This window comes from Sinohyriopsis cumingii, chromosome 12 (genome assembly GCF_028554795.1).
Source record: "Sinohyriopsis cumingii isolate HCF-2022 chromosome 12, ASM2855479v2, whole genome shotgun sequence".
In the NCBI taxonomy this organism is placed as follows: Eukaryota; Metazoa; Mollusca; class Bivalvia; order Unionida; family Unionidae; genus Sinohyriopsis; species Sinohyriopsis cumingii.
The window spans coordinates 40022101-40094189 of NC_142972.1; the positions used below are offsets into that span (position 1 = coordinate 40022101).

The 72089-nt window shown below is 34.1% G+C and overlaps 1 protein-coding gene across 1 annotated transcript; it reads left to right on the plus strand.

Moving 5' to 3' along the window:
* The first annotated feature begins 19258 nt into the window (after positions 1-19258).
* LOC149786303 (uncharacterized) lies at positions 19259-50662 on the plus strand. Its single transcript, XM_089976692.1, has 9 exons — positions 19259-19394; positions 22862-22945; positions 23912-25739; positions 27341-27391; positions 33372-33425; positions 36528-36578; positions 37090-37143; positions 40274-40312; positions 45866-50662. The coding sequence occupies exons 3-9, from the start codon at positions 24110-24112 to the stop codon at positions 49885-49887; spliced, it is 5901 nt and encodes a 1966-aa protein (XP_089832818.1). The 5' UTR covers positions 19259-19394; positions 22862-22945; positions 23912-24109; the 3' UTR covers positions 49888-50662.
* Positions 50663-72089: the final 21427 nt, after the last annotated feature.

Consider the following 72089-nt stretch of genomic DNA (forward strand, 5'->3'; position numbering starts at 1 on the left):
ACATGTTCCTTTTACTTGTACGTTCTTTATATAATTTTTAAAATTTTTTTAAATATATGTTATTATTTATAGAAATAGAAAATAGAACGGCCTTAGCTTCAGTGATAGCAAGAGGATTGTGCAATATCTCCATTTTACTAGACTGCCTAATGAAGAAGCAGAATGTATTGATGATATAAACGAGTACAATTTTGACTGCGATGACATCAGCTTTAACTTTGTCCGAGACTGACAACAAATCCAAAGATCAGGCTCAGACATTGAAACAATTGGAAATAATCAAAGAACTGAAAGTCCTGAACTATTTAGGAACTTGGAGACATATGAACTTCAGTTTCTTTCGTTTCTTTGTTTCTTTTTCCTCTTTCGTTAGGATAATATACGGAATAGAATATTAGCTGTGAAGTTTAAAACACACTCGCAGTTGATGAAGTGTATGTTAGCTATGTCAACAAATTGACCCCTAAAGGCTATATAATAATTCTTTGTTCGAGAACGAAACATTTTTTCAAGGCTTTTGTCCCTTATTTTTGGCATATCCTCTTTCCTGCGTGTGGTTTTACCAAACTACGTTTCAAGTCTAATTCCTTTGAATGTCACCGTAAGAATGCTTTTTTCAAGTTTTTAAATATTGCAGTCTTAACTGAATAGATCTTTAAGTGTGTAATGTTGACGATGTATTTTCTTTATATGTGAAAACTATTAATGAAAGATAATCACCCCAATTAATTGTAATTTGGAAGAGACCGATCGCAAAGGAATATATACCCTTCATCACTGGGATTTTACGCACGAATAAATATCCAATGTCAACTTCCATTGGAGTTTATGCGTGTGTGTGTGTCTTTGATTTGGATTTTTAACGTAACTTTAACAATTGTTCAGATATATCGTTACGATGTCTGTAGTGTGGCAGTTTATCGTGATGTCTAGCACTGGGGCATCATGCCACAGACATGTAACATGATGTCCCACCCAGTCACATTATCCTGACAACAGGCCAACCAGTCCTAACACTAACCTCTCAATGCTGAGCGCCAATCGAGGCAGCTGCAAATGCCATTTTTATCAATCTTTGGTATGACTCGGCCGGGGTTTGAACCCGCGACCTCCCGCATCCGAGGCGGACGCTTTAACCACTAGGCCACCGGAGCGGTTTCCATGAGAGTTTATTAAAGATCATAGACGGTTCAAGGATATTTCGGGATATTAAGTGTGATGGAAACCGAAGCCCTTTTGCATTTAAATACGAGACTGGTGACGCCATTTGCAAACTTTTGATTCACAAAGTAGAATTTTTCCATAAAGGATGGAACAAATTGAACATATGAAACTATCCATTCAAGCAGGTGAATGAACGGTGTATGTATGTATGTATGTATGTGTGTGTGTTTGTGTGTGTGTGTGTGTGTGTGCTTGCGTGCGTCCGTGCGTGCGTGCGTGTATGTATGTAACACATAACCGTGGTTCTAATTATATTGCACATAGGTGAAATGAGTAATGCCATTCAACATTTGTCCAGTTTACATACCAAATCTGGCCAGGAAATAAGCAAAATTACAAAATGAATATTTGACAGAAGCGAACATTTGACATTGTATTTGAAGCACGCTCGTACAAATATTTTTCAGAATATGTTAAAATCAAAAGCTTGCTTTAATGTGTGCAAGAGTCATGGGTGTTTCATGTACAAGTCAGTTGATTTATTCTTCAGAATATAAGTTTTTATAGCTGTGTCAAAATTGTTCATTGGGTCATGTCTGTATCAACATTTATGTAATTATTACTAGCTTTCGTCGTGTTTAACAAGCTCGTAGACTAAACTATGTAGTGGTGCTCACGTTTATTTCTTTTCATCTCTTTTTGTGCCACAAATCTTCATGCTGTAGTATGTTGTTATTTTCCACATTTGTCGCAATCTGGAGACACGATGACTTTTAAAACTCAACGGTTTCATTTTCCTTAATTTCCTTAAGACACACACACACACACACACACACACACACACACACACACACACACACACACACACACACACACACACACACACTGTGTGTGTGTGTGCATGTGTATACTCCGTTTTCTATGTCTCTGGAGGAAAGATGTTATTTGAGACTTCATTTATTTGAAGGGCTTAATGTCTTTCACTTATTCCTGTTACGCGATTCGCCGTATTCTTTCCAAGTTACTAGCAATACCTTGAACTGTTAGTCGGTTGTGTTTCTAAAAGTATTTGATTTGTATATGTCATCTTGTTTGTCACAGAACGATAGCTGTTGCCCGCAATACATTTTTTCTTGAGTACTTGCATTGTGTAAACTACTGTCTGGTTTTAAATATTTGTGTGTTGTGATATGTATGTTTTTTTCCTTTTCTTTTAAATTGATTTCATAAAGTATTATTCTTCATACTACACGAATTGTCTTTCGTTGTACTTTCTTTCTTTGAAAATTGTTATTAGGAGAAGGAACGAGATGAAATTTGAATACAAAGCCCGTTGCTTTAGATAGTCTGCGTTGCGATTATATGGTATAAAACTAAAGCACATATGTAACTAATCTATCAGTATTAAATGTGTTGACGTTGAAAATGGGAATTCAGGTTATATGAGCAACATAAACTGATTGGTCTTACGTAGTGCACAATCGAAAGCACGATTTATTTCACATGCATTCCCAATATGTTTCCTCCTAAATGTCTCATGCAATAGACGCTTAAAAATCTTTTATATTTTTCAACGAGTTAACGGCAAAATTAGGAAGAATTTAAACTGATTATTATTTTAATTGTGTCAAAATGAGGCAACATTCTGAAAATCTGGTGTAAATTTAAAATGTTCCCCAAAACATTAAACGCTCTTTTGGACGTATTTGATATTTATAACGCATCGATATTTTTTAACAATAAATCATATGCTTACAAACCCTTTTAAATAAACAAATTGGTAGTTTTCTTTAATACTTTAAAAAAGAAAAGAAAAGAGGATTAAGATACAAATTAGAGAGATAACACCAATATGGATTTCTCACTTTCACTGAAGTACGGTGGTCTTGCTCAAATACACGAATCATAAATACAAATGTCATGTGTAGTGGAAGTTATATTATGTTTTTATCTATATACTAAAACTGTTATATTTAATACCTCGAATATTTAAATTTAATTAATTGTAGACTTTTACATGTGCTCAACACGCAGAGGCGGCCCATGTCCAGCTCGTTCATTTGAGTACTGTGGAGCAATGGGAACTTTTGACAAAGGCGATTTTGATCAACTAGAGTGAAAGAAAAACAATTTGAAAGTCCTCCTACTTTAGATGACTTCATAAACATTGTGTAATATATCATGTTGGTGCATGAACACAATGTTTATTAACACACGAATTCGATTAGGTCTATAAGATAGCAATTTCGGACAAGATTTCATGATTTGGGTGGTTCGCATATGATTGCGCATATCCGTCTTAAGATTGTATTCAATATTTTGGAGGAGAATATTAATGTTCGGATGACAATGGCGATTTTGGACATCTAGGGTGAAGGAAGCACATTGTTGTCCTCATGCGTTTAAAGGAATTCGTATTAAATTAAAATCTTTCATGTTGGCACATGCGTATAACTGTGTTTAATGATCAGCAAATCCTCGTACATCGTTGAAATAGCGACTTCAAACAATTGTAAAAGATAAGAGAGGTTTGCTCGCGCTTAAGATTTTTTACACTTTAGTTGTGGAGGTTAGATAGATAGCAGTGTATAAGCTAAGAAAAACTTCTTATAATCTTGAATCGCTTCTTAGGCACGAATGACTAAAATACTGTATGTGTCTTACGTACTACTTCTCTCACACCACCATTTGGGATATAATTTTAAAACTTTGATACCGGAGGGGTTTGGGTTTTAGGGGTGGGGCGGGGTTGGGTTTGGGTTGGCTGTTGCTGATAATTCGAACTATCCTAGAATTTTAATCCACGACATACTGTCCTAGAGGTATGTAAAGCGCACACAACTGTAATATAATTTAACTCGCAGGAAGGTGGGGTTGGGGAAGGCAAGTCTGGGGTAACAGCTTGACCCTGTAGCTTCGATGGAGATTTCTAACATTAAATGTTCTATACAAAATACAAATTAACTAATTCTGCAAACCATATTCACTCTACTCAGTCAAAAATGAAATTAAAATATGAAAGAACAACAAAGAAAAGAGGATTTTAGCCTTTCTAATTCTCGTACCTCAAAATGCTCTTCAGGCTAAATGGTATGGTCAATGTACAATTTAAAAGAAATTAAGTGACTTAAATTATGTCATTAACACTCCTGGATGAGGAAGCATCAACAAGTTTAACGTATAAATATGTTAGATGAGTATGTTGACAGAGATATTCATGTTAGTCGTTTGATCAGTCTATTTGTACCTGTCGCGCACAGTGAGGATTTAAACGATGGCATGAAATCGGACTGTAGTGACTTTGGTTTAATCATATGTAGGCATTTGGAAATATATAAAAATCTGGACTAGACATCTTCACATAAACAACATCAAAAAAGAGTGTACTAAAACAGCTGTTTTGTGAATATGAACACTTATTTCTAGATGTTCCAACACGAAAAAATAAAATCTCCAAAGACATTGAAATTGTAGATGTCACACACGTCAAACAGCTTCCTTACAGGGTGAATCCTCTCAAGCAGGAATATTTGAGAACACAAATTAAACATATGTTGGAAAATGATTTCATAGAATCAAGTAAAAGTATTTGGAGTTCACCATATATTCTTGCACCGAAATCAAATAATACTTTCCGTATACGTAAAGTCTATAGAAAAGTGAACAGAATCACCAAAACAGATTTATTTTCAATATCAAAGATCGATGACTATATTGAAACCATCGACAATGCAAAGTATGTCACCAAGTTTGACCTTTTGAAAGGAGTTTTAAAAATTCCACTCACGGAAAGAGAAAAAATATCGGTATTAGCAACTCCAGATGGACCTGATCAATATAAAATGATGCCGTCTGGTATGAAAAATTATCCCACAACATTCCAGTGTTTAATGAACATAATGCCATCTGGTCTAGATAACTATTATGCGTACATTGATGATATGATCAGCTAAAATGGCACTTAGAAAATTCAATTGAAAACCATTCGGAAATTCTTTGATAGGCTCAGTGATGCAAATGTGACAATTAATTTGGGTAAAAGAAAACCTTGCCGTGATTGTGCTACATTTTACGGTCAATGCTATGTCTAAATTCCCAGTGGCTATCAATAAAACTCAACTGATGTGATTGTGGGAATGGCTGGATTTTATCGGAAATTTTGCACTAATGTTTCCATAATTTCTGAACCTCTGACCAATTTGTTGAGTAAGAAAACCAAGTTTCACCTGGTCTGACAAATGTCAAGACGTTTCTGAGAAATTATTGGCCATTCTTAAAGGTGCATTAGTTCCTTCAGCCCAAATTTGATATAGTCATTGAAATGTCAGTTGATGAAAGTAATGTAGTGGTTGGTGGAGTATTGATTCAATAAGGCAAAATTAGCGTGGATCATCCAGTGTGCTACTTCTCTAAAAGAACTAAATAAACACCAGAAAAATTACTCCACAATTGAGAAGGATTATTTGGCTTTAATAATGGCTTTGCAACACTTTGCAGTGTATATTAGTTCAGCTTCTTCCTCCATTACTGTATTCGGTGATCAGAACTCTCTTAGTTTCGTTAAGAAAATGAAAAGCAGAATTCAGAGCTTAATTGTTGAAGTAGAGCTTGATGATGCAGGAATACAACGTTGACATTAGGCACAGCAAGGGAAAAGATAATCTATTTGCAGATGTACTTGCATAGAAATACTACATCAATACTATATTTTTTGTATATATTTTGTGTTATTTATAAGACATATTCCTATGTAATTCTAATAATCTTAGTATCATATGTACATTGACTAATATGCAACTGAAAGTTTTATTGTATAAATCTTTCTTTATGAGTGGATGCATTATATGTATCTATATTGTGTGTCCAACTTTGTCCATGATTGGAGATTGCAAGAATCATTTTGTAAAGAACATAATACATAGCTAACTTTTGCCAATGATTGTAAACAGAACCTTAAGACAATATTTATAAACATGTTTCTTCTAGGTAAGGGATTATCAAATTGTCCTAGAACCAAAGTGCATGATAATATTAATTTAGCAGAAGCATTTTTTAAATACACAAGATCGTTAAAATTAAAAGAATATTTCTCACAATCATGTACATCTTCACAGTATGAAAATAGTTTCCATCTACAAAATAAGCCCTTTTACAATAAAAAAGAATCAACATTTACACCTTCTAGTGGACGAGATATTTATCTCGATTTTTATATTGAAGCAACTAAACAAGAAATTTTAAATAGCAGTCCTAAAAGAAAACATTTTACAAACATATCTAAAGAAGAAATAAATTCTTTACGTAGCTTATCGCAAGATGAAAGCATTATTATTAAAAAGGCGGATAAGTCTAGCACCATAGTAATTATGAATAAGGAGGATTATATTAAAGAAGTGGAAAGACAATTAAATGATGTAGAATATTACACAAAACTTTCCTATATTCCTTCTGAAGAAACGAAAGAAAAAATAAGCCAATGTGTTAATCAAATCTCTGTACACAACTGTTCTATATATGATGAACTAGATATCTTCCCAAATAAAATATGCACACCTCAGTTTTATATTTTACCAAAAATACATAAAGCGTTTGATAAGTCACTACCTTTAGGATATCCAGGTAGACCCATTATTTCTACATACAACTCAGTTACAAATAATATATCGCAATATATTGATCACATTTTACAACCACTAATGAAATCACTACCTTCATACGTCAAAGATACTTTTGATTTCATTACCAAATTGAAATCTTTACCGAAACTAACGGAAAATTCATTCCTTGTTACACTTGATGTGGTTCACTCTACACGAATATACCACACAATGATGGTGTCGAAGCGTGTAAATATTATCTTGAAGATAACGAATTTACATATAAACTATCAAAAGAACATATTTGTGATTTGATAAAACTTGTGCTCGAAAATAACTTTTTTCAATTTGGTAATACAAACTATCTCCAAAAAATGGGAACAGCAATGGGTAGTCCTATGGCACCTGCTTATGCATCTTTATTTATGGGAAAATTAGAAAATGATTTTCTAAATAAATGCCTCTTAAAACCGGATGTATGGTTAAGGTTTTTAGACGATATTTTTATGATTTGGAGTTATTCATTAGAAGACCTTTATTACTTTATAGACAGTTTAAACAAATTACATCCAACAATAAAATTTACATTCAATGTCTCTAAAACTGAAGTTTCATTCTTGGACGTTGATGTCATGAAAAATGAAAATAATGAAATTACTACCATGGTTCATGTTAAAAACACGAATATTCATCAATATGTTGAATATTCTTCATGCCATCCTAAATCATGTAAAAATGGGATACCATATAGTCAAGCAAAAATATGTAGAAGATGATGCTGTTTTTAAATCATCTTTGACAGAGTTAGGTCAGCATTTTTAAAATAGAAATTACCCTATTGACATCATTAATACTGCTTTCCAAAAGGTATCTTCTCTTACACAGCTTGAATCTTTACAATATAAAATCAAAAATAGAAATGAAGATATCATTCTTTTTGTTATTGAATATAATCCAAGTTTGCCTAATATAGGTAAGATTATCAATAAATATTGGGATTTATTAAACTTATCATGTAAAGCAAGTGTTAAATCGCTACACGAAAGCAAACCCACACTTGCTTATAAAAGGACTAAAAATCTTAAAGATTTCCTAACTAATTCCAAATTAGAAAAACCATCATTTAAAATAGGATCATCAACTAAATGTAATAGACCTAGATGTTCACACTGTTCATTTTTTAATGAAAATACTTCTTTCAATAGTAATAATACGAAAGAAACTTTTAATATGCGTTGTGACATTAATTGTGCAACATCAAATGTTATTTATTTGATAACGTGCAAAAAATGTGGCATCCAATATGTTGGACAAACCAGTCAACAAATATCTAAACGTATGAACCAACATAGATCAGATATAAAAAATTATATCGATCAATCATTTTCATCTCATGTTGCCGCACATTTTAACAAAAATTCCCATACATTGCAAGATTTCTCCTTCCAAAATATAGTTAAAGCTGATTCTGAAATGGAACGTCTACTAAAGGAAACCTACTGGATTCACCGTCTTAATACGGTATATCCAAAAGGTCTAAATTCAAAAACACTATATGACATTTAGTAATTTTTTATTAATTTTTTATTAGTTTATTTTTTATTTTTATTTTTTTCTGAATTATGTCCCCTGTTTACAATTAGATATGAATATTTCATATTATTTTACTTTGCAGAAAATCTTTATTGGTAAAAGGATAATCTAATAACATAAAAATAAGTTTACTAATTCTTTAAAAATGAAATTGAATTTGTAATTAATTATCAATATAATATGATTAATTATTTATAAAATGCTTGATAGTAACCGTAATGCACACCATATTTTTATTAAATAAATTGAGTTCTGATAACCACTTTAACAGCTATAAAGATTATACTAGAATATATGTTGTTTACATTTATGCTTGTAATTCTTTTTTTTGTAATTAATTTTCTTTTCTTGTAATAAGCTTGTATTATACATAATATTACTAAAACTGTTTATCTCTATTTGTTAATAAATTGTATATATAGTTATCGGTAGAGATACATGTATCTTTAAGATCCAGTTTTATGTATTAAGATATCATTAATCTTTGCTGTATATGCACATCTCCATGTAAATTATTCGTTAAAGTATTAGATAATTACGTTAAAAATGTAAGCTATGACGTCATCTTGTTTATATCATTGTTTATTTCATTGATCACTTAGAAACAACATATTTAATGACGTAAGCAATGATATTGAATTCAGTTTGAATTCAGTCTGATGAAGCATTAAAGCGAAACCGGTCACACATTTTACGTGTTGGTGTTGTTTATTTTATAATTTATATATATATATATATATGTCAAATTCTCCAATACAGTTATATACCTAACAATTACAATCTCCACTCGCCTTGCGTTATCATAGATATAAAGATCGGAGGGTCTCACAATCGTGCGATGAGCTGTTGAATGTGTGGTGTTATCTATTGATGAAAACGAAACAACTCTGCAGTTAGAAAGACTCCATAAGCCTATATTTAGCTCGGTCATGGATCGTTCCTGTCTCTAGGACGTCCTTTGCTGCTTGATATTACTTTTCAATTTCAGCCTGGTAAAGATATGAAGTTTGAACTTTTCAATACGCATAAACTATAGTGGAATTCTACTTTTGGGGTTGGTTGTTAAGAAAATAAATGCATTACCTTTTATTTTCCTTTAACATGGATAGTACAGTAATGCTACATATCTTCGAAAAAGTAATATGGAAACCGATTGAAGGTATGCATGCAGACATGTTATATACGCTTATCCAATGTATGCCAAGGTCATTAATGTATTCATCTCTCTCTGTCTCTCACTCTCTCGTACCTGTTTACCTGGGGCCCCGAGTGGCCGAGTGGTCTAAAGCGCTCTTCGTTACGGATCACTGCCATCTCACCTCTGTCTGCGGCGGTTCGAGTCTAAGATTCAGCCAATGTGGGCATGTGAGAAAGCTTGCCAGTAGCTTCTCGTGGGTCGGTGGTTCTTTCCGGGGTTTTCCGGGTTCTTCCTCCACCATTAATACTGGCCGCCATGTATAGCCTATCGTGCTGAAAAATGGCGTTAAACCCCACAACAACAACAACAACAACAACAACCTGTTTACCTTGAATCGTGTTTACATAGAATTGTATGAAAGCGTTAATTGAGTGCTGCAATTCATGGAAATTTCCAACTAGTTGTCGGATTTTTCTAAGTTGCGAGCACTTGTAGACCGACTCCATACGTTAACATTTACTGCAATAACATATCTGCACTATTATTAATAACAGCAGTAGTATCAAATAAAGTCTATTAGAACCCAACTAATGCATGACTTCCAATGAAACCTAATAACTTCGCTACCTCGTACAGCAGTACAACTTGACACATGCTTGCGTTTACTGCTAGACAAACATGCCCAGCAACCAAGTGCAGAGTATCAATTCAAAAGTGTTCTCCAAGGTAAAAGAGTTTTTGTTGTTGTTGTTGTGGGGTTTAACGTCATTTCGCAGCACACGATAGGCGATACATGGCGGCCAGTATTAATGTGAAGTAAGAACCCGGGAAATCCCCAGAAAGAACCACCGCCCCTCGAGAAGCTACTGGCAAGCTTTCTCACATATCCACATTGGCCGAATCCGAGACTCGAACTTAAGGCTGAGAGGATAAGTAGGTCTATGAAACCGCTAAGAAGAAAGTTACAAACGAAGTTCATGCAGCAAAAGCAGTATTAAGCTCAATGAAAGTTCAAGCTGCAAAGAGCTCTTCGAGATCACGAAAAAGTTAATGTTAAGGAAAAAATATATACCACTTCCGAACCACCTTCTCTCCCGTCGACCTTTCGGACCTGTTTCGCAGGATCCAGGATCAAGCACAAAATATGTTCACGATGCTACCTTTGACTGGTTGGTTCCAGTCCAATATACCTATCTGATTTCACCCATGTGTAAACGCCATCTAGAAACTTACGCTCCTCTTCCGATACTCGCATTCTCATTATTTCCACTATTAAAACCAATTCCATTTTGCGTACAAGGGCCCAGGTACTTGGGACGAATTGCCTTTAGATCTTAGACACAGGGACATATTGAACTCATTCAAGAGTGCTCTGAAAACTCAACTATTTCGAATACAAGAACAGACTTAAAGACTTGATGTTTACACTTGATTATTTTCTGCATGCTTTTGTTTTGTAATTGCATGGTTTTTATTTTTGCAATCTTGTCTTATATGTTTTTATGTATTATCTACTATTGTAAAAGTGCTTAGAACTTCTAAAGAGTTGTAGTAAGTTCACATTATTATTATTATTATTATTATTATTATTATTATTATTGTTATTATTATTATTATTATTATTATTGATTTGGAGCAATAAACACGGTATATTCTTAGGAAACTATACGCTATATTAACAAAGTGTATGTGTGTGATTTGGATTTGTAACTTAGCTTTTAACAATTTTTCAGTCATATCGCTACGACGTCAGCAGTGTAGTAGTTTATAGTGATGTCATGCACTGGGGCATCATTCCGCAGACATGAAGCATCATGTTCAACCCAGGTAAATTATCCTGACACCAGACCAACCAGTCCTAACACTAACCTGTTAATGCTGAGCGCCTAGCGAGGCAGCTGTTAGTACCATTTTTATGTCTTCGGTGTGACTCGGCCCGAGGCTGGAACTCGCGACCTCCCGCATCCGAGGCGGACTCTCTAACCACTAGGCCACCTGAGCGGTCACTATTAAAAGACAGACGAAGAGTTACTGAATTACATCCGATTCAATCTTCGAAATAAAAGATTAAAGTAGTTTGGAAATGACCTCCCCAGGTTTAATATTTAATTTTTAAAAGTCGTTTGCTTATATTTGAGTTCATTATCTAGCCTTGTTTGCACAGTACAGAATATTCTGGAAGATAACTTTTAACCCACATCCTGTTTAATTTATTGTGTCTTATTTTTATGATAAAGTTGTTGTTATCAACATTTTTAATTCCTCTTTTAAGCTGAGTCTCTAGAATTATTTACTATTGTGTTCCAATATAATTTGAGAGAACATTGATTTAAATTATTAATTGGAATTACAAAGTGTAATTGACAATTTTGGACGAAATCACTTCTTTACGATTATTGTGAAATCATTCAAAGACATTCTGAATTATATCATTGTGGCATATCAAGACTATTGTCACATCAGCTTATTGAAGACTATTGGTACATCAACACATTCGATATTAGAATTCATTCGGAACACTCTAAACGTTTGGACTTCTGATGGGACGTTTGGGATCTAATTCACAATACTGTAAGTTCCTCTTAAATTATTACTTATAACTTATAGAAATAAATTTATTTGTTGATTTTACTACACATGATGGTTTCGCTTCTTTCTGTTACTTAGTTAAAGACCATGGAGTCGTACTTTTAGTATTACATTAACGGTATCACACCAGTTATTTATTTATTATACGATTTCATTAATATAATATTGCCAAATAAGCTGTTAATGATCGGTCATTGGAGATGATGTAGATGACACAGTGGTGTACAGGTCATAATTTATTGTGAAATGATGTGCATCAATTACAAAGTTAATCATCTAAGTTTTTGTTACATTTGAGTTTCATTCATTCTTAAACTTCCACTGGTTCTCTTGACATGCGTTGAGACTTTAGCTTGTTATATTCAAAGATGAACTTAGTATTTACTGGTATTTTTATTTTGACAATATATCCCAGATTGAGAGGCGATACGACTCTCTCGTTCATAGGATAAAACGTTCAATAGATTCAAAAGAGCAATCCAGCTTGAAATGTGTTCACGGAACAAGGATACCTCACAAATGCTTGAAAACGGACCTAAGAGCAAAACATAAACAAGATGTGTCCTTCGTAAATATGTAAAGCACGAGTTCTGGACCACTAATTAAATTTAAAACGGAAATATTTCTTTGAAATAGTTTTTGATGGCGCGTGGGATGAGTTGTACCGACTGAAAAAATATGAAAGAAAAACAAAAACCATTATTATATGATCTACTCACTGCTTGATTACTTACCTCACTAAAAATAAAACCGTATTGGCAGACTCCATATTAAAGGACCACTTCCTTAACTAATGCATATAAATAAAAACCCCAGCATGTCCCAATACCTTAATATTCGACCACAATTTTTACTAATAGATTTTCAGAGAAGTGCTCGAGAATTCTCTTTCATCTTACTACGGAAATAATACCATAGGAAATTGATATTTCAAGCATGACTTACAACTTTAAAATGGTTATAAAATGGTGCAGTAGTGGTGCTTCAAAGTCACCAATCGACATGCAACAGAAGAATAATCGATACCAATACTGCTGTGACTGCTCATTTAAAAAAACATCTTGATTTGTGGAGATCGAACGCATGCTATCACATCCGTGCAAGATTTGATGAATACACATTCGTACACGTCATATGACCAAAAAAATCATATTTCCACCAGCATTCAAAAACAAACAGACACAATATTTGAACATCCAAGTGCAGAATAATGTAACAAAGGTAAACAGGGTGAGATTGGCTCTACGTGAACGAGATATCTATTTATAATGCAAATTAATGACGAATGAACCTGCTATTACTAACGCTAAAAGACTTCAACAAAGGATATAAGGAGTTGATATCTTTCATAAATGGACACAACAAAACATGGAATTGTAACAATCATAATTGATAAGATCATCATATATATCTACGTTCTTTGAGTGACAATACGAAATGTTTCCATTTCAAGAGTGAAATATTTCGTTATATCTACTTATTAAACGTGGAGTATCTTTTTGTTATACAAATGTTAAAGCAAAACCTTTGATTGGCATTGATATGTTCTTTTAGGTGTCAATGCGATCAGCAGCTGTATTAATACATTGATAGAAAAAAGTTTCTAAATATAAAAATAATTTTGTGGCAGTGACGCTTTACAAATTTAGCATATCATATAAAGAAAAATGTTTATTTTGTCAAAATGATGAATGTATTCTTACGAATATTAATATATTTGTATTTTTTGTTTATTTCGATATTTAAATGTGCTTTTATACGTGGTTTGGTAAACTTGCGGTGTAGTTTGGTAGCAGACTCTGTATCCAATTTGCGATTGTTACTTAATTTCGGTTTATAATCAAGGTCCAATTTATTCATCGTTTTTAAACACCATTGTGATGCGAGATAACAGTACTATTCCATATCTTGTCTTCTACAGTGCTATATTTAATCCTAAAAATGTGCACCATTTTTTTATAATACTGTATGGGGGACACATAGCAACATGTCATGCAAGCTGAGTAACTGACAATTTACATGATTCGTGTAGAAAGCTATATATAAAATGGCAATATCTGACGTCTACTAATTGTTGTTTGGATTTCTTTTATAGACTAGTCTTGCAGACACCTCACTGATTGCAAAAAATAAGTAGACGAGAGGTGTCTACAGTGGACACATTATAAAATCTGTGCATCCTGATGTGCAGAGAAAGAGATGAAAGGAGGAACGGGAGCAGCAGCCGAAGGAAAAATGAAATAGGTTTAAATATGGAAATACACAAGGGCAGATATACTTTCTAAATGGAAAAAAGTACTTCAAGAGTGATATCGCTACTATGGTGATAAGAGTGGCTGTGGCGACGTCATTTTATCCTGTTGATATGTTTCAGTATCTCGCTATGAACTATATAATAATTGGAACTTGTCAACAAATATGATTGATGCATGGAATTATCAACAAATATTACTGATGAATGAAATTCTCAACAAATGTGATCAGCGTATTGTTCATCTACAAGTATGATTATGTGTGGATTTATTATCAATGTATTGTTCATCTACAAGTATGATTATGTATGGATTTATTATCAATGTATTGTTCATCAACAAATATAATGGATGTGCCACATAGACTGACGTAGATTACTAGATTATATTGTTACGGATATTTATATCATATAGGTTTTTTAAAAAGTCGTTTGGGTTAAGGGCATATTTTTAAATTCCTTAATTTTGTAGCTTACCTGTACTATAAGAAGAGTATATATATGTATTTTATACATTAATAAATAAAGGTTATTACCAAGTTCACGTTAACAACTAATTCGGTTAAAGTAGGCCACGAAATATTTTAATGCATGTCATGTCAACATTACGTGATCCTAGGAGAACATCTATACTCTAGAGATGTTATGCATGCCCTAGTTGCTGATTGGCTCAATAGGAAAAATTTAAAATGCAGACTTATAAGGATATGCCACAATACATAATAATTTAAATACCTGGAATCGTTTCCAGTGATTCAGATTTTGTTGACTTTATGCGTATGTAGTGGCTATATAAAATAATTACATTTCGCAGCGTTTCATTCTTCAATTATATTTCATCCTTGTAAGAGTCGGATATGAAATTGGATTTATTTATAATTTGTTCATTGAAATTGCTCAGCGGACGCCATTTATTCTAATCAGACAGTACCTTGCTGGGTTATTGGGAATTATTCACGGGCTTGGACATTTATTTAATGTCGTTGGATTACATAAAATTTCAAGGACATCTGTGACATCCTACTTTCATTGGATTTACCTTGAAATCAAACTTCTAGATAAGAGAACAGTGTTTTGGTAGTGGTGCTAGCACATAAACACATTATAACCTTCATTCGGAATACCTTTGGATAGTTTCCTGATTACTGTGAAATTTATAAGACATTTAGGAAATATTATACAAGTTCATACCATACTGTAAGTATTTTTTTAATTCTGTCACTTTGCTTGATTTTATATTTAAGGGAAATAAATATATATTTTGGCAATAGAATGCGTGTTGGGTTTTACCTTATCTTGTTATATAATTGAAGTCTGCGGTGGAAGCGTGAAAATACAAATATGATAATATATTTATATTTATCTCGAGGCATATAGGTGATAAACACAGTTTTCAATTCCATAACTGCCGACATACAGAAAAGAAACGACCACATCTTGATCGCTTCTCCCAGCCAGCCGAATTATTGTTCAAGAAACCCCATACCCCTTAGAACCGTTGGTCCAGAATGTTTGTTCCCTCACACAATATTAACCAATACCGTCCTTAGAATCAATGTCACCACTGACTGTAGTTTTCAAGTTACAAGAAAGCCCCTTAGTTCTACGACTCCTCAAAACAGCTCAAAATATAATGTCTGAACCACGTAATACACGAGGCACGTTCGAGTTGGAATACAACGATATAGATTACGCATGGGAGTACACGAACTGACTTCGTTACGCAATACATTCTTTCATAAGAACGACTGTACGAGATTATTTTTACAATAAATACGTTTGTACATAAATATGTTTCCAAATAAAATAATCGTATTCGCTTATAAAAAATTACACGTTCCATATCTTTAAATTCATAAAACATAATTGGTTTCAACTGGTCTGGACAGCTATATGACGCAGATCTGATTTGCTTTAAAATTTAGGTTAAATTCCGAAATATTCAAACTTATAGAATCTCATCACCTAGAACGGATATCATTTTACACACCTCTACATCTTAACATTGCTCCTGAAACGGGTTTGGCTTATGTTTTTTTCAACATGGAATCAGTACCCGGTTTAGTTGGGCAGAGAAGGTACTGTATCTTACAGGCCTACTGTTTGTTCAGGAAGCCGTCTGTAAATGTTATTGATGTGTGTCAGAAACAGGCATTCAGTACCTGGTTTGGTTGGATAGAGCACGCTGCAAGATATTTTGCCTTACAGGTTTTTTGTTTTTCAGAAAGCCGTCCTTAACGGTTATTGGTCTATATCTTTTTGCAAGACGTAATGAATACTAAGTGTGGTTGGGCAGAGCCCGCTGTAAGATATTTTGCCTTACAACCTTTTTTTTATGAGGAAGACGTTCGTGAAAGTTATTGGTGTATGTGTTTCTCAATAAGAAATCAACACCTGGTTTGGCTGGGTAGATCCTGCTGTAAGGTAATTTGCTTTAACGGATTTTTGTTGGTTAGGGAGCCACCAGTTAGGTAGAAGCTTTCTGACAAGACTTATTTATACTGTGACGATAGAGAGAACATTTTGGCAACAAATACTATTGTCATTGTCATATCTGGGGTCAGAGAACACGAGGTATACCATCACTTAGTGCACGTGATAGTGAGTGAACATGAATCAGTATTTTAAAATCCCGACGGTCAAAAATAATATTCCCTCGGGTAACCACTACGAGAAAATTAAACCCATCTACATTTTCCTTCATATATAGTGCAAATGTATTTTCGTACACACAATTATGTGAGAGATAAATTCAAGGAGACAAGACGTATGACCCTGTTTTGGGTGTATTATTCAACTTTTATCTTATACACCTCTACTGCTGTGTCGTATCTACTTCTTTCTTCATAGGATACTTTTAGATCAAATAAGATGAATATATAGTTACTCACTTTAAATGCAAAACATTTAGTAATTGCTCCTCCAATCGTAACTGCTGATGTAACCATCTAATATTCTTTATCACATAGTCGGTACACTTTGCCCACTGTGTGTGCAGTTTCATATTTTTGATATTATACATGTGAACATATCACTTTATGTGATTCTAATTGGTCAAAATAAGCCCATGAAATTATTGTGCAGTATTCTCTTTACTACTTGGCTGCGGTCGTGAGAAAGCTTTTCCAACCCCGCCTTCTGGAACGTTTTGTTTTCGTTTCACATTTTAGGCCACCATTTGTTTTATTCAACTCGTGAAAGGGAATTGGAAAAAATGGTCTCGTATGCTTCAATATTGCCAGTTTACCCGCACAGGGATTTGTTATGGCATGTATAACATATCATAACATGAAAAATGGCAAAACCTAAAAGACAAGAACAATAACAAGTAAAACTACTGGTATTGCTTAGATGATAACGAGGGTGGTGGTGGGGATGGATGGCCAGTATATATGTAGCATGGAATCAACCCTATCTGCATGCTTGGTTTAAATGTGAACTTACAGAAGTAAATAAACTCACCTAAGTTCACAGAAGAATGTAGACATAAACCGGTCCAACTACAGCATATTTACGCTGCAAATGTGTGATACAAGTCTGACGCAACAAGATATTTGTTTACGTCTTTGGTACAATCTAATGCTCCAAATCAAATATGCAAATATCCTGTCACAAATACATTACAGTAAACATGTCTAATTTTGCATCCAGTAATCTTTTCATAAAAATATCGCAACAATGTAATGTTTTGTTGTGATGTGAAATTTCAACGTAAACACTGTCAACATTGTTGTGTTGGCCAACTCAGACTGGTACTGTGTACCGTATCAAACAATGTGACATCACACGCATTGGACATTTTGTTTTGACAACTGTTTAGTCTTTTGTAAAATGTTCTGTTTATTTTGATGGATGATATATTTTTACATGCGTTTCTCTTCATGATAAAGTCTATTTACTAGTCCCTTCGTCACTGTGATGTCTATTGCTGGTCCCTTCACTATAAAATCTTTTTACAAGTCCCTTTTTCACTATACATATTATTTAATGATCCCTTTTAAGCTCTAATTTCAACTAATACATTGCTTGTTTACCTCTAACCCAATTTAAAAACATAAGTTCACTGGAAAAAATGAATAGACGTTTCAAATAAATGTTGGTGAAAAATGTGTAAAGACCTAACTTTTTATTTGAAGACATGTTGCTGCGAAAAAGCTTTTGTGTAATATGTATACATGAAAACGAGATGGTATGTGATTAAGTCCATAAATATCAGCTAATTCCAGATGTGTGTGTGTGTGTGTGTGTGTGTGTGTGTGTGTGTATATATATATATATATATATATATATATATATATATATATATATATATATATATATATATATATATATATATATATGTATGTATGTGCGTATGTATGTATGTATGTATGTATGTATGTATGTATGTGTTTCTAAATGGTACCGATAATCTTAAAGTCAGTAAGAAAATTTGCAGAGTTTTGATAGTGACATGAATCGTATTATAAACACAATGCATCCAGATGCTTGAGGTGAAAGTCTACAGGGTAATTGTTGTGATGGACCAAAACTTATACACATCCCCCATTTCCATAAATATTTTCCTTTTCTTGGTGAGAATGTATTTACATTTTTACCAATAAATGTCTAATGTTTGCAGTGCTGTTACTTCCATAAATTGCCAGTTTCCTCTTTGAAACTAATCTGCTTGGCAATAAAACTTCTCTTCCAAGTTCTGTTTAACAAATGGCGTATAGAGAAATGAACGCGGCAAATATTTCTGCTTATACTGTGCTGAATAGACAACGCTTTTTATATGCATACGACGTGGAACACAATTTGTTTGATACCAGGCCACCAAAGTGCAGTATCATGAATAACGATAGCGCGATAAATATCATGTCACGTGTAACTAACAAGTCTATTCAAAGCCCGATCGCTAGAGTAATACAGACACATCGCCAATTAATTTTGAAGGAATGACAAGAAAGATAAAATATCATCCTTCTGTTTGAATATTTGAGCTGTAATGTCTGAACATCGTGATCCAAACATCTGTTGGAGGTTCTCGCATGGATTGCTGTAGCCATTTTATTAAAAGGTGAGTGTTTGAAATGTTAGCTTGTTTATTTTTTCTCCCTCACTAATCTCAGTATTCGTGTTTAACTTTGCAATTGCGCAGATTTGTCCTGACGTAACGAAACTTGTTGCTGTTTGCCATCCATATTCCTCATGTATAATTATTAAAAATTTGTTTCACACATAATGACTTGAAATCATTACTTCACATATTAAAAAAAGGCGACTGTCTTTGAAGATAATCGTACTTTGGTCAGCAATTTATTTCCCTATAGTAATGTAATCTCGTAACAAATTGTTTTCATACTTTTTGTAATCAAACCTTGCTGGAAAAAGAATTGTTAATAATATTGTTAGGACAAGTTTCTAAACTTGCAAGAACTGGTATTGTCAACGCTCTAGACGAATAGTCATTGCTTGGTACCGCCTATTCATCTCTTTGTTCGTGAACAGGCTGTGTAAAGCGCAACTCCGCCTAGACCATTAGGAATCGATGATTAAAATGTATGTGGGTGTGTGATATGGATTTTTAACGTAGACAATTTTTCAGTCATGTCGCTACGATGTCTGCAGTGTGGCAGTTGAAAGTGATGTCTAGCACTGGGGCATCATGCCGCAGACATGAAGCATGATGCACCACCCAGTCACATTATCATGACACCAGTCTGACCAGTCCTAACCTAACCTCTTAATGCTGAGCGCCTAGCGAGGCAGCTGTTTGTACCATCTTTTTATAAGTCTTTGGTATCAGTGGGTCAGGGTTCGAACCCGCGACCTCCCGCATCCGAGGCGGACGCTCTAACTACTAGGCCACCGGAGCGGTGATCAAAATGTGTTAAGTGTAGGCCAAGTGTATATGCTTTCCACGTTCTTAGAAATTTAACTGGTCACATCAGTTTCTCAAAGGGCGCTAGTTTTAGTAATATGATCTATATAAGTCTTTTAGTGGTGTTTTAACTATTTCATTGCCTTTTTCCAACAACTGCGTTATCTTTAAGATGTTTCTATACTTTTATTTCAGGTTTACTCGTAGCAAACATTTATAATTCTGACAATATTGTGTATGTTCACATCACTATTCAGGTGACTTATTTTCCATGTTTTCTCGCATCTTTATCAAAATGCATGTATCCTCAGCAGAGTAAAAAACATTTTTTTTTGCTTTGTAGAACTTAATTTGCGCAGTGAGGGTTACGCATCTTAAACATATGAAATAATCGGTCTCCCCCCACCCTCTATGTTTTTCCAAACTTAAATGCCTTTATAAAATGAAACGCTCTCACTTAGTGCCCCTCTCACATGAGATTGAGTAAAAGAGTTCAAGCTTGTGAATGTTGCAATATAATTGATAATACTGGAAATTACGATTCTAAATATCCATATTTTCTATTCGTCTGTATACGCAGAATATCTTGTAATAAATGGATAGTTGTTTGTAGTAGATGGTATATATGTAATTAATTTTTTGCAGGTACATTTTTTACCAAAAAATTGAATGTACCTTCTATTAAATGTCCTATGTTTGTACGAGGGGTCATTTAAATTTATGAAACATTACCTAATTAATAAATACATGCAGACCTTTGTTAGGTTGCTCCCGATGTGACTAAAATGCATATATATATAGTGACCTATCAGAAATACCGTTGCATTTCATCTCAAGGAGAGTTATTGTCAGACACGAACAATTTTTTTTCTCACTTCATTAATACGAAAGCTATAATATAATTGTCGGAACGAAAGGTCAACAGAACATCTCTTATTGGCGTCCCTCAGGTCTACGTTATGTTAGAGATTTTGACTTTATTCAAATTGGCCTCTTCCAGATACTGATGAAGCAATTTACTTATTTATCTTTATTTATGCACATTTTGTATGCGTATTAAACCAAAGATTGTGAGATTTTCCTCCTAGTGCTCCCACTACAAATGGATTGTTTGGAATTTCCAGTTTTCTAAACTTACTCTCCAAGGGCACTGTACCTTGTTACTTTTTTATCGTACGTGTGACATTAGGATTCACTGATACCATTATATATTAATGAAGTTTCAGGTTCCTCTTCTTGGCAACAACTCATTCTTTCCTAGTCTCATCTTTTCTTCCCCAAGAGTATTCAAAGCTTATCAGTCCTCTTCCCCAATGCTCTTGTGAACATACAACATGATCATACCATGTCTTGGATGCAGTGAACCACTGATGTAGAGTGGCTTTCGAATATTGCTATCTATTTCTTCGGATTCTGTGTTTTTGTATAATCTTCGAAGCCAGCTGATAATGGAGATTTCCATGGTATCGAAGGCTGCAGCTGTTATGTCGTTTTAGATTCTAGTTCAGTATTTTCTTCATCGACCGAACGTACGTTTTTCCATTTGTCATTAGCACCTCTTTATGTTTCACGCCTTTTGCCTAGAAAGTAATTGTTATATGTGTTTTGTATATTTGATTTAATTTATATTTGATTTGAAATAATTGTTTGTTTGTTAGTTTTAAATTTTTTTTTATTCCATTACATGTTATAGTAATGTAATTTTATTTACTGGAATTTGACATTTTACCAGAAGTTAATTTGACCTAACTGTTATTTCGTAAACACCTAATATTAGAACTTTCTATCTTAATGCTGACCTAGTTTCTGACCTTGATACAGAATTAGTAAAAGTTGAAGTAAACAACTTGTTAAAACTTCTTTTATATTCATTCTTAGTGTGGATTTATAGGGTGGAATCGAGGATGTACTGGGTGTACGTGACTTTACACATGTGAATAGCCTCTATTTCGAAATTCTGATTTTACCGGAATTGCGCAGTAATGTATTTAATAGTGATGTATTGAGAAATAATTTTAGTTGGGCTTTTAAACACTTTTCGACGTCAAGGTGGTGTTTTTCTTTTGTGACCAGTTGGAGTTAAATTTTAATTTTTCTTCAAATTTTATTTGGATTTTCTAAGAGATTAATTCTTTTTCCTTGGAAAATTTAAGTGCTCATACAGAATTCTTGGACGAAGGCATTTATTGCAATTTTATTTGGAATTCAAACACCGGAATATTATTTTCTGTGGATCAAAAAAAAAAACTGTAGACACATCAGTACTATACTGGTTACAGTATACGTCATCGCCTTCCATTTTGGATTTTCGTTGGGACTCGAACTCTAATTCATTAGAACATTTTATTAGTAGGACTTCTAATTTTTAATTATTGGATTATTCTCGGATTATTTTTTAATTTGATTCTTAAAACCGTAAGTTTTTCTCTTTATTTTCGCCTTGTTTTCTAGGGTAATAAATTATTTGTTAAATTTTACAAAGCTTGTTGTCTTCTCTTTTTTCTTGCTACTGTTTATAAGAGCCTAAACACGTAACAATATGTATCGTTTTGTTCTCGTATGGTTGTTTTTGTCTGATTTAGTATGATTATAAAAAGAAGCGTTTTTTCGTTTCTTCAGTCCATTTATTATTATTATTATTATTATTATTATTATTATTGCAGAAATGGAATTGAAACTCTAGGATGTTTCGAGCTGGCATTCTGCCCTGTATTGTTGCTATTGGAGTTCGCTCCGTAACTGTAGATGTAAGTATTGTTATAGTTACCAAAATATACTTTCATACTTAATTATTCTGCACAATTGTATGAATCTGTTCAAGAGCTTCTTGATGACTCCATTTTTGAAACAATTTAGCGTGCCGTATTTCAACAAAAATGTTTGGGAACTATACAAGGCAATACAGATTTTACACAAAAAGTGTGGAGTTTGGAGATGACGTAAACAGGACGTTTAGAATTATAATATAAAAGAAAAACTTGAAGTATATGCATATTGAGACAAGACCCATTTAAATTTTAAAGATTAGAAAAGGAAACAAAGCCACAGCATATTACACTATATTACATAGAAAATTTCTCAAAATAACGGAAGCTACAAATATTCGACGCATGTTTTACGCTCGATAGGGATGAAATGAATGTGTGTACAATATTCTATTGGCAACGTAAATAATACAAACAAACTGTTGATCGATTGGGCATAATTTATATATTATAACTCAATTTGATCTTTGGTATTTTACGGTACAACGACACAAGTAAGTAATGTAGTGTCAAGGCAATTAGAATGAAGTTCCTTGCCCAAAGGGCACGCCAATTTAGCCGACTGAGGCTGATTCGATGGTAGGATTCGAACATATGCCCCTTCGGTCACGAACCCGGCATGTAAACCGCTATGCCACCTCTCCTCATTTGAGGCTTTGACACATTCATAAGAGGTCTCAATCCGTGAGTTAGCTTTTTAAACCTGATGATTCCATTTCAAGAAGTTTTGCAATTTTCCTTGAAAACGAACATACATGTACAAAATTGAGCTTTCATACATAAAAAATTTCTTTACTACAATCCTAACTGACCAGAAAAATACATGATAAATAAGTGCCCACTTTTGGCAAAACACGATTATTGAAATTTATCTCAGGTGCGATACATTATTTCATTTAAGGCAAATCTAATGTATGTAATACTTGTGCTATTTTCTCTATTTTACAGACCAAAAAAGCAGACAGTATAATCTTGACTTTTGTCGGCGTCCCTATCAAGCAGCTTCATCAGTATAAGAATTAATAGTTTTTGCTTTAATAAAGCGCTCTATAGTTTATTCAGTTTGCTTCAGACACATTGGTAATTACGGGGTCTGAAGGGCGACTAACTTTACAAATATTCGAAAATTAATCTCTTCAGAAATCTATGTGGTCTCAACAAGTTTTAAACATGGAAGTAGAATCCCTGAATTGGTTCAGATTTTCAAACTTATTAGTTACTGTGGGAACTGAAATCCTCCATGAACTGCTTAAGTTTAATATTCAGACATGTAGTTTCAGTGAATATCATAATTTGTGGTTCGAGAAAGTCAATTTGCATTGTCGATCTGATGGTTTGAAGGTGCTGTGGAGCTCATTTGAACAGCATCATAAAACATTAGATGCTTTAAGTCAGCAGAGTCTTCAGTCGCTCCTTTCCAAATGGAAAGGCAGATGCGGGAACAATATTATGCAAATACGACAGCAACTCTCAGTTTTAAAAACATGGGAAGATGACATACACGATTTTATGATTAAACACGCAGCCCAGGATGTTACTCTGAATAAATGGTTAAGTGAATTACAAAGCCTTGCTACCTCGAATAATTTCCTGCTAACATTAATAAAAACTTGGACTCAGGCTTATGTCGGCCTTTGCCAAGCGGATCAACTCAATCTCTTCCATCTCATACACCAGCACCATGAAAGGACAAACCACACTACGTCAGATTTTCTGAACAAACTTAAATTTTGCTTGATGCAGGAGCCAGGGGAGCTTCATAAGGAATTACAAATATTTCAACAGGAAGAAGCGAATTCCATGTGTGAATTGAAATCAAAATTAAATGACTTTCTTACATCATGGCTACCAAAGATTGATGAACATCTGGATGCATGGAAGACATCCATTTTGAGCAGTCCACATCAGCAGGTTTTACAAACTTTATTGACAGATGTTAAGAATGGTCTACCGAGAGTACACCAAATATGTAAGACAGGACTTCGAGACACATGTAATAACTGGCACATTAAACTAGGAACGAAGTTGACTGAATGGGACAATCAGTTGCAGCAAGTCAATGCATCCACCAGTAATGCACAGGTTCTTGCAAAAAAATGGAACGATGATCTTCGAGCTTTCCCTACTGCATCTGATCAACAGACAAGGGATTTTTTTGACTCAAAAAAATCCTATTTACAAACCCTGAAATCACAAAAGATTATTAGGGCCCCGCAATGGTCATTGCTGTATCCGACTGATGGTTTCATTGATCTGCGAAAATTCGATATAACGCTTTTGTCTACTCTGCACAGAAATATTTTTCCAGTTTGTCCTCCAGAGTTGGGCTGGCATACAGAAATATCGGAGACAGACCATTCAACGGGGGCTGACTTGATGAGATTGAAAAAATTCAGAAATGATTACATTGGTCACATTTCTAATCCCACTTTGACAAATTCTGTGTTTGAAAAGTTGTGGGAATGTCTGGAAGGCAGTTTTAACAGACTTTCAAAAGCTCTAGGGCACGAATTCCAAGAGACGATGAATCAGAAAGCAACTGAACTCAAAACCTGCTCCTTTGATTCCCGTGAAGAAATTAAATTTCAACTTGAGCTCATTAATTGGTACAAATGTGACATGTTAGACATTGAGAAATTGACAGTTGAAAAGATGGAAAAATGCCTCGGCCTTGTCCACATGGTAGGTGAGAAAATTCAAACGATGTATCAACAACAAGCCATCAACTCATCTGAGATGCAGGGTTTAAAGACCCAGATGAAGCATATGATGAAAGGTATAGCTTCTTTTTCAATGTGGAAATAATACCACCTCCAATCTTCTAAATTTGTTTCAAACACTGATGATTCATCTCTATTTCTGAATTAAAATGTAGTTTGCAAAATGTTTATTGAACAATTACGTTGAGGTCTGCAGTTTTTGTCTGAACTAAACCTTTTAAAAATTGTTTAGATATACATATGTTGCTTTATAACGTTAATTGAAATCGAATGATGGTGTCAAACTACTATCAAAGCAAATGTGTACGTAATAAAATGAACCCCTTTCGATTCACAAGTCATTGGTTCAATTTCAAAATTCAGTTTAATTTTACAAATATTAAAACAACAAATATAAGAGAGTTCAGTCGTTGTAAGGACGAATACTATGCATGGTTCCGAAATAAACATAACAAATAAATAAAATTAAAAAAAATAAAAAATTTATGCAAAATTCGTAAACGAATGAAATCCATTATACGCAGTGTCATTAAAAGGGCATAAATTGTTTTGTGCACGAAAAGAAAATAGTGTACAATAGCTCATTAGTTGCTAAAATTATATATTTGTGTAATATTTATTTGAATATTAACACCACAAATTAACTCTTTCCAGTGCAAATGTTTGACTCAAGCGATTAAATCTTATTTTCCTTTCGAAGGATAAAGCATTATTAATTGATTGATTTTGACTTTTTTGCATACTAAACTTGCACTTAATGATATGAAGATAAATATGAAAGAGTACATGCAATTGTATATGGTAATTTATTATATGCGTGAGCCCAATTTACTGTTAATATATATTTCTTTATTTCTCATGATTTCACTGGAGAATTATTAAACCGATTCGCTAGTGAAGTTTTGATTTCATGAAGCTTGTCATACACGACATTGTTTTTTGTAAATTCTTTAAATATGGGTCTTGTTTGTTTATGAGCGCCATACGCATCAAAAGTTGAGAACCAGTAGTATGGCATCACAAAGCACGGGGTTGTACTTTATACCCCTATAAGTTATTTTCTCATTCTGCCTATTTCAGTTAGCGTCATATAATGAGTCAAAAAGTGGACAAGGAGTGATACTAATTCACAAGTTTCTATGAACACACTTATTTACTGTCTTCACTCTGGATATGCATGATATTCATAATTATTAACCATACTTGCTATCCATTTATCCATGATTGCACTGAATATCCTATGAAATTACCTAACTTCATGTATCAACGTCTAAGTCTCGGAAATAATCATCACTTCTGTATAGTATAAAAATGACTGGCAGCGCTTTTTAGTAGCCAAATAAGCTGGTATACATTTAAAGAAGAAGGTTTCCTGCCTAAACGAATAATAGTGAATTACATTAAGTGTACATGGCTTATGTTTTGTTTATAATCTCTGTGTTTACCAAGTGGTTATTGATAGTTTGCACTGAAGTAGTTAGAAGTCATCTAATATAATCAGGTAGTTTCTCTAACTCGTCAATCATTTATTACCTGTAAGTACATGCTGATTTATATTTATTATCTTTGCCTGTCTCATATTTTATAGTGTTCCCACTTGAAATTTGTAATAACACTATATTAATCCTCTCACTGCATCGCTGTTTCATTTGAAAAGGGATAAAAGGAATAAAGATGAAGATGGACAGCTCTGCAACATATGCGTCAAGTAAGTGTGGAATGTTATAAAGTTTCATAAGACTATATAAATTTTACATGTAGACAACGTGCCATATATTTTTAATTTTCCATGATGAAGTATGATCAATAAAGACATTGGAAGATTGCTGCTTACGCAGATGTCCAAGTCCCACAAAATCTTGTCACTTTGAACTTCAGCGCCAGACAGAAGAGAGCAAGATGAAACGAAGTCGTGTTTACAACTGAACTTTATATATGATTGCTCCATATTTATCATATTTGTCGGGGGAGATTAAATGATATATACTTTTCGAAAACAAATTAATGGTCCAGTAAACGTTTATATTCAAATAACCTCTAAAATATTCATTTTTATTTCAATTATATCTGGTCATAACGCAATAACACTTTATTTAGCTAAAATAACCAAACAAGCCTTTCTTTTGAGTTGTAAAAAAATCAACAAAAATTCTAGGAATGAAATTTGCTGGTAAGGAATTAAAAGGAAGTACATTTAATAACAGCACATATTTGGATGAATTACACAATATTATATCACTTAACAAGAAAATGTGAACACGACCCCATTTACTGTACCAAGACTTGATACATAACCCTTATTTTGCGGAATGATTGTGCACTAAATGTTTACGTCCCTTACTGCGATTTACAGTCGGTCTTTTTGGAACATACCAGTGGAGCTTTATTATTTTATTTGTACGAACATTTTTATATCTATCATCAACGACTTGCACATCGTTTCTCCACAGAGTTGCTGCATACAGTTTAATTAATGCACTTAAAGTTTGCTTGTTTATCTCGTTTTGTAAAAATAATTATCTATTTATACACTTTCAGCACAGATTCATTTATAGGAGCAATTTCCTAGGATTGACCCTACTCATAAATGCACAGGTCGCTGCAGTGAGGATCCATTCAAATACAAACACAAACTGGAATGGTCCTCCAGTAGTATTATCGCAATCTGCATCTTAGATATTGTAGTTGAATATGATGAACGCATTCTAAACCACATGATTTTACTAATTTTAATTCGATCGTCACACACGATTATATGCGCGATGGGGCACTACAAATAGTTATAATGCTAGCCTGTAAGATGTTTTTGCGTAGCAAATATCAGCAAGCGTAAAACTATGTAAATGTTTATAAGATTTTTGAAATTCGTAATTTTCAAAAATACAATTGCTACACAGTTTGGTCGCGTAAACGTCAAAACGTTGCCAATTCCAGCTTTGTGTGTACGGTGTTATATGTAGCTGTTCATGCACGAGTTTCATTATAAAAAGATCAAACCATTTACCAGGATCGTGTCAAGATGTTTTACAAGGACACCGATTCACTTCGTATACATGTCACCACTAACGATATTCATTCGGATATGGCATCGAACATACTTGTAAACGAATTTGACACAAGTGATTATCCAAAACACCTTTTGCTGTTTAGTAACACAAACATAATGGTTTATGGCAAGTTGAAGGATGACTGCGGAAAAGCTAATCGAGGAATATGTGGGACTGCGTCCTAAAATGTACTCTATCGTGGTCGGACTGCAGACCAATAAAAACACCAAAAAATGGTGAAAGGAGTTCCCCGGGGTCCTGTAGCGAAGGATCGCAAACACAATATGTATGTGGAATGTTTTGCGTGGATACACGAATTCACACACAAACAGTATATTAGATCCGGTCAAAGAAATTTCGTATAGGTGTGCATCGTGGCACCAAGGCGAGCCAGATGGTAGCGCGTTGTCTCTCCTGGAACCTCAATCCGGTCTGAGAATGTAAATGCATATATGACCCATACAGGGTCGGTGGCACGATTCTTACTCCACCGTTTTATTCAGATACTGGACGAGACTGTTTCCGAGTGAAACTAATACATATGGTTGTGCAAATGATTTATGCGTAATGATGACAGTCTTCTACAGAATCTTTTCAGCAGGTTATGATCCAATCGCGCTTGTGATTTCATTATTTAATGCTTGTGTGACTGAAGAAAGTCGTGTTATCTACTCGCGTGTTTACTCTAGAGTCCTAGCACTCTGGATTGCGAAGAATCTGAGTCCGAGACTTCATTAAAAATTCTTTGTGTTGAAGTCACGAACAACATCTATATCGGAACGGTTATCATTTGATGCTTGGTGCACGAGATTATGTCGGTAACATGCATTATCGACACGATTTATAGGTTCCTCTCCAGAAATTTGATATTTGTTAGAGTCAAGTCGAATATCAAGCCTCGTATCAGACCCACATTAATGATGATGTGCTTTTCACCAGGGTATTTGCTTCATGGCGTTCCGGGTGGCTTTTCTAATGTATCAGCGATATTTCCGATGGTGATTTTAATTAAGTAAACGTAATCTTCTTTGCTCCACATCAAACACATGTTTCAGTGAATGCAGCTCTTCGATGGCGTTTTGGAATCCGCATTCGGATTGGCAGTTTTCAATTGTTTTCATGGCAAACATCTACCCAACAATTGCAGCGTACCGAGATTTACAGATGTATAATCATGTTGACCGTACATATCAGAATCCGTTATCATTCATGAAGCAGGCTCGAAACATTGACACAGGTCATAAGATTTCCCCAAATGACTTCACCGGGTTGTATAAAAATGTATTACTTTTTGTTGGAACACCTGGACCTGCTGAAGCAGTCCGTAGTCAACATGCACTTTCATGCACGTGCTATTTTGTCTGCTGCCAACACTTTATCCAACTACAGATGCATTGTTATGATACTCTCATGAGATGCTTGTTGGTAGATGTAGTCGAATGAGGGTAATGGATGTGCCTGCAGAAAACTGTCACGAGGTTTCTTACTAGCAATTGAACCAGTCACATCTTCAACTAATAATAATGTCTTATCGCGACGTTAAGGTTGACCTTAGCCCAAAACAGCTTCAGAAAACGAGTGAAATAGGAAACAACTGCGGGTGACATTGAGGCTGTGTCCAACACAATTAAGTGCAAATGGCTCCTTGCGCATGACCAGAATTTAACTTAATTAGCATAATGCAGCTAAACAAAACAGCATATGGGTAACATTAAAATTATCCACGTAAGAGGTGATACAACTGCAAAAATCAGGTTGCAAAAGTAGATGTGTTAGGGGAAGCGGGAACTCCGTCCAGGATGACTCTGAAATAAGCAATCGGGGGAATAATCCTTATAGTGTCTCCGTTGGCAAATAAAAAAGGGTCTTCAATTTCCCGGGACAACTTCCAAAAAACCGTCAAGCAAATGTCTCGACTACCCCGCACGACTCGCAAAAGGCCAAGTCACTAAATAATTTTGACTTACTCGCGATGGTATAGTCTGTTACGCGTTTATGAGGTGTCTTTGTGAGGAAGGATTTTGCATCATTGATCTCACGTACAAAGTAAACCGTCATAGTTAGCATTAATTCATCAACATGACTCATTGGGTTGCCTAGATGGTAACAGATCGACATCTGTTATATTTTGATTTGTTCAGGCACCCACCACAACTTGGAATTGTTGATTGTTTAACTCAAGACAGAAAAAGTCTTCTACCTTTGTCAATTCTGTCGTTACAAACTTAGCTGGATGGGCGAATATGCAGACATCTTATTTAAACATTCCGTGTACTTGAGCACCAACACTACGCGTCATTGCTGAGTTTACCTTTTCACTTAGAATATACATTTAATAGTATCAAAAAATGCCTATAATATACATTTATGAACGTTAGTCAGCTCGAAGCGGCGCTTATATGGATAGGATAATGTGATGTGATGTGATTTGGATTTTTAACGTAGCTTTAACAATGTTTCAGTCATATCGCTACGATGTCTGCAATGTGGCAGTTTATAGTGATGTCTAGCACTGGGGCATCATGCCGCAGACATGTAGCATGATGTCCCACCCAGTAACATTATCCTGACACCTGTCCGACCTGTCCTAACACTAACCTCTTAATGCTGAGCGCCAAGCGAGGCAGCGGTTAGTACCGTTTTTGTAAGTCTTTGGCATGACTCGGCCGGGGATCGAACCCACGACCTCCCGCATCCGAGGCGGACGCTCTAACCACTAGGCCACCGGAGGGGTTGGATAGGATAAGGTTTGTCATCAAAACGGATTTGACTGAGTTTGCCAGCCGGTCCGTTGCTGAGGTTAACTCGGGCAAATTTGTGATTTTTCAAGATCGAACTGGAAAATTGTAAACGTTCCTGCATGAATACAGATGGTATTTGTTTATTAGAAACGGATACAGAACTGTATTGGATGAATTGATCACGCTGGAGAAAATACTAAAGAAAGTTTAGTATGTACGGTATCAGTTCCATTAGTAGCCAGAGATGAAATTCTGCTCAACGGATTCAACATCTATCTAGAACGGCACTTAACCATCTTTGATCTTTGCGTTTAATATTAGATTTATCTTTACAAATAAGCGATGGATTTAGAATGAGGTGATGAAGAGTTGGTAATACCCTGATGTACTAAACCAACTCGAAGCCAGCTTGGAATCATTACATTAGCACACGTAAGCACTCTCATGGAATATTTATACAACGATAGAGCTTTTGTCCGTGTCACAGTTTTGGACTTTTGAGCGAAGACGAGTAGGATCATTTTAGAAATTATTCAGTGCCGTAATCATTATGATTTCCTGAGCGTAATGAAAGGTCCCAGGAACGCAAAATCGTCTGAAATTTAAAGAAACCACCAAAATATATTTTCTTTGATTGTTTGGCAGCTGTACAACAAAAAAGATAATTCTTTAGAACTGTGTGTACATGTTTCACCTGAAAGATCTCAGCTTATCGATCAATCGATCACATTATTATTAGAAGAATTATAATATACGCTCAATGTTACTATCACGAGAAAATAACAAGAGATCCACCTTGCTCATGAACTACAAGCTTATATTTAACATTGTATATATCATTTGAGGAAGCGTCGAACTGTTGACATTTGTGCTGCTTTAAGTTCAAAAACAGCAACTGTTATGGCACTGCCAATAGGATCTGTTGTCGGAGGTGTATCGATAGTAATCGGTATGGCTGGTAGTGCTGGTAAATAATTTAATTTCAACTACATTCATGAATTCCTCGTGGCACACCAATGTAGTCTCAGCACGATGAATAAACTCTACTTGATGGCTATTGAGGACAAAACAATTGACATGGCTGAGATCGAAATGATGTTGGTGGAAATGGATATCCACAGACGTTTCCGCGCACAGATACCGAGCCGATGCGTTAGTGACCCCAAACAGGTAATTGAGTAACTAGCAGTGGAAGTCGGGTAATTGTTAACCAGCAGAATTTGCTTCGTAAAGTTGTTTATATTACCATTGGGTAAAATCAAAACGGTCGCAGACGTTTGCTGCGTAAGAATCGTTCAAGCGAGCGAATAGTAACCGGTGTGTTGCGAGAAAGATCATTTGAGAAATAAAAACGACGATAACAATAACACAGTATACACAAAAAACAGAATTAGATGTCTCGCCTGTGGCAGGGTTTTGACGGTGCAAAGGGTATAGTATTTGCATATCTTAAACTTAATTTTATTTGCAAAGACTAAATACATGTAACACAATTTCACGCTAACATTAAAACTATTATTTCATGTGCGTCCCCACACGACTACTCTTAGATTTAATTCATCACATATTGACATATACATATATTGCTACCCAATGTTTTTCTTCGTTTTGGTCGGGATTTTTGTCAGAATAGGAAGTAATTAACATATGTTGCTTTGGGTATTCCAACCTATTCGGCTCAGTGTAAAAACTAATCGATCAGTTTGGAAATATCCATTTATCCGTTTAAAACACACAACAACTAATCCTAACAGGTATTCTTTTTAATTACAGCATACTTAATGTAGAGAGACGATTTATAGTGAGCATCTTCGTGTGTCTTGTATTAGAGCGTGCTTACACGACTAATTTAGTAATATGGTCCCTTTATCACGTTATATCATGGTTCATTTTATTTCAGAAAGTATGAGAAGAATGGAAAAATCGATACATATACTTGAAAAATCTGTAATAGGTAAGTGTGCAATATTCCACAAATGAATACTACTATATTTTCGCAAAGTTTGTTTTCCATGGAAAGACAATGCAATGAGATTGCCATTTACAAGAGTTCACATTATATAAAACCTTGTTTAGAATAAATATTGCCGAGCTGGCTCACTTACTGTATTCGAAATGAGCTCTAAAGATTCTTGTCAATAATTCGGGGACAAAAATGTCACGCTCCCCATATTCCAGTCTTCTTTCCATGCTAATCGTGCCAACCCCTCTCCGTTATATGTGGTAGACAAGGACAGCGGGAATCGTGGAAAACTTGTTGTTTTATTAACCATTTTTATGTACATATGTATATTGTTTTCTGTGATTTAGATTATTATAGCACGAGAGCATTTCGATTTGCAGTCATTTGCTGTCATGCCATGTGGCCTTCATTTCTGTATGAACTAAGAAGCAGTTTTGCTAAGTCCAGGTCAAAAGCCCATAGTGTCTCTCCAGACTGGTTCTTTCTCATCCTTCGATTGAGAATTCCATTGCTTATAAACTGTTCAATTATAATTCACTTTTTTAATAAACGTTTAAGAATGGACTCGTCCATAGTGTCAACTCCAGTGCACCTTCATATGTATGAGGACCGATCCTACTCCCAACTGGTGATATGAGCATCCTGGAGAATTACTGTCACATATACAAGTACATGATCTCCAGATAATGCCTGATAAAGACATGCACTAGTAATCTTTCGTATATGCTAAGAATGACACCCTTAAAGCCAATTAAACATTGCCTTGGACAAGCTATTTTCCCTAAACAATACTATATATGACTTGCGTACATCCCGTTTTAATGATGCCCTTAAAGTCTTATCAGATTACTGACTATTGCTAATATACTAAATTTGAAGCTTTTGTCTTTTATTTGTAAATAACAAAACATTAGAATTGCGATAGCGACAAAAGTCTTCATTTAGTGGTTGTATAAATATTTATTGGAATCTTACTGAAACTTTCATAAATGACAACGATTTTGTTACCATTATCACTGTTTGCACAACAAACTCTCTGCATGAATAATGTGTCCAGGCGACTTAGTGGTGTAAAGCGCTCGCCCTTGCATATTACTCACACATCACATCTCTCTCCGTTGAGTTTGAGTCTCGGGTATGTGTGAAAGCATGCCAGTAGCTTCCCGTAGGCCTGTAGCTCTTCTCGGAGTCTTTATCTATCAATATACTGGTCGCCTGTAATGAATAAGATCTTTAAACACCATAAAGCTGGTCTAATTTTATGTTGTATCAAATCTATTGTTAGTATTGTTAGTACTAACAGTCACAATTTCATTCGCAAAGCAACCTGAAGACCATGATACGACTTACTATATTGAAAAGTACTTGTCACGTAACAAGTGTCGAAACTCTGCTTGGTAGAGACTATTTTGTTACTAAATAAAAATTACGCTTCATCGATTGCATCTATTAATATAGTTCCTCCATCAAAATTGATTACGTGTACTTGTAACACACTAAACTAACAGCAAATTTTGGCGATACCGAATAAATGAAATATATAAAGGTCTTAAAAGTCGTTGAAAATAAAGATCAATTCGAAGTGAGTGTTACATCCGTTGAAAGATCAATATATTAACGGAAGCGTTATGATTTTATAGGAAGTTATGGTCTTATATATTGTTTTATCGGTATTAAAAGAAAATAAAATTTTATACATGTATTCTGAATTGAAACTTTTTGTCTTTAGCATTATACGAATAAAGAAATGTGACCTTTAAATACAAATAAAAAGAAATAAAACAGTTTAAATCGCCAGCTATGAAATTTTATTTATAATTGGACTTACACACTGAGTTGAGAAAAGTAAATGTAAATAACGTTTGCAATGTCAAAGTTAAGCAAAACTATGTGATACCAAGCGAGTCAAAATGATATATCAAAATGCATCTCATTTCTTTCTAATAAAATGCATTCCTCAATGTTGCAGAACTGCGTGCCATCATCGAATTTGCGATATTGCGTATATTTATGGCATATATAATCAGTTTTTACTCACTACGAAGAAAACCCCGCTCTAAATAATTTTAGAAAATGTCTTCTAAAGAATTTTATATGTAATTTCGAATTGTAAAACGTAATTAAAAAGTGCCATCCATTTGATTTTTCAGTTCAGAAAGAGTAAACAACATATACGGTGCAGACTGGAGATCCACTAACTCGTTCTAAACTTTGCATATATATGTTTAAGTTCTTTCCTGTTGTCTAAACTGAAAGAAATAAGCGTACAAGGGCAAACATCTAAACCATATACAGTGTATTTTTCATTATACCAATGTTTAGTTTCTAAAAGACATCCTTCTGGAATTCATGTCAGTCATCTGTATAAATAAATAAACCGTCAAAGTCGTTACTAGTACATTCAAGCAATAAAGCAATTTTTTGGTGCAGGGTAGTACTTCGTTAGTTTAAGGTTGATTATTTTGGATATTGGATTAATGAAGAACAAGGAAACTGCTTAATCAGATTTAATTTCAAAAGAATAAATACCTTATGGAGTAATGTATAATACAGAAAATAATGTTAGATAAATTTATTCCTTGGTTTAAGCTATTATATAAAGATTTAATTTTCGTTCGTAATTAATTGATAAATGGTAATAATACTATACACTAAACAAATTACTTTCGAACATACATATGAATGTACCTATCGAAGTATGTCTATCCATCTATTTAGAAAAAAGATACATGTCAATGATTTGTAAGTGTCATATCAATGGTGATTTAATAAACTGAGATGACACGCGCTACCTACAAGAACAGTTATCAATTATTGAAAGTGGACTTCGTTACAACAGAATTTGAACGATCATTCTTGCGTTGTGTTTTGATTAACTGTCGTAGTAGTACTGGGGAATGCTGGTAAATCAGAAACGTATCGGCTTCAATGTTTTCACGTTCTGTTTTATTTTTGTTCTTGGCACAAGTTGCCGAAACTTCTGACAAGGGAAGCAACTTTGTAACATAACATCTTTGTCTTGTAAGGCACAATGAATACAATGTCAGTTTCAGCGACTCATATCGAGAGAGATATTACACTGTTCTCTTGCAGAGCCTAGCGGAAGATTGTCAATGATCGAGAAGACGTTGGAGTCTGTGTCAGGTATGTTTCTACAATCTCAGTGATTTGTTCAGTTAATATGAAAAACTGCTTTATACTTTACTAATTGTTATTACAATATAGTGTATATACATGACAATCTTAATACTAATTATCATTTTAATGTAGTGTGCAAGTAGAACATTTTTAACGCTAATAATCATCGCAATATAGTGTACCTACATGACATCTTTAATACCAATTATAATTGCCTTGTAGTGTGCTTAAATGACATTTTTAATATTACTTATCATCGCACTATAGTGTACCTACATCACATCTTTAATTACTAATTTTCATTGTAATGTAATGTGCAAGTAGGACATGTTAATCTCAATTATCATCGCAATATAGTGTATCTACATAATATCCTAAATACTAATTATCATTGCATTGTAGTGTGCTTAAATGGCATTTTAATATTAATTATCATCGCACTTTATTGTACCTGCATCACATCCTTAATAGTACGGCCTTTTTTAGTCATCTCACATTTTAAGTCATTTTCTTTCAGAAGGGATCGAACGACTCAAAACAAGGATGACTAGCATTGAAATTTTTTTATCAAGTAAGTGTGCAATATGATATAAATGGACACTACTATAATTGTCCGGGGTCTATTTTCTACACTTATGAAGTAACAATTTGTTAGAAAGATTGGCTTTTAAGCACGAACCGTGGCTGACAAACACAAAACGCGTGCCTGCATTATATATTGCCAATTTGACCCCGATTTAAGAATTGTTGACTCAATATTTGTGACAGTGACCTTGCTTTTACAAACAAAATATTTTTAGAGACAGAAGTAAAGAAGATAAGATCTAAACTTTACAAAATTACGACACGGTCTGGATATTTCTAGTTAACCACGTCTCCTCTGTAACGACTTTGGAATGAAAAAGAAAAGAAACTACACCATATATGCCTAATAAAGTAACTACAGTGCGCATTACTCAATAGCATACAATCTTACGTTTCATTCTTTCAACTTTCTCATTAGGGAGTGGTTTTATTTAAATTACTATCCTACAGCTTACATCATATTCCATAAACTTTAACGTGATTAAAGTAATTTTGTTCAACAGAATGTAACAATCTCTTATTGTCACACCAACCAGTGTCAACACAAATAAGACACATGGTGCATCAACCTTCCATGTAGAAATTAAACCATCTATGCATCATGGCAGACAATCGTCTCTGATTGTTGTCTATATACGTAAGCAGTAGTTCATTTCATTTAGCAGAGTAATGGATGATATGGACGAGTTTATTAATTCAGTGAACTAAAGTACCACTACACTGCAAAATGTGGTATTGATAAACTAGAAAAACTGTCATATAATTATTGTTTAAAGTTCGCATTCTGTATGCTTAATGCGGTAATAAAAACAAAAATAACTACATAGAAAATATATTGCATATCGTAAGCGCTAAAATTGAGACACACATGGCAGTCTGGTAGAATCCAAAGACAAAATACACATTCTCTGTATAAACAAGTGAGAGACGAAAGCATTACCCAAAACAAATGAACTAATTAGCCATTATTAATATGGAACAAAAAATATATGCTCCTTATTGAAGCCTGCACTCTATTTTTATCGATTCCATGATTCCATCAACAGTAATGAAAAATTAACACCCGGTACGACTGGAGTGCAATTAACTACAAATAAGATTGGTAAAGTTTACGAGGAAAAATACTGCCAACAAGTGTAAGGCTAAATTAGCATGGGAGCATATACACAGTAAATAGAAAGCTTATGTTTACTGTTCAAAGGGTTCCTTGAACCATTATGTGACAGATCGCGAGGGACCAAGCTGGATAGATGAGAGTTGGTATCATTCATATATATCCCTGAAATTTTAATATATCCCTGGATTAAGGAAACAATATCCCAAAAGAATGTTGCAATAAAAATACATTGCATCTTTCAAAACGTTTTGTGACACAGCTAAGTATGGAGATTTTCGTCTACAATTGGAACCCTCGTGCGAATCACCTTTTCTAGGAGTGGTATGTATGTGTGAAAGTTTTCATTTATCTGGAAATTTGCTTTCCTCCAACTATTGATTAAAAGGAATTGTTAGTAAAGGGAAATGGAATGAATAATATCTTTACATTTTTTCCCCCAGAAATAGTACCTTAGTTAAGGGTATCAGATCATCATTTTATCAAAATAGGGAGATAAGCATTACTATCCTCAATAACTGGAAACGTAGTAAAATAATCATTTAATGAGCAAACCTTTCTTTTCATTCTGCAAAACGAAGCAGTATGTCTTCTAACTTTAAGTGGTGGGATTAAAGGATTTCTCTTTTTCAAAAGTGATTGTCTCATTTTCAAAATTTTTTCGAGCATTTTGCTCAGAATCTAAATGATTTTCATCAATATTATTCATACATTGTCCTTTAGCGTATTGTTTCATGTTGTTTACTTTATTCCTCATTTGTGTTTATTCCAGGTGATTGGCTTGCACGACTGAGCGCAAATATGCGTACTCTGTCCAATTTCTTTAACATTGTGCTTAATTGGGAATCAAACCCATGTTTATCATTTGGGCGAAGTATCAGTTTTACATGGAATACGCAAAGTTGAAAATTCTAATAATTTGGTTGTGAATACATCATTATCTCTTGGTGTTAGCAAAAGATCTGCCCATGTAGTTCATGTTATTAGAGAGTTGAATTTGTTGAAATCAGCTTTTCTGCAAATCCAAACATGTAGCTTATTAGATAGTTTGGAGGTGCACGCGAACACTGTTTGCTATATTAAGAGCATCGTGATCACTAAATTTTCTATCAAATTTTAAAATGTGACCGTAAAGTATAGTTATACAAGGAATGAAAGCATCTACATCAATACCTTTGCTGCTCAAATTATACTGCTTCCTGATGATTTAATGTTATACCTTTACAGAATTAATTAAAATGTGAGTGTTCCAGGTGAAACTGGCATTTCACAAAAAAGACTCCTTTGTATTCCTAGCATGTTTAGTGTACCCTGAACACGAATTATTCTGCAATCGTATTTATATATTTTTTACACGATTATTTTGCCAAACAGCGACTGAAAAATAAATAGGATGTCAATGTTTAATGCCAAGCTACCAAGGGCATGTGACCGTTGTACGTTGATTTAATTCAGTTCCTTTTTGCATTTGTGCCAGTTTCTTGGGCACATTTAGCCACTGATCACTCGCTTTTGTATCCAGATAAATTTTGCTTCATATGACAATCGCATACTTAAAATATATGATTTTGTCACTATTAACCTTCACGTGAGTTAAATAAGTCTTGTTTTTTAAAAGTCTGTTTCTGTTTGAGTAAAAGGGGTACTCAATAATGCTTTCGTAGGTGTCGGGGTGTTTGGAGGATTAGTTTACAAGCTCTGATTGAGATTTGACTTCTGTGTCATCAGCATTATGTGTCAGAGGATAGCAGGATACTTCTATTTTACAAGCATTTATTGTTTCTTAAATACGCCAGAAATGTATTAATATGAAAAGAGAAATTACTACGCATAAATTATCTTCTTAATTACTAAATGCCCATGGAGTATTATGAACAAATTCCTCATTCAAACTTCATTGGTGGAGGGACAAATACTATTTCGGCAATATTGCGTAAGTTAACTTAACAAAATTTAGTTTTACATGGAAAACATGATTCTGGAGTTCGTTCTTTAATTGCAGATCCGAAGGTGAACGGAACGAAATTAGATAATAGAATACGTAAGTTCACTTATATTTTGTAACACATACTGAAGCAGAACGTGTTACTTAAAGCCTCTTTTAGCACAAGTTGTTTAACTAGTTCCCGAAGCCCATCTCGATACGTAATTCAATAAAAATCTTTTATGACCAACAGGAACAATATAATGAAATCTTTCAATTTCGAATTGAATCGTTGTACCCAGATATAATGTGAATGTGTGATTGTGTGAAGGTTTATAGAATGCATGGTGGATGTTTCCAGATTTGGGGGTGTATGTACGATTCGAAGTGAAGTATATAAATGTATGCATTATTGTAGATGTGTATGCATAACGTGTAGTGATGCAAAGTTGTAAATATCAAAACTGTGCACACTATGTTTAATAAAATTGATATAAATTGATTATCTATTTATAAAAGTCTGCGTCTTTAGAAACCGTGAATCAGTTCTTCTTCTTTCGACATGAGTTAGACAAATTCCATATGAGATCCTGCGTCTTTAGAAACCGTGAATCAGTTCTTCTTCTTTCGACATGAGCTAGACAAATTCCATATGAGATCCACTTTTCGATTGACAGCCTGTAAGTGACGGCGACTAATTATAAATTATAAAAGACACGTTCATTTACGCATGCAAAATGTACAAATACTCTTAATATTATACATAAGTTATCATGAGTAGGTCCATTTGACATGATTAACTTGTTGGGCTACGTAATCCTTCATAACAAGCGACAGCATTAGTGTTTCGAGATCATAGGCATTTCGAATTAAATGTAACACGGGATAACATTTAATGAAGCTATGATACACATGGTTGTTATTTCATAAAATCACGTACCCCATGATTTACAATAGAAATGCATCGAACTCAAGAACTCTCACCTGCGATACACGTGTTCTACTGCTTTCTCTCTATCGTTGTGTCTCGCAGACACACGTGACAATGAATATCCTATACTTAGAGGCGACATAATTCAATATAAAATAGATGCAATTCGCATTTAAAAAATTCTCCACTGTTAGCTGACACCACATATCCTGCACTAGTGAAGCGTAGAAATCAGAACGTTATTGTGTCGACCGTTTGAACTATTTATCTCAAAGAATTCCTCACTGAGTAGCAAACAGAAATGCAATATAAGGAAGCACACACTTGCTTGTTTAATTAGTGTTAATTCAGTCACAATGCTGTGGTCAACTGCAGTGAACTACATTACCTTATACTTTAGGATTAACAGATCCATAGCACATAAACTTAAAATTAAATTAAAGACACGTATTGTTTTCACGATTTTACATCGCCACTCTTTCACCTTTACTTTTTTAAACGATAAGGTGCACTAGAAACAGTAATAATTGGCACTATAAAAAACCCAGATTAAATTATATGCCGATTAGTATTAACACTATGTTAGAAATTCAGGGCGAAGTGAGTTCAGCTATGGATGTTACCGGTCTATGAAGGAAAAAAAATATTAATTTATTACTGCAGAAATGAGTATAAGTTATCAATGAATTTGAACGAAGCCACGAAACGTTCAGAGAAAAATGAAGGCTTAAGTAACATGCAATCAATCATAATTAACAAAAACAAAAAGCAAAATGAAAAAATCACGTGTACACTCACGCGATAAAAACAACATTGAACTGGCTGATTGAAGACATAACTTATATCCCATTACATCCACATATCCAATTTTGTGGAGCTAAAATGTTACTTTGATTCCTAAAATGATGCTTGCTTAATCTTCGGAGGTGGATATTATTCTTTATTATTACTCTTTCTTTCCTGAATTAACATTCGTGACGTTACTCATGCCTCATTCACGTTTGTGTATTAATAAAAGCCTTTCTCGGTCACATTTTGATGTAAATCGCTAAACACGATTTAAAAATAGTTTCCTGATTTTAATGTGGTCACATTTAATAAAATTATTCTGATTTGAAAATTCGTTGAACATAATCAGACCAATTTAGATATAAAGCTTCATGGTAGATAATTCTACTTTGTACAATTGATGCCATTCCTCCTTTAGATTTTACTGATATAAAAGATCAATAAAGAAAGAAATTTTAAAAAAAATTCTAAAGATTAAATAAAGCATAATTGTAAGGCCTTTCTAATTGATACAGATTACGACGATTTTTAATTAAAAAAACCACCACCGGGGAAATTAGAAACATTGACAACTATTTTTATATAATAAAACCGCTTAACAGCATAATATAAACATCGACAAAATTCATCATGACTTTGGTAGGGGAGTGATGCTCATATGACACCGAATATGGATGCAAACACCAATAGTACATAAATCTTGGAACAATTGTTTTGAGAACAGGGAATTAACCATCCAACTAACTGTAATTACTTTGCCAACTTCTGTTGAGTTTGTTGATGAGGTGAGAGATAGTAACCCGCACATATTTTGATATAATTATTGTCCATTCAATCTTGGAGGTGTATTCATGATATTATGTGTTCTTCTAAATGCATTTAGTTTCACAATTTTGATGGAATGATATGCTACATGCTACCTATTATGGATATCATCTCAAGATGAGCATAATGACCAATCACTGTCCTGATACCATTTTAACAAGAGTTACTGTTCTTTTTTCATTACACCTTGGCGCAATATTAGATGATTTTTGCAAATGTAACTCCCCCATTTTTCGTGGATTGCTGGGAAACCTAGTCCAGAAAATCAGAAGAAGTAGAGACTGAGCAGTTATTGTACTTAACAATCGTAAGCTCGCCTTGTTGTAAGTGAGATTACGGTATGGCCTTACGTCAGGCATGTGAATGAGTCGCCCAATATCTATAAATATTTCCTCTTTGTTACTTCTTTTCAGCAGTCACTTGATCACTTCAGCCAAATTTTGGACATAGCAACATTGCATAAACAACATTCAATTTTCTAAACTTTTGTTAGCAACATAAACAACTTCTCCAAAGCTACTGAATATAATTTGACTAAATTTTAAACAAAATGCATTATAGCATGAAGTACTTTCAAGTTTGTGATAAGATTTAAATTAATTTTTAAACATGGTGGTTAGTGCCATCAATATGATTACATTTATATTATATTTTTTCAGAAATAAAATTGTCAGTTAAGGCTTTTATGTGCATACTAATGATGCCATCTGCTGTCAAATGTGGCCACCTTTTCATACTATACGAATAAATGTAAATTTTTTGTTTTCAAAGTCACTAAGCAAACATTGACCAAATTGACAAAAGACATATATGCTATTCATTTTATGCAAATGAGGCTTAAAATAAAATTAAATATATTAAATATAACCATTGCTGCTAAAGAATTGAATATTTAAACAATATTTCGTTGTGTATATTTATTAGTATTGGTTTTTGTAGATGTTTCTCCAATATTAAATGTTATGTATGCCTGTATTTTGGACTTGACTTTTTCTAAAATCAAGTTCATGTTGTACCTGACCAGTATGTATATTTTGTGAACAAGAGAATGCATAGTTAATATTTTTCATATGATTGTCGATTAAGTATTCAAATCATTATTAATGTAAACATATTTATTAGGGCCCGGGTCTATGACATTGGAATTATCCCATGAATAACCGGTTGTACCTGACATTTTTCATGTCATGTTCTTTATTATAATTTTAGTAATAGAACTTATTTTCTTGACGACTTAGAATTTCTAGAAATGAACTGTTGATCCTCATCCTGGTTCTATTTTTTTCTCATGTGCTTTGAATATAATCATGTTTACCTGAAACATTACTAATTCTTGTCTTAATATCTTGAAGCAGAACCAGTCTTATTTTTGTGTTCAGTATTTCATTTGGGTGGAAGTATTTATTCAAAATTATTATTCACTTGAAACACAAAGTGCTCATCAATAATAATCTTTGACTGGAACATTAATTTGGAATTACATTGAATCCAGAGGACATTTTTTGGATTGTATTATTGTGATACATCAAAAGGCTGTTATCACATCATCACAGTCATGTCCACAGGCACATTAGCATATTCAAGATGACAGGCACATAAACACATTCAATATTGGAGCTTATTTAGAGTACCACTCGAATTCAATTGGAACTTCACACATTTGGACTTGTGATAAAACTTTTAGGATTATGGGAGATTTAATCCGCAATACTATAAGTTCCTTGTTTTAAATTTTCACTTTGTGTTCTAAGAAAATAAATTATTTGTTAAATTTTACAAAACTTGTTGCGTTTCTCTCTTTCTGTAACTTAGTTTAAGACAATAGAGTTGTTACCAAAGTACAACAAAGGGACAATGCATCCCATATTCTAAATGTATCCCATGTTCTTTAAATTAAAATTGGAAAGATAATTAATTTCAATACATCCGGAGAAACCCTTCTAACTGTTATCCCAATAACGTTGATCATCTTATGAATAAAAGCAATAAAACGTGGACATTAATCATGAAGCAAATAGACTAGTATTACCTCGGTAATATTAAACTTGACAAATCTGTGTTAATTGTTTCTCAACTGACGTAATTCAGTAACTGAATGACATAAATGGGGGAAAATGTCAAAGCTCAACAAACACTGAATAAGTAAGGCAAAAATGTTAAGTATAATTAGGACAGAAAAGTACTATCATTTGACGTGTTGTTACTGATGAGATATAAGTATATAGGTATATAGGGAAATAAATGTAAATTTGTATATAGGTACTGTTTTGTTATCCGTGATGTAACTATATTCATGAAATGTTATTGTCAAAGTGATACAGGAAATAATAAGTTGAATTAATGCATCATATTCAAGTAGGAAGAAGTCTCCTATATTATGCTAGGCTTCTATATTCCAAACGGTATTACCCCGATAGTATGATTTTTGGTGTTTACCTTCCTAAATAATGCTGACTTAAAGTTTCCGATAATCCATAAGGATTATTTTCATTAGGCAATAAATTATTTCCGAAATATCCAAATTTACACTTATGCAAATTAACCAGCATCTATACACTTTTTAAATGGTGAACATTTATCACATGCTTGAACACCGTGTCCTCAAAGGTGAGAACTTTGTATCGGTTGAACTTATGTGAATATATCTAAGTCATGCAACTACATTTACATTGATTCCTTATATTTTTGGATAAATGTGAAAACACATTTAACATATATTGAATTCATCACGTTTCTGACAAATCAGACTTAGAAAGGACCAACCATGTTCAAAGAGTTGTAACTGGGTCTACCTAGAATACTATCGAATGACTTTTTGTCTGTTAAGCTTATATTTATATCACTTTAGACTTGGAAATATCAGTTTTATCTATTTCTGGAAACAAATAATTTTTGTTAGCCTTGCTGCAACGTCGTTATACATTCTCTTGTTCTGACTATTATATGCAATAGAAACAGAACAACAACATCTAAAACAAGTACAATGATGAAGTTGACTACGACCGTGACAGATACACAATATTATTATTATTGCTATTATTATTATTATTATTATTATTATTATTACGAATTCTATTGCATATCAATAACTCTGATAATTCTAAATACTTTTGAATGATCAACAGGTCTCACGAGGGGAACAATAGAAGCACAACAAAGGGACAATGCAGACGTTCACGTCAGAACCAGATCTTTCAATAACGCCAGAGATATTCTGCTTGAGCACAAACATCTCGTAGTCAAGGGTAAACCCGGAGACGGAAAGACGTATCTAGCTCTATCTCTTGTAGCAGATATTATTGCAATGGACAAAGAAAGGCAACCTGTGGTGATATATGATGCGAACGAGTGGGATGATATGATTGATATGAGGGTACCATTAGTTGTCCTTCTGGATGATGTCCTAGGCAAATACGGAATCTCCGAAACGGATTTTGACCAATGGAAAAAGAGTTCAGAATTAATTCAACCAAATCTCAGCACCAGCTCTATTTTCCTAATTGTGTGCATCAGGACCCAAATTATATTATCTATTAAATCATCTCTTCAGAGAAACAAGGCCTTTAACTTGATGTTCAATTCCCATGTTGTGGATATTGGAGATGAGAAACACTGCCTAACAACAGAAGAAAAGTCAGAAATGTTGATGAAATATGTCCCCAAATGTCTAGATAGGAACGACAACCTTAGAGTTGCAGATATCACAGAACTGGAAAATGCAATCGGTTTTCCCGAGAATTGCAAAATATGTAGGTCCAGACAACATTTAAGAGCAGATCTAAAAGAGATTTTCACAAACAGTACGTTTCTTGTTGAAGAGATTGAAGAGATATCAAAGAACAACCTCGAAACCTATACGTTTCTTGTACTGCTCATGTTATCTGGCGGATCCTTGTCTTTAGAAAACAAAAATGAGGAACTAAATGATAAAATCAAAATAATATCTGAGAACTGTGGGCTTAGAAAGTTGAATATTGGTCACGCCAAAAGTACCGGTCAATCACTTTGCGGAACATTTGTAGAATACAACATACAAACAAAGATATTCAAGTTTCAACATGACTGCATTGAAACAGCAGTGTTTTATTCCTTCGGGAAAGACTACCCACATGTAACACATAGATTTTGTTCTTTGAAACAGTTGTCCAAAATGTGTTGTGTAGTTAATGAATTTGACTGCGTTGATGCTGAAGACTTTCTAAACTTCAAGATAATGATAGATAAGGATCATTTTCCAGCTATTTATGAAAGATTCAACGATGGCCTCGCAACTGGCACAAAAGAGTCATTTAAACACATTTCAGAAGCACTTGTTTGGAAACACCAACCTTTTGTGAGTTATTTTGCAAATGAAATTATTTCCGTTAGTGATCTACTCAGTTTCTTCTCCAAAAGAGATCCCGATGGGCAGAGTCTACTGATCTATTTAATTTATGCAAAAAACACACAAGTTGTCGACCGCATTATCACAAATATTGCCGACTGTGATGTTCGAGAAAATAATTTTGTTTCCAGACAACTATTGCTTGCCACCACGAACGCGTGTCTATCAGAAGAGTATGATTTGTTGGAAAAGTTAATTGAATTTCGAGGAAAGGTTGACGATTTTGTTATGTTCGCTGCTGCTGTGACGGGAAATGTTTCAGTCATGAAAATGCTTGTATGTCGAGGGGGAAATATAAATACTACAATGAGTCTTGATTTGGAGCAGGATTTCGTTAATGGTATTAAATACTGCGTTTCTTACACACATGGACCATTGTGTATTCATGGTGTTACCATATTCCATATTGCGTGTAGTCGCGGAAGAACAGATATGGTGAAATACCTCATGGCAAACTACCCAGATTTAGCACAGTGTAGAAGTACGTCGGGACACACGACAATTCATTTTGCAGTATATTCTGAAAACCTAGAACTAGTGAAAATGCTTAGTGCTAAACCGGTAGACTATAGCGCAGACCCAGTGCAGACACGGATACAAGCACAATATGATATCACAGCCAGAAGTAATGATGGCATGCACGTTCTACACATTGCAGCATGCAATAAAAACTTGACAATAATTAAATATCTGATCGAAACCCAGTCTCAACTATTACAGGAGACTGACAATCGTGGATGGACAGCCCTACATTATGCTACTGCACGAGGGAGTGTCCCTGTGATAGAGACCCTGATGCAGGCAGGATTAGACATCACAGCCAGAACCAATGATAGCTTGTACGCACCACACATTGCAGCAGAGAATGATAACCTGACAGTTGTTAAATATCTGATAAAAACACAGTCTCAGTTATTACAGCAGACTGATAACGAAGGATTGACAGCAGTCCATTATGCTGCTGCACGTGGCAGTGTCCCTGTGATAGAGACCCTGATGCAGGCAGGATTAGACATCACAGCCAGAACTAATAATGACTTGCACGTACTACACCTTGCAGCAATGAATGATAACATGACAATAGTTAAATATCTCATCAAAAACCAGTCTCAGTTGTTAGAGCAGACTGATAACAATGGATGCACAGCAGTGCATTCTGCTGCTGAAGGTGGCAGTGTCCCTTTGATAGAGACCCTAATTCAGGCAGGATTAGACATCAGAGCCAAAGCCAATAATGGCTTGCACGTACTTCACATTGCAGCAACAAAAGATAAACTGAAAATAGTTAGATACCTGATTGAAACCCAGCCTCAGATATTACAGCAAACTGATAATAGTGGATGGACAGCATTACATTATGCTGCTGCAGGTGGCAGTGTCCGTATGATAGAGACCCTGATGCAAGCAGGATTAGACATCACAGCTAGAACCAGTGATGGCTCTCATGTACTACACATTGCAGCAAACAATGATAAAGTGGCAGTAGTCAAATATCTTATCGCATCACAGTCTCAGTTATTACAGCAGTCTGCTAACAATGGATGGACAGCAATGCATTCTGCTGCTGCAGGTGGCAGTGTCACTGTGATAGTGATTCTTATACAGGCAGGGTTACATATCAAAGATAGGACCAATGATGGCTCGCACGTACTACACATTGCAGCATACAAACATAACCTGACAGTAGTTAAATATCTGATCAAAACCCAGTCTGAGTTATTGCAGCAGACTGATAACCTTGGAGGTACAGCAGCCCATTATGCTGCTGCAGGTGGCAGTGTCCCTGTGATAGAGACCCTGATGCAAGCAGGATTAGACATCACAGCCAGAAACAATGAGGGTTTGAACGTACTACACCTTGCAGCAGACAAAAATAACCTGACAGTAGTCAAATATCTGATCGAAACCCAGTCTCAGTTACTACAGCAGACTGCAATACTAGGATGGTCAGCAATACATTTTGCTGCTGCATGTGGCAGTGTCCCTATGATAGAAACTCTGGTGCAGGCAGGATTAGACCTCACAGCCAGAACCAATGATGGCTCACACGTATTACACAGTGCAGTACTCAGAAATAACCTGACAGTAGTTAAATATCTGATAGAACACCAGTTTCAGTTACTGCAGCATACTGATAATAGTGGATGGACAGCACTTCATTATGCTGCTGCATTTGGCAGTATTAGTATGATAGAGACCCTGATGCAGGCAGGATTAGACATCACAGCTAGAACCAATGATGGCGCACACGTATTACATATTGCATCAAAGAATAATAACCTGAAAATAGTTAAATATTTGATCACAACCCAGTCTCAGTTATTACAACAGATTGATAATCGTGGATGGACAGCATCACATTATGCTGCTGCAGGTGGCAGTGTCCCTGTGATAGAGACCCTGATGCAGGCAGGATTAGACATCACAGCTAGAACCAATGATGGCGCACACGTATTACATATTGCATCAAAGAATAATAACCTGAAAATAGTTAAATATTTGATCACAACCCAGTCTCAGTTATTACAACAGACTGATAATCGTGGATGGACAGCATCACATTATGCTGCTGCAGGTGGCAGTGTCCCTGTGATAGAGACCCTGCTGCAGGCAGGATTAGACATCACAGACAGAACCAATGACGGTTTGCAACCAACACACATTGCTGAAATGTACAACAACCTGGAAGTAATAACATTTGTAATTGCATATAATTTTAAAAAAGTGAGGAATTTACCTTTAACAAATTGTACATATCAATGAAAAAGCGTGAGTAGAATGCTGTAAGGTAGGATTTGATATGAATGAACAGACTATAATGTTCTTATAAAATGGTAGGAAACATTAAATTATTTCAGATAAGATATCGAGGGTATGAGATATCTAATATCATCTTCTACTTGAAACGTCTATAATAATAAGTAATCAGATGAAACATGAAATTGTTCAATATACACATGTTTAACCTCCAAATGAACGTTTAGGTTATGAAAACAGGCGTATTCCTGAATTTATGAAAGGGAGGTTTATACTTTCCTTGTTCGAATGAATACTTTAATTCAAGACTAACGTTCACACAGACAAAATTATATAGGGCATGAATATGTGCTTAAATCTAATATCTAATCATAGGAGAACAGACTGCAAATACATGCGTCAGTTAAAAGTCATATTGTACAAAAATTCCAATAGCATTGTCAAAGTCTTGCTATTTTTGATTCGATATAAAGGGCATAGATTTAGAGGAAGTCACAATCTTACATGAAACTTTCCGAAGGTTTTCAGTTTGAGTACCTCCGTAGTGCAGAAAAGGGTTTCACTATATCGTCTGGTCATGGAATGTTTGATTTTACTTTCAGTACTCTGCAATGGTTGACGGGAGCAGTTTGCTAATTTTATATCAAGAATTATAGTTGTAAATAACTTTACAAAAACATAATTAGATAATTTGGTTTTCGAGGATAGCGTCAAACAAATTAATTTCGGTCAAACTTTTTTTGGGTAAATATTTTCTTATCCGATATATGTATGTGTGTGTGTGTGTGTGTGTGTGTGTGTGTGTGATATATATTTCTCAGATTAATTTCTTCAATGCACTATCAGGAGTCGTTTGTAAAGAATGATTAAAGCATTTCAAGCTAATTCTCACTATATATAAAGTACATGTAACACAAATCTTACAATATATAAAGTACCTGTAACACAAATCGTACTATCTATAAAGTACATGTAACACAAATCTTAGTGGATATAAAGTACCTGTAACACAAATTGTACTATATATAAAGTACCTGTAACAAAATCTTACTATATATAAAGTACCTGTAACTACCCTTGAAGCAATGCTAACGGTACAAATTTGGCATTTTATGCACACGGTAGACAGGGCTCAACATGTTTTGGAAATGAAGCTAAAAATAAAGGGCATGATCAGAAGGTACTAAATATTACAACACAGTACCAAAAATATACTCTAACTAGGAGTGATGTGTGTTTCGGTGATCTGACCAAATCACCTGTTCTGACATATATTTCATGATCACAAATATGTTTGAAGAATAAGATTTGATATAAAAAAACAGGAACAAACTATAAACATTTTACAAAATTATTTCCAACTGCAAGTGTTTCTCTCTCGCTTTTTACAAGATATATTTACTACTTTTTTAATTTATCGAACGGTAACATTTTTGTTTGTTGAAATGCCGAAGGAGTTAAATTATATAGGTTATAGAATACGTTTTGTAAAGGTAGAACAACTTACATCAGCATTCTTTGTCGGGTCACCCGATGATTTAATGAGTTATACCCTGATGGTATTGGAATTTGTCATCTTTTCATTGGAATTTCTGTAATGTTGGACTGATAAATACATACACACGCACTCATTTAGGTGCGATTTGACGCTTGCTGTCAACCATATATAGCAGCAGAGAGGGTGAAAAGCTTATTAGCTGAAAAGTCATTTTGAAAACTAAAACCTCATATGAAAAAAATAAAAAATATAAGCTCACTAACGCTAAACCAAAGCCTCCAACTCTACCGAGAGTTTCTCTAATTGGGTAAGTTTGTTTTGTTACTTTATTTATGTCGTTAGTGTTTTTCTAAATTTGTATGTGTGTTTTAGTTTACCCACCGGACGTTTTATTGAAGTCGCACCCTCTCTGCTGCTATAATCAAATCATTTTTATATCAACCAAATATTTTATCAAGACCTACACTATATCTTATTCTAGGATCGTATAAATGATTTGTTATAAATCCATGTGGAGTAGATTGTGCTTTGAAAAGACATTTTTGAACTTAATCGTGTCCATATCTCCACGACACCAAGTCTGGTGAATATTTCGCAGAGTATGTGTATCGACTCCGTTAAACAAAACTAGGATATTACAGTAATCTCTGATCACTTTAGGTATGTGTGTGTATCGTTGAGTAACATAAATCACATCAGTATTTTTATGCCTACCGCGAGAAAATATCCGAGCTGGATTTGTTTGTTTGTCCAGCATTATGTCGTCGTATACTACGAGATAATTAATAAATCCATCAAGGTCGACTACAGATGGTGCTTCATCAATATCAGTTATAAAATTAATAGTGTCATCTTCATTTAACAATTTCTGCATTTTCATTAAAATATTTAAGTGCATCGTAACATCTCTGATCAACTGACGGAGCTAGTAAATATAATTTATCCCACTTTAATCATCTCATTATCAAATTAAGTAAGAATTGCGTTTTACCGGACCCAGATGGACCTATTATTATCATTCTGATATAATTCGATAATGCTGAAATATGTTTTACTGACTCTTGTTTTCATGTCGCTGAGAAATCAATGGCATCCATGTTATACAAATATAATAAATAATATGGATTTATACTGTGTTCGATGTAGAGCATTCACCCCCACAAGTTGATTAACAACAATAACAACATAATAACATAAAATAAAATGCGTGCACTTACAGGTTAATGTGTAAAATGTGGTACAAATAAATCTACATTTATTTCTAATAATACAATTGGTGGTGATATCGATACTTCATTAGGAAAATTACCAGGAACTCCATGGGCCAAATACGCAGTAGAAAAATATTTTCCTGGATATAATTATTGTGGTCCTGGAAACACGATTTGATATCCGACTGGATAAACATGATCAATCAAGACCTGGAGAGTATCCTATAAATGATATTGATAAAACATGTCACACTCATGATGTAGCTTATAAAAGCAAAGATCTTCAGCAACGATATATTACAGATGTGAAATTAATTCATGCATTAAATTCATTAAAAAAATCTTTCAGACAATCATTAGCTAATTAGTTGGTAAAATCTGCGATGAAATGGAAATTATAAATCGGAGCCGGTAATTAATCGACCGATTATTATAAAATAATGGAATCGATTTATTGAAGCCCAAGAGGATATTGGAAAGGTAGAGCAGCGATTAGTAAACTCGTTTATGCAGCGAACGCTACACGTTCTGCTGCTGAAAAAGGGTAAGCACGACAAGCAATATGGCAAATTTACCTGCCACCACACAAACGAATTCAGCATGCATATTTTGATGCCAGTACTCCTAATGAAGTTCTTCAAGCAGATATTTTATTTTTACCTTATGATACTATTAAAATTGGAAGACATTACTCACCTACATATAAATATGCATTAGCTGTCGTTGACGTTGCAAGTAGATATAAGGAAGCGGAACCATTATCAAATAAAATAGCAACTGAAGTTCCTTCTACCTTCGAGCGAATGTATCAACGAGGACCCTTACGATGGCCACAACTATTGCAAGTTGACCCTGGCAAGGAATTTCTTGGTGTAATATCTCTGAAGAAAAAACATGACGTAAAAGTTAGACGAGGACATACTGCAATTCATCCTGATCAGGCGATTGTTGAACGATTTAATCGAACACTTGCTGAGCGGTTTTTTGGATATCAATATGCACAGGAAATAATTAAAACATATAAGATCCCGCAAACGGGTTGCAATATTACCAAGTGTGATAAATGCGTTGAATAATGAAATTACTCGAACAGTTTCCATGCGATTACAAAAAAACATATACCAATAAAGCTACATGACTTTTCAAAACAACCATTATTAGGGAATATTACTGTACGATATTTATATGAACCCCGTGAACTTGAAAGCGGTAAAAACAGGAGCGACTAATTAGTCTAATCTAACAGATTAGATTCAACTGCTCCTCGTCGTGGATTCGTACGCGAGCAATTACAAGTTATTAATGAAGGCACGCAGTTACCACCGCATTCAATTTTGTAAACTAGCATCTCGACCTCGATTACATTCATAACAGGTCAGCATTACATTTTCGTGTGTATGACCAAAATTACTATTAATTTTGTCTACGGCAAATTGTCTTGGATTATTTGAATACTGCCACAACATTACTGTATTGCAGCTCGCACAATGATTATTTGCTGTTGTTTCAATATCATAATAAATTCAGCATTGAGGTCCAACTCGCGCTTATTTTTGTGGTCACAATGTTTATAACTAACAATTTTTTTCTTACTATATCATTGTCAATAACATTGCTTTTACCAGTGGTTTTAGTGAAATCTATAATAACCCTCCGCAGCTGAGATATTCTTCTGACTCGAGATCATCGACTATCCAAACATTTGTAACAGAGATGGTTAATCCCTGTGATGAATGAATCGTTACTGCGTATCCTAGCGTCCACGGACTTTTTTCCATAGTTATCGCGCTCTCAACAACAATGACATGAACTAAAACAATATCATTTAATACAAGATTTTGTTTCTCTGACCATCATGGTATATCAATGTCGATATTCTGTCGTCGCGTATCTGCTGGTCGATAACACAATATTTGTTGTTGTAATAAATACCCTTGATATCAACGTCGGCAGCTTCAGAATAATTAAGTATATTTTCTTGTTTTATACTCCATTCACTCCATGATGTATAAGTGCCGATATGTAGTTTTTCTAGCATTCGTGTATTTTTTTTATTGATATAAAATGAATCAGGGTGACTTTGACAGCAAAGTCAGAAACTCTATTTATCATCGATAATTGATTTATAGAAACGTATGCAAGCATTGAAGATCTCAAATGGGTAAACTGCGGTAACTCACCATCAATATAACTCACATTTGTAGTTCCGTCTGATAAATTAACATTGCCTCGACTTATAAATGTATTTTGACTCGTTCTATCAGCTATTATAAAATCTAGTTCAGCATTGTCTATGATCAGTTTTGTACAATGTCTTTTATGATCATATGATCCTCCTTGGGTTAATTTATCAATTTATTTTCTGCCAAGATCTTTTGCGATTTTATTCTGAAAATCAGTTATATCGGGATTTTCATCATCAGAATATTTATTTTGTTGTGGTAACCAAACTTCTTTCTGCGGACGATACGATACAATTGTTTCTTCACTTTCTATTAACAATAATATTATTTTTAAATCGAGCAGATACCGTAATAATAATGTTGGTGCCCACACTTGTTTCTGAAAAGTGTTTACCAAACCAAACATAACAAATCGGATGAATATTTTCGGCAAACTTAAATGAATCGATACAAGAAAATTCAGTCAAATAAAAATCTGGTAATGGTCCATTTAGCGATACTCTGGTCATTTCGTCTGTGGGATGCCCAAATCGCTCCAAATACTTAAAACACTCTCCCATTCCAAGAAAACTTCCCGGATAACATGCAACCATATCAACTGAAATGCCATGTCTATAATCGTAATCAGTATTCCATAATCCATCGTGTCTGTATTCGACACAAATGCATTGTATTTCTTCAAGAAAATCAAATCGTGTTGGTTTCCACCAAATTTTCTCTCTAGCTAAATGAGCAGCAACGGAAGGAACGGTAAAACAATTACTCAGTAATTGTTCAGTATAGTCATGGGTGTATTTCGATGCACGATTTTTCATTTCTTCATGGAGAGATTCTGTACGATAAAAAACGCCATTAGGCCGTACAGACCGATCATAATTTCCATTATCTGAACTTTGAAATAACTACACCGATACAGGTATATTCTTACTTATTTCGTTAATAAAATCAAATCTATATCCTTGATAAAATTTAACAGTTCGATTTCGTGGAAATATTGTTATTGCATTAGTTCACGCATGGACATTGTGATCAATAATTTCAATCAATGCTCCTTTCGAATTATACTCTGATTCGTATGAAAGCTCTTCAGTTATTGTTCTTACCAGTTGCGGGAATTTTAATTTCTTTCAGCGACGTCTCTGACAGATGCTCCGTTATCTTTAACTATTTCTCCCCACTCATTTATTATTTTACAAATTTTATCCGTTGAACCATTTCCACGTATCGCGTTTGTAAAATGTTCCGTTACTCTTTCGGATACACAAATTTAAAAAAAAATTACTTTGGTTTTAGATTATGAACGCTGAGTTTATCATTTTAAGGATAAATTCCATAAATAACCGCGATTACAGGATACGCTCTTACATAATATGGTTTGTCAATACCAGTCAGCATTCCTGGTTTAGAATATTAGCTTAATACAATTTTTTTCATTATGAAGGACAGGGTCACGTTTGTAACTGATAATCCAAGTAGTATTGTTTGTTTCTGTTAACACAATAAACTTTACTCTGAAAAAAATAGTTTTGATCGTCGAGATCGTTGCCGCTCGTTTTGTCGTTCATTGTAAGATCGACGACTTTGTCGACACCATCGGTGTTGTGTAAGATTTTGAACGTCGACCACACATGAGATGCACCATCTTTATTAAATTATTTCTTGGCGTCATTAAAAGTATTAATCAAACAACTATTATTCGCCGGATCAACCAGAGCTCGCATCGGTACGTCGGGGATATTCTGTCAAGATTAAATTTATTTTTAGAAGGCTTAGTTTTAATCTATGTCAGTTCGTTCATATTGTAATTAAGACAAATATATATTTAAATTGACACTATATATATATATATATATATATATATATATATATATATATATATATATATATATATATATATATATATATATATATATATATATATATATATAATGATGCAAACAATGAACAATTGCGGGTGGCTTATGATAGGATCTATAACTCCTTGTGACAAAGCTTGTCTAAACAAATTCTGCGGATGTCATTTAGAAAGTGTACGGAGAGATAGTTTAAGACCTAAACCGTATCTGAAGTGTGTTGTTGGAGTTAGAGGAAACACGCAGTTATGTGTGCGATAAAGTGGTAAAAAATACGGAGACCTCAAAAGATATTATGATAAAAGATAACAACGACAATAATGATAAACATATAAGAAATGTGAACGTTATCTAGCTAGATTTAAAAAAAAATGATTTCGACAAATTATTGTTTAAACAAATGATATTATATATTAATTGAGCAAAAAGAATTGAGGAAACATCCTATCATCAAAAATTATGAAGCATCTCGTGATGGTATCATTAGACAATGTCGACTAAAGCGACCTTTACTCGGTTTTGTTAATAGTACTTCTTGTTATCTAATGTTTAGAGTCGAGGGGCAGAACAAATATTTCAGTCACAGATTTATCTATGAATGTTTCTGGAGGATAATAGAAAACGGTCTTATGGTCGATCATATTAATTCAGATAAGAAAAATAATAATTTGTGTAACTTGCGAGCTATCATAAAGAGAGAGAAGTTCAAATTTGGAAATACTGGAAAATCTGTAAAATTTTCTAGGGTCGTTAAATTCGTAAATTAAGAGACTGGTGGAGAAATAATATTTCAATCAGTGAATGAAGCTGGCAAGTATTTTGATATCTGCATACCTTCAGTACAATCAGTCGGAAGTAAAATATACAAATCTGCGTATTCAAAAACATTTTAGCAAAAAGGTATTATTTTATTATCTTTCGACTGTGTTAGACACAAATTGATGAAGAGGGATAACTCTTTAATGGATACGTAGAGCGGTTAAAGAGGTAACTCCGTTATTTTATAAAAGTATTCACTTCTAAATAAATTATTATTTTTTGTACTTAATTTTATCTCTTTCGGTAAAACAAGCAAATCGGCGTTACAAATAATATAACCAGTTCGGTATTTTCAAAGAAATACAAACAAAATAATCTTACTTCAGAATAATTTAATGTTGTATGACCTCGTCGATGAGAAAGTCCCATCATTGTTCCCCTTGACTGTCAGCGAAGGTAGAGTCTGTAATTTTTTATTTACTGATGAATGGTGGTTTGGAGTTGTTTTTAAGAAATAATATCCTTATTTTTCTGAATCTGTCAGGTTTCTTGATTCATCCATATATTTTCAGTGATTATGATTACGAAAAACAAAACAAACTGTGAGAATCAGTACGCCATTACCAGAATTAATTTTAGATCTATTTGCAATGCAGAAAATAACTATCTTTTAGCCCTGACTTTGTGAGCACAGAAATACGTTGATAATTATTTGATACAGCGTCTTTAGAATCATAAACAAATTCACGCTGAAATTTTATTAATTATAATGATTATTTCTTGCAATCCAGCATAGATAACTTTATAATAATTTCTGAAATTTATTTTTTGCAAGATGTATACGTGATACCGTCCTAGAATGTTGGATTCTCATGCTCGAGGTCCGGCTATCGAGCCCCATGACTGACATCTGTCGACGGCGGCGATAATCGTGATTTTTTTTTTATATAAGATTGGGGTCCGCCCCAAAGCTCGAACTTCAACACAAAAACCCCTCTCCAACATGTCATGACGTGGTGGATGCTCTTTTCCATTCTCCCGGGGTTGATTATTTGTGTGTGCAAAAGTCTGTTTAACGTAGAGAAGGCTCCCGTATATGTATAATGCCCTCCTTAAAATTACGATTATATGTATTGTGCCGTCCTTAGAATTAAGATTGTATATATGTAAATAGCTTTCTAGACAAATCTCAATTTGGCTAGTCTCACTAGACAAACCTCACTTTGACTATTCTCAATAGACAAACATCACGATGATTATTCTCATTAGACAAACATCACGTTGATTATTCTCATTAGACAAACATCACGTTGATTATTCTCATTAGACAATTTGGCTATTCAGACTACATATTCTCAAATTGCCATCCTTAAAATCCAGATTATATGTTGTGCTGTCCTTAGAATTAAGATTATATATACGCTGTAAATATTCTACTATATGCATTTGTGCAATAACAAAATTGAAAAAGACGGCATAACAATTCAACTTAATCCTTAGAAATAAAATTGTATATATGTAAATAGCTTACTAGACAAATCTCAGTTTGGCTTTTCCCACTAGACAAACGTCACTTTTACTATTCTCAGTAGACAAACCTCACGTTGGTTATTCTCAATAGACAAACGTCAATTTGGCTATTCTCGCTAGAATAACTGCAAACGTAAATTTGAAGATAGATATACAATACCATCATAATATAGATTTATAAAACTCAACAAACTATGTTCCAATATTTGGCTTCTGTGAAAGAAACGAAATTTAAATAATTCGTACCTCTCTCAAGCGTGATTCGAAAAAATTAGATCAGAATTAGCTCACGAATACGAAACGAAACAATTATTAACACAAATCGTGAAAATGAAAGCAACTGTAGCAACAACGTCACTTGTGAAAGTAATGATGAAAGTTAGATCAGTAAAAAAATCTGTAATTTTTTATGAGATTTTTATCTTAGTTTATGGGTAATATATCATCCATCAATTTGATGAAATCAGATTTTTTATTCAGAACCAGAAAACATTTTTTTGCTAATCTAATTCAATACAAGAATGTGAATAAATCATAATTCGATCTCTATCGCACGTAATCATAATAATATGTTCTCGTTGCAGTTCATTAATTGTTCATGCGTCAACAACATTTTTCATTGCCGTTTCGTCAATTATTATATTAAAACTAAATTTTTCTTTATTGACTGGGGCTTGTGTCATTATTGTTCTGATGGCGTTTACAAGTACCTTTTCGTCGTGTATGAAAACTCTCACATTTTGGTACATTATATAATACCTCTTGATTAAATAATTAATAGTAAAACACTCTGCATGATCAAAAATCGTTAAGATCTTGCATATATATTTATACTCAGAGATTCTCCATTCAATATTTATTCTTCCATTTTTATTTTTCCTTATTTAAAATGACAAAAATATCAGAATATAAAATCTTTTTATTATGATTTTTATTTGTTCTGAATTCTGTTAAAATTTCTTTTTTTGTCACTAATTTTGCTTGAAATGTCTTATAGCTTCACATACTTTAATAATTTTTGTCAAGAAAATTCCGTCAAATTTTATTTCTTTTGAGTCTGAAAACCCCAACAATTGATGCTTTTTCGATAAATTCCTGTGTAACACACATAAAAATGATGGTATTATGTGTTTTGTGTCAATTTTTTGACTGATTTTCGAGGAAAAAAATGAGAATGTATCGAAAAATGGTCAAAACCAATTAGAGAAACGCTGAGGTTTTTACCCTTAATGATTATGAAATCTTATATATTTTCTACAAATTTTTCAAAATAGATGCAAAAAATTTTTTTTTTTCACCAGAATAAAATCGGTCTTATTTCTTATTTAAATCGTCAAAACTCGTTAAGATCTTACATATAAATTTATACTCAAATTCACATTTCTTAAACCAATTAAGTATCCCGCTCTGGTCAGTAAGTTTGAAATGTATTCTTGACAATAAATTATTATGCCATCGTAGATAAACCGGATCAATATGATCTTGTGAAATTAAATATCCAGGGCATACATACTTTGTAAAGTTATACAGACTATCTCCTTGTTGAGCCTGTCTAGATTTTTCAAGATCTATTTGATACCTACTATCAAATGCATCACATACAAGATTGATTGCCATTGTCGCTGTGATATTTACAATTCCTGGTGAAATAAGTCTGCGCCACTGTGGTGGTCATTGTTATATTTAAGAAGAAATGCTGGTGGGGCTATTTTTTCCATGACTCAACAATTTTAGAAACATTTTCATTAATAATTTGTTTTAGTTCCTCTTTATTAAATTTTGGTACAACAAATGTAAAATTACCTGGTCCTTTATACTCTTCTTCTGTTACTTTGATGGTTTTCTAGGGCGGGGAAAATAAATAATATGTTTATATACTTCTTCAGTAAAAGTTTCATTGACATAATCATAATCTGATTCTACTTGATTTAGATGTTGTATTGACTCAATGATCTGTTGTTTTATATCATCGCAATAGTATTATGCTAACGACGAAAACAAAATTCGTATTTTGCTGATTGATTGATTGATCTCAGAGTCATTGGGATCGGAATACATTTTATAAACGTATATGTATCTTAACTCGTCAAGAAAAGCATAAATATTATATACATTATCAGTCCTATTCCACGGGAAAATATTTCGTTGTTTTGGAGTTGTTACGTATTTTTTTATTTGTAAGAAATTCATTTAGTCTTGGTTCTTGTGGTCCATGATATTCTGGTGGAATTTCAGGAAAACCTGAAACAGATCTATTTGACGATTGATAAATATGTACAACGTAATCTGGAAAATATATTTAAATCGCAGCCGATGATGTTGGTTCGTGAAATGTTATAGGAATTCCGACAACAGTCCATAGTGCGATTTATTTCGCTGGAAAGTTAGTTGGAAAATTAACATTAAATTCAGGATTAGTTGAGCATACTGTTATTATTGTTGTTCTTGTTGGAGTTGTGTTCGTTATAATTTATTGAAGTAATTTGTTCGGATAACATTATTTAAATCCCGATTTTCGAAACCAATCGCAGTCATTGCTTCTTTGTAGATTTTAATCATCTCCGCAAACTCAAAGTCTGATATTTTTCCATCATTGCGACTTGTTGATAATAGCTATGTTAACTTGGAGTATGCTAACGTCACTGTATGTAATTTTATTATATAATCATGCAAGTCTGTACTTGTGCACGTGCATATTTTTTGCAATGATATTAAGCATACGGCAATCGTTGTTGCAGCTGAAACACAAATTGTTACAACTGCTGGTGTGATATTCTTATTGTTGATAATAATACGCCGGCTCCAGCAATAACAGCAGACGCTGAGTAAACAATTGTGTCAACGATAACTACAGATTTGCGATTTTTTTTTTACTTTTCCTGTATACTCGTCAACGATACATCTTAATTTTGTTTGCCATTCACGTGCTTCATTGTATCTAAAACGTTGAACGTTGATCTGAATTCTTATTATGTTTTAATTAGGTGTGAATTTAGTTCCTAATTCAAGACATCAATAATAAATCAAGCCGAGGTTTTTTTCTTATGGTTCAGCAGTTAATGTTTCCTTGTCGTTTTTATATCAGATCACTAACATAGATCCAGGCGATCCACCTGACGGAGTCAGTCGATAACGCCGTGAAGTCGTGTTAGATATTATAAATGTTACAACACTAACCTCAGCACGATGTTTAATGGTTTTATTGAATGGTGACCATATTGCTTCGTCCGACGCTACGATATTGTTACGTGTTTAGGTTCAAATAAACAGTAACACAAGAAAGACTAAAAACAACAAACTTTGAAAAATATAACAAATAATTTATTTCATTGGAAAAATACTGTAAAAATGAAAAAATATGAGAAGTTACGGTTTCCAGAATCAAATCCAAAATTAATACAAGATTAATCTACGAATAAAATTTTTGAAGTCCTAATATTGAAATTTTCTAATGATTCCATATTCGAGTCCCGACGAAGAACCCAAGATGGAAGGCGATGACGTGTGCTGTAACCTGTACTGTGTTGACGTCTACCGTTTCTTGTACAAACATAATAATTATTCATCCGGTCTTGAAAATCAAGAAAAAATGTTTAAGAAAGGTCCTTGTTCAGAGTTCTGTATGAATACAATAATATTTCCAAAGAAACGAATTAATCTTCTATAATCCGAGTAATCCAAGAAGAATTAACTTATAACTCAAAAACTTAAAATCTTCAATACTTCAATTCTTCTCACAACAGTTGAAGTTGATTGAAGCTTTTTAATCTGACCGGGAGTTAGACTGGCGCTACCATGTTGATATGACATTATTATGAGCGATTTAATTACATGTTCAGAAATATTACATATTTTCCACTGGAGCGTCTTTAACTCTCATTCTTCCACGAACACCTTCAAGTAACATTGATTTGTCACTGAGTATAACAGCGATTGTTTCATAGCCACCAGCGAGTAGTCGAGCTACACGATCTCGGAAGGTTATATCAACGACAGATTGCCTGAATAAATCTAAATGTTCCAACAAAATATAATAGAACTGATACAGCGTTGTGAAATCCCTCTGAGATATCTGCAAAAAAGTGCTAACATTTTGATCACGCCCCGATGAATGTCATTAAACGATGATATGCACGTGCTTCATGATTGTGTTCAGAATTCAGCAACACTTCTTCAGAAGGTTCTTGATGTTTATTTATCCTCAAAGCAACTTCAGAAAAACTCTAAGTGTGTCAAATACCATTGGATTTCTTTCCTGCGAATCTACTGTGGCATTTTCTGAAATGCAATGAATATATGTCAAAGTGCCGACACTCCCTGCTGTGATGCTATCTTCCGTGTGAATAACCCAGCAGCATTACTTTTAATACCGTCTGTGGTCATTGTCAACCATGATAACAATGATTTGCCACCTGAGTTGATAAAAGAAAGTAATTTGTGAACTTGAGCAAGCGATGTAGTCATTACTGGCATCAACAGCGACAGTTTTGTTAGTACTGCATTACCAACACCAACGGCAGCATCACGCCATATTGCATCGTTGTCAGAAGCTTTTCTAACAAGTACCATGGTGTGTTTAGTGCCAAGTATAACATTTCTAATATTACAGCAAAATCCAAAAATATGAGACAGTGGAATCGCTCATGAAAACACGCCATCATCGTTTAGCATTCCGAGGCGAACGGCAGATCCTAAGTTGAGATTTTCATTCAATGATGCAACTTCAGTTCCAGCTGCATTCATTGCTACGTATTTGTTTTCTGGATGATCAGTTATATGTCTTTTTGAAACATCGTTGTTGGACCGGCGGAGCTCGTATAATCGTCACTGTTTCGCGCAAAGCCAGGTATCGTCGTGGCAACGTCAATATTTTCGACACAAGTTTCACTATTTTTCCGTCAATCATTTATATAACCCTGTTAAATGACGCCGTAACACCATTGTTAATAAAATCAACACGATCACCAATTCCGTATGGTGTATCATCTGCTTTTAAAAGTCTACCATCGACGTCGATAAATACCTCAGCGGGCAAAAAATATCTATTTGCGACGAAGTCAATTCCGTCCATGTTTATACGGTGTCATTCTTTTTTCGCCGTCTAGACTTAAAAAAAGACAATTTTCGCAAACACACCGGTTATTGTTCCCTCGTTTGAACGATCCTTGAGGTGTAAACATCTGCTAGGATTTCTATTTCACCCAGTGGCAAAATATTCACAGATTTATTCGACAAGTTCTTTGAAAGAATTTATGCGTATATTCAATTCTATAATCAAGTTACCAGTGCAGTGGGGTGTGTTTAAACTTGCAGAAAAAATAAATAACCATTTCATTTAAATGCGTGATATTGAGTTGTTAAATATTCTTAACATTTTTAAAATACTATGCAGAGAGTTTTTGTAAATTCATCAACATATGAAATATCATGGAAGAACAACAACGTAAACGTTCCCAATCATACGAGAAAATGTCGTGAAAAGTTTTTATACCAAATTGTCAAGAAATAATGAAGTAACCGATGTTAATTAGATCATCCAGTGTTCCAAAGGAACCAAATATGGTGAATACTCCAACGGCGAAATCAGCGAAATATAGTAGAAGTAACGAAGATCACCAAGGATAAATATGAGACACGTATGGATATTATTCAGACATATGCGCAAGGCAGCACAGTTGTTTGTAACAATACAGAATATGAAGAGGATACAAGATCCTATGAAATGATGGCATCTCTCTCAAGAACCCATACAATCAGTATTCGAAAACGGTACAATAGTAATAAAAATTTCAGATAATTTCAGATTCAACCACGAGGACTATAATACATTTGAAATTATAACACGTGAGCTCCCAATAGATAGTCAGTGTCGATTGGTTAGATGCATTACCTGAATGGTAAACGTCCAGTGATTTCACCAAATACCCGTTTGAAGAAAGTTTTATTTGGACAGGAAGACCTCTTGTTATCAAACTTTGGAGGTAAAATATCTTGCTTGCCACAAGCTAACTAACCTTCTGATACTACAATTACAACATTATTTATAATTGACAAACGACATAATATGAAGGATCATTAAATACGGGATAATGTGGCAAAACGGCGTTTTTTCCTTAATATACATCTTATATTGAGGGGACAAATAATAAGTATTTCATAATAAGAATATAGCTCTCACACACACACACATACACACACACAAACACACACACACACACACACACACACACACACACACACACATATATATATATATATATATATATATATATATATATATATATATATATATATATATATATATATATATATATATATATATATATATATATATATATATATATATATATATATATATATATATATATATATATATATATATATATAATTCGATGGCATAAGGACACAATGTTACGATATGATCTTCGAGGCAGAAAATATCACATTTACTGTTGTTACGTATTGCTGTAGGTGATAGACCATGCCTTACGCGTAGTATCAGAGTACATCCATGTATTCAGCATTGCCGAAGATGCAGATCTGTTCGAGAGGACTATGGTGCACACCGACTGAACTTTGCCTAAACAATAAATATAGAACCTATTTTTGTAGAAATACCTAGAGTCAGCGCTTATGAAGAAAACGATACCGAACTCAACGAAATAATAGTCAGGATTGAAGCTATTGCGATTTCTGATCCTGGTAAAGTAAAAGTATTTTTAATAAATATTAATGACCTTTGCAGTTAGACAAAGCTTTCTCTTAATATATCAGTATGCCTACAACGGTAACTTGTGCAATAGCCTGAGATACTAATACCAAACGGTATGTGAAAAGCTAGCATGCTTGAGTTATTATGAATCACAAATTAAACATGGCCATTCGCCCAGATAAACCACTGCCGGTTGTAACGGCAATATTAACAGTGCGGCAACTGAAACAATCCGTGAGCAAGCATACTATATAAATACCAAGAGGCGCGAGAAAATTTGACATACTTGAATTATTAGGCCTTACAGTTCAACTGTGTCTCACTGTGAGAGAGAGCTTCATGCGACAGAAGAAAGATTAGAGAACAAAATTCCTGCACGAGCCATGATGGCGAGGAATGTATGTATAGTTTTGAGGATGAACAAAACAACGACACATCCCAGTTCGAGTCTCGGCTCGACTTACATGGGTATATGAGACAGTTTGCATTAGCTTCTCATGTGTTGATACTTCTTCACGGATTCTTTCTCTGTCAAATATGCTGTGCTGTTAAAAGGCGTGAAACCTCACCAAGCCAGTCTGCTGGCATCTTATGTCAGGATTTATTTGTATCAAATGCAACCCGAAGAATATGCTAAGACTGCTATATTCGAAAAGTTGTCACGTATAATAGGTGTCGCATCTCTTGTCACTGTCCAGCAATAGTCTGCAAGCTTGTATGGGCTGCATGTGCCCTGGTAGTGTTTCTTCATGGTTGCAATGTCCTGTGTAATCGCTTGCCGTGCTCGTCGCTCACTGCTCCGCTGTTCGGTGGAAACAAGTCTAATTGAGAGTGCAAAAAATGCATCTTCAGTGATATGTTGCAACCAAGGCTTTTGTATGCCTTGACGAGGTTTTCCACCTACACCATGTACTTGTCTGCCTAGTTGTTTCCGAAAAATTTGTTGCTACTAACTGGAAGGCTTGTCATGACGTTTGTTTTTTCCTTTAAACGCAGTGCACGGTCAAATGCATCATATAGAAGAAGTTCACGAATCTGATGACCATCAAAGACACCTTCCTTTATCTTAGCTTCACTTAAACTTGGAAATTTTCCACGGAGGTACCTGAAAGCTGCTTGTGTTTTGTCCATGGCCTTGACAAAGTTCTTCATCAGACCCAGCTTGATAGGTAAGGAAGGTAGTAAAATCTTCCTTGATTCAGCAAGTGGTGGATGCTGAACACTTTTCTACCCAGGCTCCAATGACTGTCGGAGTGGCCAATCTCTCGCATAACTATCACATTCGCAGAGAAAATATCAGCACTTTGTGTATCCAGTATGTAGACCACGCGAAAGAGCTAGAACTTTCAAATCGCCACAAAGCTGTCACTGATGTTGGTAATAGTTTATGTACCTCAAAAGTTGTGTCATGTTTTCATAGGTTTCCTTCATATGGACTGCGTGACCAACTGGGATTGATGGCTAAACATTGCCATTATGCAGCAAAAGAGATTGAAGACTCATCTTCGATGAATCATTGAACAGTCTCCACTCATCTTGATCATGAACGATGTCGAGAACTGCCATCACACAATCGATGTTGTTGCAGGATTCGAGATCACATTCCATGAAGAAGAATGGGACACGATCCTTTTGACGGTCACGGAACATGGAAACCCCAACATCACCTGCCAGGAGATTCCACTTATGTAGTATGGAGCCCAACAGCTCGGCTTTACTCTTGGTTATTTCCAAATCCCTGTCAAAGTCATTCAGTTCACCTTGTGTTATGAGGTGTGGTTCAGAGAAGGATTATGGGAGAAAAATATAGGTCATGTGACATCGATGGTTCAGGACAAGAAGTTTTGTCGGGATTCGAACTTGAAATCAGTAGAACATTTTGTTAGGACTTTAAAAGATGTATATTTGGATAATTCTTGATTATTTTGGATTTGATTCTATAAAACCGTAACTTCATTTTTTCTTCTTCATTTTTGCAGAATTTTTTTAGGGGAAATAAGTTTTGTATTTTTCAAAGCTTGTTGTTTTCACTATTTTTTGTGTGACTGTTTATTCGAGCCTAACCACGTGATATAAGACACTTACCTGAGCACTTTTAGCCACTAATATAAGCAAGAAGTCTTGCTTTTAAGTCGGTTTCTCATTGACGAAAGGGGTACGCATGAATTCTTGCGTAGTTATCGGGCCGTGGAAAGTTGGGTAGTTTACAGAGCTCTGATATATGTTGCACAGAGATTTTTTTTTGGCATCACAATTTTGCTTCAGAGGATAACGGCTTATTTCTGTTTTACAAACTTATTGTGTTGGAACATTATTACCTATAAATACAGCCATGATTGCATATAAATTTTCTTATTAATTATTGAACGCTGTCGGAGTATTGTGAACAAATTTCTCATTCCAGACATCATTGGTAGAGGTAAAAATGCTGTTTAATCACAATGGTGTACGTTAACTTAGCAAAGTTTTTGTTTTACATTAAAACATTGATTTGGGAATTTGTTATATAATTTCAGATCCGAAGGTGAACATAACGAATTTAGATAAGATAATTAGTAAGTACACGGCTATGAGTTATGGTCTGTATTGAAGTAGGTGGTGTCGCTTTAAATCTGTCTTTTTCGCAAGTTGTTTAATTGCTTGTCTAAGCCCGTACAGATAAGTGATTCAAATTTGATTGCTTTATGTTAAAATGCCATAAAAGAAATTCCTTTATGACTCAGTGGTACAATATATCCCCCAACACATAATTGTGCCATTACATCTAGATATAATGTGGGAGGGTGTTTGTGAGAAAGTATACATAATGCATGGTGGGTGTTGGATACTTTTGTTGGGATTATTATGATTTTGCATTCAAAGTCAAGTATATAAGTGTTTTATTGTACATATGTCGACATAACTTTTAGTGATACAATCATGTAATTATGAAAACTTTGCACACTATATTTAATACAATTGACCTAAATTAACATAAACTGACATAAAATGAGTTACTTATTCAGAAGAATTTTGCGTCTTTTTAAGCCATGAATCAGTTTTTCTTTACATATAGGTTATAAAAAAATCCATACAAGATGCACTTTTCGATTGAAATCCTATTAATGACGGCGACTAATTATAAATTATAAAAGATACGCTCATTTATGCATGCAAAATATACAAATGATGTTAATACTATACAGAAGTTAGCAATAGCAGGTCTACTTCCTTGGATGTTAAATTGCATTTCATTTACAGGGGTTGTGTCATTTAATATGATTAATTTGATTGGCCACGTAGTACTTTATAACAAAGTGGCAGCTTTAGTATTTCGAGATTATAGATATTATGAATTATATGAAGCACGCGATAACATTTGATGATGATATGACACTTGAAACCATGGTTGTTATTTCATAAAATTAAGTACCCTATAATTTACAATAGAAAATGCATCGAACTCACAAACTTTCACTTGCAATACACATGTTCTACCACCTTCTCTTTATATTTCTGCCTCGCAGACACACACGACGATGGTGTCCAGTTTAACAGACCTAACACCATCACAATGTTAACCGGAGGAGTTTGTTACACTTTGCCAATGCAGCTCCCTCTTCAAGAAAATGGTGAACTTCCTTTTTAGAATTAATTGAGAAATGAAACTTTCATTTCTCATACATTGTTGGGCCAGTTGTACACAAGCTTTACAAATGTAATAAATTAAATGAACTATGTCGACTAAGTCTTTAACATCCTTAGGCCAGAACTAAGTGTGTAATTTTCGTTAAATAAATAAATTAATTAAAAAATGAATTATTATTATTATTATTATTATTTTCTCTTTGTTCTTGGAATACTCGTTAAACTTATGGACCTTATTCTTAACGCCTATAGAAGACTAATAATAACGATATGTTAATTAGATTCCGTAAAAAATATTCTGCCCTTGGCCCATTCACTGTTGTATATGGCATGAGTTGCATTAAAAGATACTGTAAGATACTATAACTATATTTCAACGATTCAAGCATACAAACGGTATGTCCAAATAAATTGTTTCATCTGTCGCTAAAAATGATATCTTGTTGGTGAAATCTGTATTAATTTGCTGTACTTAGAGGCGAATGAGCTCAACATAAAAAGGATGCAATCAATATTTTAAAAATTCTCCACTTTTGGTTGTCACCAATATTCCGGCACTACTAAGACGTAGTCATCAAAGCATCGTTGTATCGACCGTTTAAACTATTTATCTCCAACAGTCCCTGAGTAGCAAACAGAAACGCAATATAAAGAAGCACACAGATGCTTGTTTAATTAGTGTTAATTCAGTCACATGGAGAAAATTTGTTCAAATGCAGTGTCAACTGCAGTGAACTACATTAACTTATCCTTTAGGATTAACAGTTCCATATCACATAAACTTAATATTACATTAAAAACACATATTGCTTTCACGATTTAACATCGGCACTCTTACACCTTTCATTGTTTAACCAATTATCATGCACTATAGTCAGTACTAATTGGCACCATTAAATACCTAGATCAAGTTAAATGTCGATTAGTATTAACGCCATATTACACATTCGGAGCGAAGTGATTTCAGCGAAGGACATTATCGTTCTATAAAAGAAAGAAGATATTAATTTACAATTGCAGAAATGGGTGTAAGTCATCAACGAATAGGAATAACACCGATAAACGTTCAGACGGTTGTATGAGCTCCAAGGAAAAATATACTTGAATTTGCCAGTTGTATGACAAGTTCATTCTATAAACAGCGAATCTGTTATTATGATATTATTCTCCAAGGAAATGATCCAAATTTGCTTTTAGATATCAATTTATAGATGAGACTTCTTAACGAAAAAGTTCCACGTCTTAACTTAATGATGTGATAGAAATAATCATCCCAGGAACAAAATTTCCGACAAAATAGTGTATTATGTTTTTCTACCCGGAAACAGATATTGAATAATCTACCCTATAGTTCGGCTGCGCAATACTCTACCCTATAAATTCGCTGAGAACTCTACCCTATAATTCCAAAATAGTACTCTATATGCATTGAATACTCTACCCAATAATTCAGCTGAGTACTCTAACCTATAATGTCACAAAATTATCTGCCCTACAATCCACAGACAACTCTAACCTATAATTCCACGCAGTCAATTGCTGTTACGATCGAAAATAGAGTGAAGGGTCGAGACTGCAATTTCTGCCATGCATATAATGAATTCTGAATTTTAAATCTACTGGTTGACTTACACCTGTTAAGACAGATTGGCCATTATAAAGTCTGCATATATTATATTCAAACAATGCAGGCTTGAGTAATATCTCGTCAATCGGCATAGAGGCCCTTATAAATACTCTCCACCCCTCCACCACCAAAAATAAAATGAAACGCCACGTGTACACTCACGCAGTAAAATCTGGCTGATTAAAGACATTGATTATATACCAGTACATCCAAATATCAAATTTGGTTGAACTGAAAACATTATTTTGATTCCTAAAATGATGCTCGGTTAGTCTTCAGAAAATTCCTGACGTTACACATGCATCATTCACGTTTGTGTACATATAAAAGCCTTTCTCAGTCACATTTTGATGTAAATCGCTAAGCCTGATTTAAAAATAGTTTCCTGATTGTAATGTGGTCAAATTTTATAAAATTATTCTGATTTGAAATATTGTCGAACATAATCGAACCAAATTAGATATAAAGCATCATGATAGATCTTTGTACTTTGTACAATTGATACCATTTCTCATTTAGATTTTACTGATATTAAGAAAATAAATGGAGAAAGAACGTTAAGGAATAACTGAAGTTTAAACAAAACATCATTTTTAAAGGCCTTTCGATTTTATACAGATTATTATGATCCTCAAATAAAAACACCATTGGTTACATTTAGAAACATTCACTCCTTTTTTTTTAAAAAGCACGACTTTGATGGTTGCAAGTATCGGGGAAATGATGCTCATGTAACACCAGGTATGGATGAAGTACATAAACCGTGAAACTAATGTTCTCAGAATGTATGGAATTAACCTAACTGTGATTTCTTTGTCAACGTCTGTTGCGTTTGTTGATGAGGCAGATGTCAACCAGGTGTGGGATTTTCTAGTCCATATTTTGAAATAATTATTGTCCATTCGGTATTGGAAGTGTACGTGTGGTATTACAAACTCTTTTAAATGCAGGTAGTCTCACATTTTTGATGGAATGGTTTGCTACATCTAGTTATTATGGACAACATGAAAAGATGAGCATCTTGACAAATTACCGTCTTGCCACCAATTATACAAGAGCTACTGCCCTTTTTCATTACAGCTGTGCGCAAAATTAGATGATTGAATCTTATAAATGTAAATCTCTGTTTTCGCTGATCGCTGTGAAACCTAGTCCAAAACATCAGAGATGTAGAAGTTGACCAGTTATTGTAATTACACAATTATTAG

Excerpts from the sequence above, each read along its gene's own strand:
- LOC149786303 (XM_089976692.1), top strand. The coding sequence starts at position 24,110 with ATGTGGTCTCAACAAGTTTTAAACATGGAAGTAGAATCCCTGAATTGG. Across the intron at positions 33,426-36,527 it reads ACTTGAAAAATCTGTAATAG|AGCCTAGCGGAAGATTGTCA; the intron begins GTAAGTGTGCAA and ends GTTCTCTTGCAG. Across the intron at positions 36,579-37,089 it reads GACGTTGGAGTCTGTGTCAG|AAGGGATCGAACGACTCAAA; the intron begins GTATGTTTCTAC and ends ATTTTCTTTCAG.